At 35.4% G+C, this 72,089-nt stretch overlaps 6 protein-coding genes and 1 pseudogene across 6 annotated transcripts; 1 reads left to right on the top strand and 6 right to left on the bottom strand.

The window, feature by feature from the left end:
- LOC118993960 (olfactory receptor 1094-like) overlaps window positions 1-82 on the bottom strand; it is a 979-nt pseudogene extending 897 nt beyond the window's left edge.
- A 13,063-nt stretch (window positions 83-13,145) lies between these two features.
- LOC118993963 (olfactory receptor 5T2-like) lies at window positions 13,146-14,075 on the top strand. Its single transcript, XM_037056481.1, has one exon. It carries the CDS (start codon window positions 13,146-13,148, stop codon window positions 14,073-14,075), a length of 930 nt encoding a protein of 309 aa, XP_036912376.1.
- Window positions 14,076-22,110: 8,035 nt separating this feature from the next.
- On the bottom strand, window positions 22,111-23,058 carry LOC118993962 (olfactory receptor 8H1-like). Its single transcript, XM_037056480.1, has one exon. The coding sequence runs from the start codon at window positions 23,056-23,058 to the stop codon at window positions 22,111-22,113; it is 948 nt and encodes a 315-aa protein (XP_036912375.1).
- Window positions 23,059-33,796: 10,738 nt separating this feature from the next.
- On the bottom strand, window positions 33,797-34,741 carry LOC118993959 (olfactory receptor 1052-like). The gene has a single exon (XM_037056479.1). It carries the CDS (start codon window positions 34,739-34,741, stop codon window positions 33,797-33,799), a length of 945 nt encoding a protein of 314 aa, XP_036912374.1.
- Window positions 34,742-44,825: 10,084 nt separating this feature from the next.
- On the bottom strand, window positions 44,826-45,764 carry LOC118993958 (olfactory receptor 1052-like). The gene has a single exon (XM_037056478.1). It carries the CDS (start codon window positions 45,762-45,764, stop codon window positions 44,826-44,828), a length of 939 nt encoding a protein of 312 aa, XP_036912373.1.
- An 11,069-nt stretch (window positions 45,765-56,833) lies between these two features.
- On the bottom strand, window positions 56,834-57,820 carry LOC118993957 (olfactory receptor 1052-like). The gene has a single exon (XM_037056477.1). It carries the CDS (start codon window positions 57,818-57,820, stop codon window positions 56,834-56,836), a length of 987 nt encoding a protein of 328 aa, XP_036912372.1.
- A 6,478-nt stretch (window positions 57,821-64,298) lies between these two features.
- On the bottom strand, window positions 64,299-65,258 carry LOC118993956 (olfactory receptor 5AS1-like). Its single transcript, XM_037056476.1, has one exon. The coding sequence runs from the start codon at window positions 65,256-65,258 to the stop codon at window positions 64,299-64,301; it is 960 nt and encodes a 319-aa protein (XP_036912371.1).
- Between the last annotated feature and the right edge of the window lie 6,831 nt (window positions 65,259-72,089).

Raw genomic sequence — 72,089 nt, 5'->3', positions numbered from 1 at the left:
ATTTCAGTCCCATTTTCAATCTGTATTTTGTATAAATCAAAGTTTGAGGTCAACTGTGACATTTTAGTTTTATTGATAGATTATAAAGCAGTATTGTTAAAATAGCATCTACCGTATTTTATCCCCTTGATTTTTTTCTTAAAGGGCCTACCAAATCCTTGGTGCTGAGGGAATAAGAAGTGGTGAAGAAGTTGGGGCCAATGAATGCATTACCCTGTTAAATTAAAGAAATTTTGGTTAAATGACTGGCTAAATTTGTCATATTTTTAAAGATCTCAACTTATGTGCTTTACTTTCCTATTTATTTTTTGTCAAATGTACTCCCACCTACTTTCATATCGCATCCTTTTAACATTCGCAAAGATGATCAAATATAGAAGTTTTTATTCAAAATCATAATAGAAAGGACACATCTGAATAAGAACTCTAGATTTCCTACATTGTGCATGAGATGCCTTTGGTTAACACTTCCAATTGTTAAAATGAAAGCAACTGCACTTGCCTTACAAGATTGTTTATAAATTGGAATTGTATTGTATTTAACTGAGAAAAATGTGAAATTCCTTTGGATTATTCCCAGATGACTAGAAAATGAGCTATGTTACCATTACATTTCAACTTGACACATGGGGCAGCCTTTCCCCACCAAACCATGTATATCCTCTTTTGGGTTGGAGTCTTTTTCCACCACTACTTCCTGACACTGGGAGAGACACCTTGTACACAAGTCATAACAGAACATTGGTTTGGTTTGGTTGTTCAGTTTTCTTTCTTGATACACCTATCAGCACATTGTCCATTTAGGCCTGCACAGTTTATTATATTGTCGAGGGTTTTCCAATTTAAGTTAATGCCAGTGTAAGATATCTTTCTATTTATATACTCATGAACCTTATAAAATCCTTGGGTGTACTTTTCAGGCTTATGTATGTCAAAAATAAATCCTGATGGTTTCCATATATTAGTTTCTTAAGGAGTCACTAATATTATTATAAAAGAACAATTACCTAATAATACCTTACAACATTTATAAAAGCGATGGTTAAAAGAGTAAAATTACCATAAGAGACACAAGGTAGTGTTTTATGTCTAGTGTATTGCCCTTTTCCTCCAGACCAATTGTCCTTCAGCGAAATGTGAAAAAGAAGAAGGTGTGGAAAAGAAGGGAACTGTTGCCTGTCCTTGGGCTGAATTCTCCATGGTCTGAACACAATGAAAGGCAGCGTCTACCAAATCAAGGAGCAAGATTTCCAGAGTGGGGCTCTGTTTCCCCCTGAGCATGTTCAGACTGTAGGAGGGAAAGAAAAACCACAGGGTGTGGGACCAAGGACGTACCACAGACTTCTATTTGTGAGACGAAACACACGTTGTTGTCAAGGCTCATTAATCAAGAAACAATGACAAAATCGGCATATTTTGATTTTCCAGAAAGCTCTTCCCAGATCCTTGTGGAATACTTTAGATCAAAGGATAAATAGCATTTCAAAAGTGGAGACCCAGACCCACACACATAATGCTCATTTAATCCTTAGAGAGTCTAGAGCAAATAATACAACTAAACTAAATTTCAACTTCTGTGGAAATACAGACAAGTAACTATGCTCTTGAGAACACAAACTTCTTAGAGTAATTTTCAGTTTACTTTGAATAGATACATTAATAAAATAAGATAAAAATCAATTAAAAGTGTAAGTGTAATAATGTATTAGTGCATTACTTGGGCATTACAACAAATTTATTTCTGTTTAACAAAATGTCTCCTTCCCTCTCTCTCTCTCACCCATGTTTGCCCCAACAGACTCAGGAGCAAAACAGGAATTAGGCAGACCGGAAGAAGCATGGTGAAAACAACAAAAAGTATGCAAGCAACTTTAGAAAATGTATTAATGTGTAGTCTCCTAAAGGAATCTGTTAGAAACTACACATTGACTGTTCCACAGGAGAAATTTCAGCAACAGCCCAGCTTTAACCTTTACTTACTGATGTGTCTGAGATAATACAATTGTGTAAGATTAAGAACATTATACTTGTGTTCTAAAACCTTGTATGGAAAAATCTCAGATTAGCATCTAGTGACAGTATAACCTTGAAAAAGTAAGTTTATTTCCCCAGACCAGAGAAGAAGTAAGATTAATCAAATTTTCAGGCATAACTTGTTCAACAACATGGACATGGTATGACTCCAGAGGGCTTAGTTAGGAGATGCATTACAGTGAGCATTAAAGTATTTTTGCTTTATGTGAGGGATACATCCATATGAAACATGGCTTCGAAACTTCATTTAAGTACAACATGTGAACAGGGAGTTATGAAATTAGTTTTTCTTCAAAGCATTGAGCAATGGCTGAGCACCAAACCAGAAGCCAAGTATTCTTCTTTTAGTTATACATGTGATTTTTTAATACGGTATGTAAGGTATGTTTAAATACCTTTCTCATGAGACTATATCTAGTGAGTCCCAAGGTTCTATGGCATCAAGAACCTTAAAAAGAAAGAAGTTTAACATACATTTCTGTCATTGTATTTTGAGTCTAAGCAAGACAGTAAAATGACATGCTTGCTTACATTCTCCTGATAAATTTGAGCATAATAATATTCTGATAACTCTTGATTTCTCTGAGTTTATGTGTAGTGCAAGGTAGTGGTTGATGAATGAAGGTCTATGTTAATCCAAATTATGTTCCATTAGAGCAATGAGCTTCCTCACTGTAGGGAACTGGAGGTATGATGGCCAAGATGTATGGGGCTCATGGACTTCATTGAGGATACTCTTCAAACAGGCTTTTTTGTCAACTGATATTTAAGGACATTAGAACTGACTGTGTTTACATTTAATTAATTTCACTCGAAGAGAGAGACGTTGGAGAGACATATATTAGATTTCAAAATTTAACAAAAACATGATCATTCTGGAAACCTAAAATCAGATCAGCTCCTCACCCCTCACACAGTCAGAAAGCAAGCATCACCATCCAGCCCTGAGAACCACGGTCCAAACACTAAGCCTGAAACAAAGCAAAGCTATCATAGCAGCTACAACATGCTATGAAATGGCTGCTGGGTGTTAGAATTTTTGAGTATGGTATCTTATGTTTTGTACACAGCAACCTGCAAACTAATTCAAAACCCTTTTATAGATGAGAGCACTGGGAACCAGCTTGACCTATAACTTGATCATGCTCACAGTTAGTAGTACAAGAAGAATTCAGGTCCAGGGGTTTCTGTCTTCAAATGAAGCTCTTTTCAGTTGACCATGAATCGGTCTCATAGTGAAATGCTGCAAAATTGGAAATGGTATTACCTGGAAACAACACAATATAACGTCCTCTTGTATCTGATTTCACTTACAAAAGCAGAAGCTCAAGTAAACCATTGTGTATTTCCTTTAAAAAAGAAAAGCAAATTAATGTGGCTTCTACATCAATTAGCAATCTAGGAAATTAGTTTTAAATTCATTGATGTCCTTTCATGAGAGGAAATATGATTTCACAATGGTATCTACCCAATGGTTGGCTGATGGTTAATTTATTCTTCATTTAATAATATTCATAACTTTAAAATATAGTCCCTTATTTCTATTACTTTAATTCTCTTATCTTCCATCAAGAAAACTAAACCTGATTTCTAATTTACAAATTTATTGACATAGTATGCCGCACCTGTCTTAGTCTCCCTGATACTTCCCTGAATTTTCTCCTTCAATTTTAAATTCAGCTCTAGGTTAAGTAGAAATTTCCACCTCAGACTTACGTATTAAAACATATAACCTAGTTTGGGATTCAGGATTGTAACACCTGATATTTTGAGGTGATGGAACACCCCTCTTCTTACCTGTGGACATGGACTGCTCACTGAGTGAGGACATGCTAGGAGCATGACGCATTTGGACTCTTCTTATACCAGGTTCTCCAGCTCTTCTTGACGTCCACAGGGGCACTCCAGGGAGAAAAGACACTAATCCTCTTCTGGGACAGAAAATGTGTCCAGATGACTCTGTTGTTTTGCATAATAAACAAGAGAATAATTGTGGAGCAATAAAAATATGATCAAAATGATGACATAAATGCACTTTGGACTTTAGTATAAAGCGACATTTCACTGGCAAAAACATTTTGAGCAAGAGTGGAAATGAAATTGAATAACATGGAACATAGATCTAACTTTGATATTCAATAGCTATGTGCCATGGGTTGATAACTTAAATCCTCTGAAATTCAGTTTCCTGTGGGAATATAACCTGTTTACGAGTTTCAAAACTCTCTAACCTGGTACATAATGAAATAATCTGAAAGCATAAGCTATAAAAGAATCACAGTGATTTAATTAAAATTACTGTACTTATTTAAATTAATGGACTACACTTCCAAGTGGTATGAGAGACACAATTAAGATGATTGGTATTTAATAGGGGAGATAAGATATGATACCTGAACCAGAATTGTTGGCAGCAGAGGTGGGACAGTGTACAGACAATGGTAACATTCTGTTTAATAGAACATTAGAATATGAGAAATCAGGCAGAGCTAAAGATAAAAATTTGAGTTGCATGAGGACTTGTCTTAAGGGCCCAATATACCAATCTACAGACTAGCACTAGGCCATACACTTTTTGAGATTAAGTGTATAGGGTAGACATTGGTTAATGAAATTAGGTAAGTTGTGTGTATATAATTCTAAGAAACATCATGTGGATATTAAATTGTGTTCTCACCACCCAATGCCAAATCGTCTTCTGTGACCATAGATTTGACCCCTTTTTTCCTTTAATACTCCATCCCCCTTTAAGTTGATAACCACTGTACTGGTGCTGTATCTGTTTTTTTCCTTGTTTGTTTATTTATTGTTTTCAATGTTATAGTCCACATGAGTGAAATCATATGGTTATTGACTTTTTCTGTTTGACTTATTTTGCTTAGCATGATAACCTCAAGATCCTTCCATGTTGGCACAAATGGCTGCATCATGTCTTTTCTCCCATCTGAGTAGCATCCCATTGTACCTGTGCACCACATCTTCTTGTCCAATCACCTGTCAAAGGACATTTTGGTTCTTATGGTGATTTGGGTACTGTGCATAATGCTTCAATGAATGTAGGGGACGCATGTATCATTGCATGTAAGTGTTTTCAAATGTTCATGTAGGTATAGTCAGAAGAGGGATTGCTGGGTTATATGGTAACTCTTTTTTAAATTTTTGAGTAACCTTCATACTATATTCCATAATGGCTATACCACTTTACATTTCCACAGGAGGAAATACAAGCTTTTACTTTCCACCACAACCTCTCCAACTGTTGTTATCATTTGTCCTGTTGATAATGGCCATTCTAACAGGTGCAAGGTGGTGGCTCATTGTGGTTGTGGTAGCTTAGTGGAGTCGAGCACCTTTTCATACATCTGTTGGCTTGTAATATGGCTTTCCTTGACTTTGGGGTCATATTCATGAAATATTTTGTAAGACCAATGTCTATAAGTTTAGTAACTATGAATTCTTCTATGAAATTTATTATTTCAATCTTATATTTAGGTCTTTAATCTATTTTGCATTAATTTTCGTGTATGGAGGCCAATAGTAATCTATTTTCATTGTTTTGCATGTGTTTGTTAAAATTTTCCCAGCAACATTTATTGGGGAGGATTTATTTTCTCCATTGTATGTTTTTGGCTCCTTTGTCAAAAGTTATTAGCCCACACGCATTTGGGTTGAATTTTGAAATTTCCATTCTGTTCCATTAGACTGTGTATCAGTTTTTCTGCCTAGTCTATGCTTTTTTTAAAAAAGGTTCATTTGTATTTTATTGTTTATATTACAGTAGTTCCTGCTTTTTCTCTTTTTCCCTTCTCCACCCAAACCCACCCTTTCCTCTCCCTGAGTCAATGCCCATATTTTTGTCCAGGCCCATGGGTTGTGCATAAACATTCTTTGGTTAATAACTCACCACGTACTACCTTCGACTTTGTTTCTCTATCTAAGGGTTGCTCTGCCTGTCTGGGGTACTTTGTTGTTTGGTACAAGTGTTATGACTTCTTTTTTATTGTATGTCTGTAAAAAGTGTAATTGAGATTTTGATGGGAATTGCATGAAATCTGTATATTACTTTGGGTAACATGGATATTTTAACTATGTTAATTCAGTATCTTTCCATTTCTTTGTTTCTTTTTCCATCTCTCTTAATAGTGCTTTGTCATTTTTAGTGTATATGTACCTCATATTCTTTGTTAAGTTTATTCCAAAGTAATCTTTCATTTTTTACAATTGCATATGGATCTGCTCTTTCTATTCCTTTTTATGAAATTTCATTGTTACTATATAGGAATGCAATGGATTTTTTTACATTTTTGTATCCTCCAACTTTGTTCTTCATTTATTGTGTCTATCCTTTTTTTGGTGGAGTCTTTCAGGATTTCTTTATAAAGAATCTTGTGCTGTGCATAAAGTGACAATTTTACTTCTTCATTCCCAATTTGGATGCTTTTTCTTTCTCTCTCTCACCTGATTGTTGTGGTGAGGACACCCAGTCCCACATGGAATAAGGGTGCTGAGAGTGGATGTCCTTGTCTTGTTCCTGATCTTACAGGAAGAGCTCTCAGTTTTTCACCATTGAGTAGGATATGAACCGAGGGTTTGTCCTATAAGGCCTTTATGATGTTGAGGTACTTTCATTTCATAGCCATTTTATTAAGTGTTTAATTATAAATGGATGTTGTATCTTGTGAAATACTTTTTGACGCCTCTCTAAATATGATCATATGATTTACATGCTTTAGTTTGTTAACGTGCTGTTTTACATTGAAATGCATCAAAGACCTTAGTATAAAACTAGAGGCAATAAATTGCACAGAAGGAAACAGTGGCACTGAATTTATGGGCCTTGGGCTTATGGAGTATTTTATGAAGTTGACCCCAAAGGTAAGGGAAGAAAAGACATAAAATAAGTGAATGACACTACACTAAACTAAACGATTCTGCACAGCAACAAAAAATTGCCAAGAAAAAACAAAAGCGACCCTCTAAATGGGAGAAGATACTGGCAAACAACAGCAGCAATAAAGGGTTAAATCCAAAATACATAAAGGACTTATTTAACTCAAGCCCAAACAAGCAATCCAAGTTGAAAATGGGCAAATGGGCAGAAAGCCTGAACAGACCTATCTCCAAGAAGACATGTAACAACTTTCTCTGTTCTACATGTTCCAGAAGCTCCCTCCCTGATGAAACCTCACCTTCCTCCTGCTCCTGCCCTGCTAACTGACATTCTCCTCAGCACTTTTTTCCTCCAGGTGAAGCCAAGTCCTTCTTAACAGGAGGATGAGCCCCGTGCTTCAGAGATCCTCAGGGACCTCTCACACCAGGTCAGTCTGTCCTATCTTTCTGTGAAAAGCACTCTGATTGAGCCTGGGAGAAGGTGGGGTGTTCCTGGAAAACTAAAGAAAAATAAGAACTTTACTGGGCCTTCCTGTCAACCTATGTTAAAATGTTCTATTTTGGTCCTAGGTTTGCCCATGCATGTTTATGTTTGTGTGCATATTTATTAGTTGATCAAAAAACCAAATATCTTCATCCATTTTCTAAATATCAACATGTAGTACATTACTCCAGAGCTGCTTACTTTTTGTTATTGAATAAATTATCATGTTGTTATTTCAAGCCAGAAGGTAATTGGGGCGTATTCCCCCTGGGGCATCTCCTGTGGGTTTTATCAGAGTTGAATAGGTTGATATAAGCAATCTAAATAAACCATATTCCTAATGTACCTGAATGTGCATTTGCTGTTCTACAGGTAGGAGGCAGTTTCAGAGAGTATGCAGACTATTTTAATTGGTAAGATCTAAAATAATGGGTCAAATATATGCTATGAAATCTCCAGTACTAAGCCCTTTAGTTGTAGCCTATTGCATAGGTGAATTCATCCCAATCTGATTATTGCAGAGCCTAAGGTTGGAACAACAATACTTCCTAGAATGAAAAAGACATTGAATTTATGTCTTAAGGAAAATGAGAATGGTCTCAGTAGAGTGCATATTTTCATTTTTCTGGTGAAAGCATGCCAGACCACCATGAAGTACCAAAATAGTAAATTTCTCAACAGTAAGCAAGGAAACATTTGACATATTCACTAGCTGGGGGTTATTTTCATATAATGAGGAAAATAATAGTTTTTAGGTTTATTTTGGTAGGTCTGTAATGTTGAAGCCACCTCAGTTCGCTACTTATTTCTTAAGGTTTCACTAGTCTTAATAGCTTAAAAAATCCAAATACATGTAGGCCATGAGTTGAGTATTTCTGTTTGGGGTGGGATGGGGAGGTCAGTTGCAGAATGAAGCCATGGCATATGGGGGGCAGTGAAAAGTGCCTGCACCCTGAGGGTGAGGAGGATTGACTCTGCCTCTGGCACTTTCTCATGTGAGAGTTTCTGCCCAGGTGAGGTATAGGAGCGTGTGCAGAAGTCCTCTCCCACAGCTCAGCAAGTGACTGCTGTCATTCCTCTCCTCCTGTACAGGCTTGGTGTCTCAGTACTGAGTGCAGGATTTTGTGGTATTCTGCCCACTATTAATGTTCTATATTAAGAGGTTTTACCTTCATTAATAAAGGTGGATATTATATTACTGAACTCTTTAAGTTACATGGTAATTTTCTCATTATACCTCTGAGCCCTATCCTTATGTCCTAGTGAATACCATTCATACCCATATATTAGAAATGATGGTTGGAAGAAAAATTTAATGAAAGTATTTACAATGGTACTTTTCTTTTTTGGAATAAAATCTCCTTTTTATTTTAATTTTTATTTAATTCTTGTTAAAGTACAGGCTTCTGTCTTATATTCACAGCCCTGCCCCCCAATCAGTGCTCCCCACCTCCCTCCCATTTTCTTCCCCCCTCCTCAATTATTGTCCATGTGTCCTTTATACTTGTTCATGTGAGTCCATCCACTTTTCCCCTAAGATTCTCTCCCCTCTTCCCTCTGGACCCCGTCAGCCTGTTCTGTATTTGAGTGTCATTGGTCATATTTTGCTTGCTTGTTTGTTTTGTTGTTTAGATTCCAGTTAAAGGTGATATCATATGGTATTTGTCTTTCACCACCTGGCTTATTTCTCTCAGCATAATGCTTTCTAGTTCCATCCATGATGTTGCAAAGGGTAGGAATTCCTTCTTCCTTTCTGCGGCATAGAAATCCATTGTGTAAATGTACCATTGCTTTTTGATCTAGTCATTTATCAGTGGGCATCTAGGTTGCTTCCAACTCTTGACTATGGTAAATTGTGCTGCTATGAACATCAGGGTGCATAGGTTCTTTTGGATTGGTGTTTCAGGGTTTTTAGGATATACTCCTAATAGTGGAATTGCTAGGTCAAAGGGCAGATTCATTTTTAGTTTTCTTAGAAAATTCCATACTGCTTTCCATAGTGGTTGTACCAGTCTGCAATCCCACCAACAGTGAACTAGGGTCCCCTTTTCCCCACAACCTCTCCATCATTTGTTGTTTGTTTCTTTGTTTATGATAGTCATTCTTACTGGTGTTAAGTGGTACCTCATTGTGATTTTAATTTGCATGTCTCTGATAGCTAGCGATATCAAGCATCTTTTCATGTGTCTCTGGATCCTCTGTATGTCCTCCTTGGAGAAGTGTCTGTTCAAGTCGTTTGCCCATTTTTATATGGGTTGCTTGTCTTCTTTGAGTGTAGTCAAGTGAGTTCTTTGTATATTTTGGAGATTAAACCTTTGTCTGAGGTATCATTGGCAAATACGTTTTCCCAAGCTGTTGCTTCTCTTTTTACAATGGTACTTTTCATTATCTTATTTACTCAGTGCAAAATTAAGCCCACTGCAATGTAGGAAAATGAGTCATGGTGACCTGTGTGTATTTTTGTTGTTTTAATAAATTATACAGCTCACAATCCTCTTTGTGTTCTAATCCAAACACAGAAGATTACACAGTAAAAACTAGAAATAAAGTAAAATTCATTAGAGTTAATCTGATAGAGAAATGTTGCAGTGCAGAGTAGTTAAGGCAAAATGAAAATAATACATGTAGATAAAAACAAGATATCTAGTTTAAGGCTCTGGTCAACTATGTTTTTTGATGACATAATTATACCATTAGTGTCGTGGACAAATATTAGATAATTTTAAAGCGTGAATACATGTATATGTTAAATTTATAATAAAAATTGACATAGTTCTAAAAACTTGCTTTAAATACTTATTGTTTTACATATCTAATTCATCTTTGAGTGTGCATCATTGTTTCTGCTCTGCCATTTAAATTTACTGCTATTTAAAGAAGAGTAAATTTTGGAGGGAAGCCTAACATCAAACACAACTTTTAATGATGGAGGTGAGTACACACTTTCAGATTCTAGATATTATATCAGTTTCCTTGTACCAAGTGTTTCATTGAACTGATGAAAAGAGCTGTATAGGGGTGGAGGTTTTTCTTGTGATTTCTGCCTGCATTACTACACAGACGACTGCATCACATTTATCAAAATTTGTTATGTTACTTGTGTCCCTGTTGTTCTGACCTCACCTACATCAATTCTTTCATCAGAGCTTTCTTTGATCAATTGTCAAGTTTTCCTTCACCATGGCATTCATTAAATTCAAAAGAACTGTGTTTTTCAATCTATTTTTGAAGAATGAGAGGGGGGAATTGAAACAACTTACTTAAACAACAATAAAAATTTTTTAAAAAATTACAAAAGGAATAAAGAACAAGTTTATGTAGTAATACATTTATGGCATCCCCAAAGCTATTATCATTATTATAGTATATTGAGGAATCATACATGTAATTTCTATGGGGAGCAGTATTTTTTAAATGTTGATGCATTTCAGGTCACAGAAAATGTCAAATGCTTACCAACCTGTGACAGACAGATTCTTGTACAACAAAAACTTTCAGAGTTTCAATTTTTAAATAAAGCAGCAAACCTGAGATTTGAAAAAAAAGATTCTTTAAATGAAATGAAATATTGAAAAGGATTCTATTGTGTCAGAGCAGCTCAAAAATGTTCAGTTCATCAGAGCAAGTGCTTAATGTGCTCCAATTTATGCTGCAATTTTTTTTTTGTTTCCGTATATAGGATTCAAACTAAATTCTGCCTTGTCAAATATTTGGTATGAGTAGTTTCTGTTTTTTTTTCCTTCAATCTTCCCAATAATTATATGATAATGTTTTCTCCTGCTATTGACAATTCTTCTAGGTAGTCCTACTTCATCTTTCCCAGAAGATCGTTGGTATGTGCTTTGTTCTCTATTTCTGTTTTTTCAAAGGATTATTCTATTAATTCTTATGTGTATGTAGGCAAACACACATAAGTGTATATGAAAAGGCAGAGTGGACGGACCACCACCACAACAGTTATCTCTGGAGAATGCACTGAATTGGGTGGAAGGAGGAACTGGAAGGAGAGCACCACATTTTGCTCTCTGTATTTCTGCACTTGGGGAAGTGTTTTATAAGCAAAGATTTATATATTATGTATAATGTCTACTTTTGAAAATATAATAAGTAGACAAAAAAAGTAAATGAGCAATATGAACAGTGAAAAGAGTTTTACCCAAGTGAATGTGGTATTTTATCAATCAGGATCTTCTAGGAGAAAGGTACTAGGGCTTGTCAGTTTGTGATTCCAAATGGTTCCCTCTCTCATCAATGGGATGATGTTAACGTATTGAAACTGGAGCTTGAATTAAAATAATATACAAAATATAGTTAGCAGCAGATTATGTGCCCTTAAAACTCACTCAGATTTTCTAGGGGTGGGTGTAAAAAATTAAATAACTGAATGTGATAACACAGTTGAATAAAATGCCTCCTCCAACTGGTGTTATATTATGGGCTAATAATGACACCATCAATTCAGGTTCCGGTATCCCTTTGAAACGTATATAAAGAACTATGGGACCATGAAGAAAATTTTTTATCTGTAACTTCTAGCTGATTTCTTGGGTTTATTAACTTTTAAATGAAAGTTTTCTGTCTAGGTACAATGATTGTTTCTGCCTCTTGTTGTATTTCTGGTTACTGATCTCTCTGAACTTAGTTGCAAATTTACCTAGTTGTTATTTCACTGAATCCAAATCAACATTATCCAAGTGTAATACTCTAAAAGAAAAATTGTATTCCTTGTCATTTCTTATCATTTGTTCAGTGTCACCACAGAATTTTGAGAAATGAGATGAAAGTATATTAAGAATTTAGATTTCCAGAAAGAATACAAATGAACACATACTTGCCCCAAAGGAAAATATAATGCTGAGCATTTGAAAACCAAACTGAATGACAAACAAACCATCATACAATTTTGTGTTAAATCATACTCCATGTTCTCCAGGTAATACTGATCATTTTTAATTTAACGTTTATTATATTATTTCCATTACCATTTAGTCCCCTTATACCTCCCTTCTCCCAGCAATCATCTCACTGCTGTCCATGTCCATGAGTTCCTTTCCCCTTTCCCTCAATCCCTGCACCCCCTAATATCCCATATCCACTGCTTATCATCTACTCTCCATCAATGAGTCTCCCTCCATCTTCCTTGTTAGTTTAGTTTGTTCATTAGATTCCACATGAGTTATTTTTTATTCAATAACGTAAGGGAGTTGGAAGATTGTAGAGTGTAACTCATAAAATGCTAAAATTCATTAGGCTATTAGTGTTTCAAACAAAGCTAATTTGACACATTCTCTATTCAAACTTATTTTAAAGATTCAGTTTTAGTAATATAAGTTTACCTGCAATATTTATTTTTGGTTAGAGATAAAAATTAATGTCATAATTATATAATAAATGTTTTTTAGTTGTTTATTTGTGTTTTAATGTCACTTGGCAGGAAAACAACTAATGGAATTCATTGGTGAATTACCAGCTTGACTTCACAGTTTTTAAATAACGTGAGTTGAGCCTGGGAGTTAAAACCCAAATTTTTCATTTGATTCTGTAGTGAACGGCATCAACCTTTGACCCTTGGCCATGATCCTGGTTCTTGAATTGCAGCTAAGAAATTATTCACTGAAAAGAAATAAATATGAAAACATAGGCCACTTCACCTGAGTCACAAATGAGCTCCTTTGGTCAGAACACTCTGAATGAAAATGTTATAAATAATTTCCAGTTTTTTTCAAGAGGTTTCAACATGAAGAATGCCACTGAAATTACTATATTTGTACTGAAGGGCTTCACAGATGATCTAGAAGTGCACCCTGTCTTATTCTTCTTGTTTCTAGTGATTTACCTACTCACTCTGATGGGAAATTTAGGGCTGGTTGTCTTGGTCATTGGGGATCCCCGGCTCCACAACCCCATGTACTATTTTCTGTGCGTGCTGTCATCTGTGGATGCGGGCTTTTCCTCAGTAATTACACCAAATATGTTAGTAGATTTTCTGTCAAAGAATAAAGTCATTTCACTCCTTGGATGTGCAACACAGATGTTTTTTGCAGTTATTTTTGGGACCACAGAATGCTTCCTCTTGGCTGCAATGGCATATGATCGCTATGTGGCAATCTACAACCCTCTCCTGTACTCAGTGAGCATGTCACCCAGAGTCTATGTGCCACTCATCATTGCTTCCTATGCTGGTGGCATTTTGCATGCTTGTGTGCACACATCAGCCACATTTAGCCTATCTTTCTGTGCCTCCAATGAAATCAGGCATGTCTTTTGTGATATCCCTGCTCTCCTTGCTATTTCCTGTTCTGACACTCACATAAACCAGCTTCTACTCTTCTACTTTGCGGGCTCCATTGAGATCTTCACTCTCCTGATTGTCCTAATCTCCTATGGTTTTATTCTGTTGGCCATTCTGAGGACACATTCTGCTGAGGGGAGGGGAAAAGTCTTCTCTACATGTGGCTCTCATCTAACAGGAGTGTCAATTTTTCTTGGAACAAGTCTCTTCATGTATGTGAGACCACATTCAAGCTACTCTGTGGACCATGACATCATAGTGTCAACATTTTACACCATTGTGATTCCCATGCTGAATCCCATCATCTATAGTTTTAGGAACAAAGATGTGAAAGAGGCAATGAAAAGAATGTTTGGCAAAATGGTGTATGAATGAAGTATGTTTTCTCCCTAACCATTCAATATAAATGCCATTAGAATGATATTTGTTCTCCTGTTATGAAAAAGTTATAATAAAATTTTTTGTCTTAGCATATTAGTGTCTTTTTATGCATTTTACAGCTTTTTCTTTTAAGATCATAGTGAATATTCTGCCTTTTCAGTTTCTACACAAGCAGGAAAACTGTATCGTCCATCTGTTTCCTACATATTTCATTCTGAGAAACACACCACACACACACACACACACACACACACACACATATATATGTTGATAGTGACTGCATTAGTTTGTCAGGTCTGCTGTCACAAAGTACAATAGACTAGTTAGTGGTTTATACCACATAAATTTATTCCTCAGTGTCCTGTAATGTCAAGTCCGACATCAAGTTAAAGCAGTTTGATTTCTTCTGAGGTTTTTCTCCTTGGTTTGTCCATAGCCGTCTTCCCCCTGTGGCTTCACCTGTTGTTTTCTCTCTGAGTGTGTTTCCTAATATCTTCTTCTTATAAAGATGCTAGTCATATTAAACTAGGGACCACTCAAATACCACATTGGAACTTAATAATCTTTACAAGCCCTCATTTTCTAATAAAGTCACACCCTGCAGTACAGGTGTAAGAATTTCAACATAAATACTGGTACATATTTTGCATACTGACACATACATGGTCGGATACCAGATACACATGTATTCTTTTCTTTAAATGTATATTGTTCACTTTTACCTTCATAGGATTCCAGTTGCAATTACAAGTACCTTTATGATTATATCTGCCAAGCTTAAGCAAATGCTGCATAATTTATTCACCATTGACAAATATAGTATTTTTTATTGTTGTTCAAGTATCACTGTCTCTATTTCCCAGCAACCACTCTCCCCTGCCCCACCCTCAATCCTAACCCTCCTTTGGCTTTGTCCTTGGATCCTCTATACATGTTCCTTGATGACCTTACCCCTTCTTACTCCCACTACCTTCCTTCCTCTCTCCTCTGGTCACTGTCAGTTTCTTCTGTATTTCAATGTCTCTGGCTATCTTTTGCTTGCTTGGTTGCTTTGTTAATTGGGTTCCACTTATAGGTGAGATCATATGGTATTTGTCTTTCACTGCCTGGCTTATTTCACTTAGCATAATGCTTTCCAGTTCCATCTATTCTGTTGTGAAAGGTAGGAGCTCCTTCTTTCTTTCTGCTGTATAGTGTTCCATTCCATAAATATACCACTGTTCATTTTTTATATTTTATTTGTTTATCTTTAGATGGGAGGGTAAGGAGATAGGAAAAGAAATATCGATGTCTGTTTTTTTTCTTGTGTCCCCAGCTGGGAACAGACCTTCAACCCAGGCATGTGCCCTAAGTGGGAATCAAACCACAAGCCTCTGGTTTGGAAGCCCAGCTCAATCCACTGAGATACACCAGCCAGGGGTCTGCACCACAGTTTTCTGACCCACTGATTTACTGATTGGCACCTAGGTTTCTCCCAATACTTGACTATTGTGAATTGTGCTGCTATGAACATTGGGGTGCATACTTTGTTTTGGATTGGTGTTTCAGCATTCTTAGGGTGTAACACCAGCAGTGGAATTGCCAGGTCAAAAGGCAGTTCCATTTTTAGTATCTCGAGGAAATCCCATACTACTTTCTATACTGGCTGCACCAGTCTGCATTTCTATCAACATTGCACTAGGGTTTCCTTTTCTGCACAACCTTGCCAGCACTTGTTTGTTGATTTGTTTATGATGGCCATTCTGACTGGTGTGAAGTGCTATCATTGTGGTTTCAATCTGCGTCCCTCTAATGGATAGTGTTGATGAGAATCCTTGCATATGCCTCTGGGCTCTCTTTATGTCCTTGGAGTAGTGTCTGTTCAGGTCTTTTGTCCATTTTTTGATTAAATTTTTTGTTTTCCAGAAGATATGTCATTTGAGCTCTTTATATATTTTGGAGATCAAACCTTTGTGCAAGGTATCAATGGCAAATATATTTTTCCATATGGTTGGTTCTCTTTTCATTCTGCTGGTGTTTTATTGAGCCATGGAGATTTTAGTTTGCTGATGTCCCATTTGTTTATTCTTTCCTTTATGTCCCTTGCTCTAGTGGACATATCAGTGAAAATATTGCTGCATAGAATATCTGAGATTTTTCTGCCTATGTTCTCCTCTAAGACTTTTAAGTGTTGTGTTTTATATTTAAGTTTTTTATTCACCTTGAGTTTTTATTTGTGTGTATTGTATAAGTTGGTGACTGAGTTTCATGTTGTTGCATGTTCCTGTACAGATATGACAACACCATTTTTGAAGAGATTATTTTTACTCCATTTTATGCTTCTGCCCCTTAGTCAAATATTAGTTGACCATATTAACATGGGTTTATTTCTGGACCCTCTATTCTGTTCCATTGGTCTATGTGTCTGTTGTTACTCAAGTGCTAGAATGTTTTGATTACAGTGGCTTTATAATATAGGTTGGTATCACATATTGTGATCCCTCCTAGTTTGTTCTTCTTTCTCAAAATTGCTGAGGATATGCTGGGCCACTTGTGATTGCATATAAATTTTTGAAATGTTTGTTTTAGATTTGTGAAATATATCATTGATATTTTAATAAGGATTGTGTTGAACCTATAAATTGCTTGGTACCAAAACTATAGCTCACATATCACTTACTATAGAATCATTGATATCTGACTCCAGATCAAAGCACTCTGCTCCTTCCTTAGGTCTATGCATTAGCAGCGATTCTAAGTATAGCCTGTGGTTTGGAGGTCACAGGTAATGTTTGTGAATTCTTGGTGTCATTACCATGCTTTCTGTGATGGTGCATTTCACTGACTTGTGTTATTTCATCAAAAGCATAAACAAAATCCATTCTTGCATTTCTCACAATATGCAGAGAGTAGGCATGAACATTAATAAAGATCATACTTAAAGTCAAACATGACCAAAGACAAGCACAATTTGGAGGGTAAGGCACACCTGACTTGCAATTCGAACTCTTCCCACAACTGAGGCCCTGCTCATCTTGATGCTTTTTCCTAGAGGCCTGGTGCCCACCCAGCTATGGTTCTGTTTTACTTTGACCCCTCCCACTCTGTGATGCCTATGCAGATGCTTGCCCTCCTCAGTCTCTGTGCTCAGGAACCAAGATATAGAAAAGTGTGCCTGCTGTGTTGATGTTCAACACTGCTTCCCACAGACATCTTTGTCATTGAAACTGCATGTATCCTTCAAGAGCAATTTTAAGTGGTAGTTTCCCTTCCTTCTTCTTTTTTCCTTGCTTCTACTTTAATTATTACTATTATTATTAATTTGTTTTCATTGCTTGAAAACATTTTTATATCCAACCAAAAGACCCTCTTTAGGACATAGAGTACTCAGAGTATTTCTCCTTTTTTATTGTTGCTAAAGTACACTTGTCTCCATTTTCCTCTCACTACTCCTCCCCACCCAACACATTCTCACCTCCCACCCTTCATACTACCCTCCTGTTGCTTTTTCCATGTGTCATCATACACTTTCCTTGAAAACATTTCCCCTTCTTTCTCCTGTTATCTCCTTCTCTGCTCTCCTCTGGTTATTGTCAGTTTGTTCTTTATTTCAATGTTTCTGGTTCTATTTTTCTTGGTTATTTTGTTGATTAGGTTCTACTTTTTAGGTGAGATCATATGGTGTTTGTCTTTCACTGCCTAGCTTAGTTCACTTAGCATCATGCTCACAAGTTCCATCCATGCTGTCACAAAGGGTAGAAGCTCCTTCTTTCTCTCTGCTGCTTAGAATTCCATTGTGTAAATGTACCATAGTTTTTTAATCCACTCATTTGCTGATGGGTACCTAGGTTGCTTCCAGCACTTCGCTTTTGTAAATTGTGCTGCTATTGGGGTGCATTGGTAATCTTTAGGATTAGTGTTTCAGGTTGTTAGTTTATTTCTTTAAAGTGGGATTACTATGTTTCAATAACACCTTAGCAATATAAACACAGAGCATCTTTTTCACAATATATTACTTCAAACATTGTTTTTGCAATTTTCCTCAGGTTTAGAATGATCTAAACATTCTATTCATGCAATTCCCTCTTTTAAAAGTCTCTTCTTATTGCGGTCTGATATGCTAATTATGATTTGTTTCCAAAATTGTTTCCTTTTTTATTTTGTATTCTTTTATTGCAGTTTACACTCCATATTATCCTGCCATAGTTTCAGATGTACAGCAAAGTGTCTTGCTGCTTCACATACCCACCTAGCCCAAACACATTTCTCACAGCATTACTGACTGTACTCCCTGTGCTGTAATCTGCATCTGTGTTACTACTCTGTAACTACCCATCTGTACTTCTAAATCCCTTCACTGTTCCCATTTAGCCTCAACCCCTCCCCCTCTGACAGCTATTAGTTTATGTATTTCTTGTAGAAGGAAGTGATATGAACCAACTTACCATTTAAAAGTATCACTCTGGCTCTAGAATAAATTCAAATGAGATAAAGCCAAAGTATAGGGACAAGATAGGAGAATGCAGCAATAATCCTAAAACTGAGAAGATGTTTCATTGTCGGAGGTGGGGAGGTGCACAGCAGAGAAAGTGTTGAGAAGTACTCAGACTCCAAATATATCTTTAATTAGAATCAAGTAATATGCTGATGAATTGGATATAAGGTGCATGAGATAAATGAAATATTCTGGGAACATTTTTCTCGAATGTTTTTTATTTAATTTTTATTTACTCTTTATTTTTTATTGTTGTTTAAATTCTTAAGTCTCTGCCTGAGCAAACAGAAAGGTGGCTTTCCTTATATGAGATAAACATTCGAATAGTGCTAGAACCTAACAACTGAAAGTTATCTGTTGAACACAAAGTCTGTTACTTTTATATCTAAAGCCTCTTGAATATTTTCTAGAACATGGTAAATGCTCATTGAAATGTATTACCATTATGTCTATCAATTATTTTTGAAATAAACAGCTGTTCATATTTTTAGCATGCTTTACTCTCATTTCATTTTTATCATATTTATATTAAATAGCATTTGGGCATGGCACAGTAAAAAAAATTATGTCTTAACTTATTTAAGACTGCATTTTACATAAAATACAATGTGAACTAATATAACAAGAAAATTTCAAGGCAAATGTGAATAGTCTAAATTATGTTGCTTGTAGATTATAGTAAAAATGTGTAATAACATTATATACATTATTTCTAAACTATAATGTAAAGAGGCTAAAACACTTTAATTTAATTATAATTTGAATTTAACTAGCTTTTCCTCACCTTTCATGTTATCTACAACTCATTGAAGTAGTTCACCATGTTTGCCAACGCAATCCATGAAGACACATTTCCTAATCATAGAAATGGACATAGGTGAAAACATACTTTACAAAAAAATACATGGAAAATAAAAAAAGCCCATAAATATATGAAATGACATAATGCTTCCACAAGATGAGAAATGAGCTATAAAAATCATATTATTGAACAAAAGAAATGCTTCTCAAATACTTGCTTCTAATTGCAATCAAAAAGAAATTGCAATAGCTGTGAATATAGAGACTAGACCAAATGAATATTAAAACAAAAATAAGTCATATCTTTAAAAAAAGATTTTATTTTTAGAGAGGGGAAGAGAGGGGGAAAGGGAGAGAAACAGTAATACGTGGTTTCTACTTGAGTGCCTCCGACTGGAGACATGGCCTAGGCCCTGACTGGTAATTGAACTGTTGACCCTTTGGTTTGCAGTCTTGTGCTCAACCCATTGAGCCACACCAGCCAGGGCAAAAATAAGTCATATTTTTAAATGGCACTGCCATATAAGGGAATTGAAAAAAATTAAAGAGCAAAATAATGCATAATAAAAAGATTAAATGACTTAGCTGTTTTGTATTAGAAAATATAAACATTTAATTTCTAAAAAGGAAGCTGCACTTTAAACATTTAAAAAGTATTCAGAAAAAATAATCAAATATCATTTTACAAAGAAAAAATACAAACTTCAAAGAAGTAAAAATTCTATAATTGAATAAAATATGTAGCTAGTTACAAAAGCTTATCAGAAAGTCAAATTTAGTGATAAAAGAAGATTTAACTTGGGGGTGGCAAACACACAATACAGTGTAGATGATGTATCATAGAATTAATTATACAATTGAACCTGTTTAATTTTATTCACCAATGTCACCGCAATAAATTTAATTTTTTCTTTGTTATTTATTTTTATTTTTTATTTTAATTGTTCAAGTACAGTTTTACACTCTTTACCCCCATCCCAGCCCCCCCACCCCCCAATTTAATGTTTTTAAAATTCACCAGGGTGGAGACGAGAGCTGAATAGACAGTAAGTGGAAGACACACCACACAAAACAGAAGGGGTTTATCAGTTAACGCACGCTGTTCTACTGGGCCTGGCAATGTGCTGTGAGGCTCGAGTGACCCTGGATCTTCCTACTGGACACACCAGAAATGCAAAGCCCTGACTGCTGTGTACCCAGGCTACACATCAAGGTTGTTTTTGCAGTGAGCTGCCACTAGTGATGAGGATGTTCCTGTAAACAAAGAATAGACACGAATCTGCTTACCATTAAAGTGGTCCCCGAAACTCAGTGGTCCTCTCCTACAGTGCAGCCCACTGTGTGTGACTTTATCCTTCTAGACCCACCTGCATCACGCTCGTGGGACCTGGGATAGTATGGGGAAATAGCGTGAATATGAACCGTGGGTATTACTTTTGCTCTGAGTAATAATGTCCTTTGCTATTGATCTAAAAATCTTGGTGTTTTGTGTCCTAATCCTTCAAAGAGCAACAGGCTACCAGGCTACTTTTTTCCCCCCTGAAAGTATCTTTATTATTTTTAAAATTAAGTGAATTAGGGTGACAACACTAGTAAGATTATATATATTTCAAGTGTATAATTCAATGATACATTGTCAACATATTGCATTGTGTGCCGGCCAACCAAAGCCAAATTTTTCATTACCCTGTTTGACCCTACTTACCCCTCACTACCTCCCAACCCCCTTCACTTTGATAATCACCATATGACTATCTGTGTCTACGAGTTTCATTTTTTTTGCATATCATGTTTGTTCATGTGTTGCTTTCAGTTTTAAAAGCAATTCCTTCTGCAGCTGCAACAAAAAGAACAAAATACCTAGTTAAAACTTAATTAACGATATGAAGGACTCATCCATACTGAAAACAACAAAGCACCACTAAAAGAGATAGAAAAAGACACAATGAAATGGAAAGACCTTCTGTGATCATGGACTGGAAGAATGAACATAGTTAAAATGTACATGTAGCCTGGCTAGTTTTTAAATTGCCCAAAGTCTCACACACTTCTTGAAAATTCATACTCATCTTATTGGCAAAAATTTAAAAGGGATAACTCTGTATGCTTCTGGAGATGTAAGGATAGAGGTCCTCTTGAGCCATGCTGTAGCATCTTGGGGAAACAATTTGAAGATGTCCAATGTGTATTTGATGTGTATTGCAGGGAAATTAAAAACAACTGTATGTATCAGATAGGTACATATTTCACCTGTCAAGAAAATTTATTCAAGTGGCTTAAAAAATCCAAAACTTTGAAAATTAAAAATGTTTTTAAAATAACAATTAAATCACAAGAAAAATTAAAACAGAAATTCTAGAATATGTACAGGCAAAGGTTTAAAAATAAAGGAAATTCTAGCATTCTACCTAACAAAAGTTTCTTAGTTGTCACAAATTTATCAGTTCTTAGCTTTACAATGTGTCTCATAGGATATGAAACAAATGGGTTAAAAATTTAATTTAAAAATTTATTTTTAATGACCACAAGAAGCCTGTAAATATCAGGAGTTGGACAATGATTTTTTAACATTGAAATTCATAACAATATGAATTTTAAGAAGACATATTTCTGGAAATGTCCAAGATTATATTTGTTTAAGTGAAGAAGTTTCAATAAAAATACAAACAAGTGCAAGGACTTCATTGCTTTTTGGAGAGAACAAGAAAATACCCCACAGGAAAGGAGAGAAAAGTTAACTGTTTAGAAATGATGTTACTTTAATTGCCTGGAGTCCTCTCTCTTCTGCATGAGTCTAATGAGAGCATTTTTCACTTCTTTATTCCTAAGACTATAAATGAGTGGATTCAGCATGGGAATCACAATAGTATAAAACACAGAAGCCACTTGATCTTTGCCCAAGGTATAGGACTTCCGTGGTTTTAAATATGTAAAAATCGTAGTGCCATAAAAGATGGTGACTCCCAGGAGATGGGAGGAACATGTAGAGAAGGCTTTTCGCTTTCCCGAAGTGGAAGTAATTTTCAGTACAGTAGCCAGAATGGACAGGTAAGACCCAGATATTGTGATAAGAGAAACCATTAGAGCAAAGCCAGCACAGATGAATATCATGATTTCCACATCACGTGTGTCAGTGCAGGACAGCTCTAGGATTGGGGAAGTGTCACAGAAAAAGTGATGGATTACATTGGAGCCACAGAAATCCAGTCTGCTCATGAAAAGCACATTGATCATAGAGTTTGTAAAGCCGATGAAATAGGACCCAAAGACGAGGAAGCAGCAGAGTCTTTTGGACATAACAACAGGGTAGTGCAGAGGATTGCAGATAGCTACATAGCGATCATAGGCCATTGAGGAGAGAAGAAAACATTCAGCGACAGCCAAGAAGACAAAAAAGTACATTTGGGTGAAGCAGCTTGTGTATGAAATGTGCTTCACGGATGTCAGTAAGTTCTGTAAGGTTTTAGGTGTGATGACTGTTGAGTAACTAAGGTCAAGAAATGACAAGTGACTGAGAAAAAAATACATGGGGGTGTGAAGCTGGAGATCCAGGTGGATGATCAATATCATCCCTGTGTTTCCCAGCACACTAATCAGGTAAATCATGAGAAATATGGTGGAGAGGACCAGCTGGATCTCTTGAGATTCTGCCAGCCCCATAAGGATGAAGTCAGACACGTGTGTGTTATTCCTTCTATCCATTCTGTTCAACCGCTTCAAACTGTTGAGAAGTAAAGGTGATACCTGGCACGGATGAGTTCATAAAGGTTTATTTCAATTAGTTTAATATTTCTAAAAATTAATAACAATCAGTGGACCAAGGAGTATGATGGGGAAATTACATTTGCTTGCAAAGTATAGAAGTGGGCATTCATTGACCCACTTCTATATGTATGATGTAACAGAAACTATCATTTTTTGTAATGATGATAAGCCTGGCACTGTTCCAAGTGTTTTTTCTTTGTTAACATATTCCCTCCACATGAGAAGATTATACAATGCGAGCTATCTTATAGGCTCATTTTTAAAGATGAATTAAATGGCACAGACAATCTAAGTAAGTTATTCAGAATCAGAGCTATTAAATGTTGGTGCTGTCATTCTACCAAGATAGAGTTACTTCAGAGAACAGGCTTATTTAATGTGTTTCTGTTTATAATTTTAGAAAGTGTAAAGAAAATGGTTGGTGTAGAATAATAATAGCAAAAGAATTTTAATGCATCATGTACTGTTCTTTTGTTCAGAAAATTATTTAATGGTAATCACAAATAAATTTCAAATGTAGGAGATCAAAATTACAGACCACATATTAGTATTAATTTTCAGAAGATATGTTTTCTGAGGTAGAGCATTCAGAATCTAATTTCTTCAAAAATATTTTTAAAACATGTATCTTACTTATAGAACATAATTGCATCAGCATTATACTTCTGGTTTCACAGAATCTGGCATCACTTAGAGTAAGGTCTAAGTAATATGTAAATGTATGCTTGTCAGCTAATACCCCTATTTCATCTGACCCTAACTAAAACTCAAATTTTGAAAGTAATACTTACCAAGAGCCAAAGATGGCTGAGGAAAAACAAATTTTCCAATATTATCAGGCAAGAAATTTGTCAACCTCAGCCTTTTCTCACAAATAAAACATGAAAACTATTCAAGTCAAAAATTTCTGCCATGTATTTTTTCCTTTGAGTTAAATTCTGTGCAAATTTTTGTGCATTCATCTTGCTTTATTCTGAGTTTAAAAAGAGGAAAACTCAACTTAGAATTTTGTGAAGGCCTGCTCACACAAAAAATCTGCCAGGAAGTTGTGTCTGAAAGGGAATTCAGGCAGCAATTGTGAACACAAGTGGAGCAGAGTATGTCTCATTCATTTTCCAGGGCACCTCATAAAATACTGAGGATTGAGATAATGCAACATTGCTCTTCCCTGGGGACCAGTCTCCAAGGGAGCTTTTCTGGCACATTTCCAAGGACAAAAGCTCAGGGAATAAATGTCATGTTTTGAGGAAATTGTTGCCTTTTTCTTTAGATGGCACACAATGAAGAACCTGGTTTCATCCTCTTTTGTGATCCTTTAAAGTTTCTAAGTGGGTTGGCAGAGAAGCTATTTATTTATTTATTTATTTTTTAATTTATTTAATTGTTGTTCAAGTACAGTTTTCTGTCTTTTACTCCCATCCCAGCTCACCCTCCCACAGTGCTCCCCGCCTCCCTCCCATTTCCACCACCCTTAGTTTTTGTCCATGTGTCCTTTATACTAGTTCCTGTAAATCCTTCCCTTTTCCCCTCAAAATTCCCTCCCCTCTCCGCTCTGGTCACTGTCAGCCTGTTCTCTGTTTATAGAGACATCTGCAATTGCTCTGTAACTGAAACCATCAAGGATGGAATAATTCATTTTTCACAATGATACATCTTTATGTTTACATGTGTGAAGCTCTCATACTATCACTGTTCTTTAGAAAATAATTAGAATGCAACAAAATTCCAGAACAAAATGAGAACAGTTCTGAAATGTTGAAACATTTTGATGAAATTCCCCCAATTATTTTTTACCTTTATTAATACATATGTGTGTATCTACAGTTTTGCATAATTACTATTACACTGTATGTTTAGCCTCTAGCCCTCATTTTTGTGACCAAGATTCCATGACACACCATCAGCCTTTGATAACCCCACAATGTCTTATCTTATGCATGGACTTGTACTCCATCAATAACTTCTCTCTAAATGGGCCATCAGCTGACAAGTGTTTTAGAGCATCACAAGGAAAATATGGTGTTGGCTCCCCATTTTGGTTTGTCAATCACCTAGTTCATATTTGTAGCAATATTTCTCCCACTGGTTGTACTATTATTGCACACCGAAAGTATTGCAATTATTTTTCCTAATATGTATAAAAATTAAAATATGAAATAAAGCAGAAATATTTTATTGGGAATTATTTCTATAAGATGAAGAAGCAAAGGAATGATGTGAGAAGTTGTAGACTCAGAATGATTGAAATAATCTTGTGAATTTTTCTTTATTTCATGATAATGAAATCAATTTCTATTCAGATTTATAATTAACTCTTACAAGAAGTCTGTTCATACTGCAGAATTTCTGAAGATGACTTGGTGGTATGGACATGAATTGTGGATTGGCAACTCTATTCATGAAATATGGCTGCTAAGCCAGGCTTTTTTAGAAGTTAAAAAGGCAGCACTAACCTACTTGGTAGTAGGTAACCTTGGGAGCTAAGGCAAATTGAGACTAGGAGTGATTTCCAATGTCATGCCACCTCAGTAGGTATGATGACTGCAAAATTAATAAGAGCAAGTTTTTCTTGCTTAATGTTTTCACAGTGTTGAAACCCATTACAGTTATTCATGGCTGTAGGGATATTCTTGAATTTTTTATTGTTATGGCAGAAATCAAAGTCTGATCAGAGATTTTAAATCTCTTTTGAGTTAATGATAATATAATTTTATTTCTTAGCTAATCACATTAAAATTATTTTATAGATGTTTATTGATTTTAGAAAGCATTGAAGAAAGAGAGAAAGAGAAGCACTGATGTGAGAGAGAAAAATAGATTGGTTGCCTACCATATGCACCCAGATTAGAGACTGAACCTGCAACCTACGTATGTGCCCTGACTGGGAATTGAAACCCCAACCTTTTGTTGTACAGGACGATGCTCCATACCACTGAGCCACAGTGGCCAAGGCAGCTTGTTACATTTGTAACTATCCTTTTTGCATCTTATTTTTCTTTCTCTCCTGGATTATTCTATCGTTTTTACATTTTCTTTCTTCTTACTCATAAAACAACAGCTCTACTTGCTTTAAGTGTTCAATTATTTCTTTTCTTTCTAATTCATAATTGTTTTCTTAGTTTTATCATTTTATTTTCCTTGCTTTAAGTTCAATTTAGTGTTTTTTACTTGAGCAGCTAGTAACAAATGTTTGTTTTATTAAGTTTTTGTTACCTATTTACTAATACAGGAGTTTAATACTTGCATTATTCATCTGTGTGTTACTTTATTTTTAACTCACATGTAATAATATTAATTATTCCTATTGTGGTACATTATGTACATAGGAAAGTAAATTTTTTAAATGTTTATATAACTTAAAACTACTTAAGTTTATTTTTTCATTATATGTGTTTAATTTTCAAGTTAAAAGTTATTTTTCTTTAACATGTTAATTTCAAATTGTATTGCATTGCCATTAGAAATGGCAATGACTCCTTTGCCATTTCTTTGCCCATGACTCCTTTAAAGTAAATTTCATCAATTTATTGAAATCTGTAGATTAATTGTCATCAACTACTATAAAGGAGTAATAGATTCTAAGAAAGAAAGACTCAAATGTTGATATGAAAATTTGTTGTTATCAATTATAATATTTATAGATTATAAATTTGAAGCATGGAGAAACAAAAAGGATTAAAAAATTAGTGATACAACATGTTAGAAGGTGAAAGTAATATAAAAAATAAATAAAATGTAAATTATTATAGGGGTCTTGAAATAGGGGCATAAGGGAACAATCAGAAATTATGATCAAGGTAGGTTTCAGTAAAGAGTTGGCTTTTCCCCTGCCAGTGTGCTCGGTTGGTTGAAGCACCAAGGGTTTGATTTCTGGTCAGAGAATGTATCCAAGTTACGGTTTTGACCACCATCAGAATTGGTATAAGAAGGCAGTCAATGGAAGTTTCTCTTTTACATCAATATTCTCTCTCTCTTACCCTCATCCACCCTCTGTCTCTCCCTCCTTGATTGCAAAATGGAAAAAGGATCTGAATAGACACTTCTCCAAGGAAAACATACAGATGACCCATAGACATAAGAAAAGATCCTCAACATCACTAGTCATTAGGGAAAAGCAAATTAAAACCACAATGAGATAGCACATCACACTGGTCAAAATGGCCATGATTAAATCAACAAACAGCAAGTACTGGTGAGATGTGGAGAAAAAGGAATCCTAGTGCACTGTTGGTAGGAATGCAGACTGGTGCAACCATTGTGGAAAACACTATGGAGTTTCCTTAAAAAACTAAAAATGGAACTGCCTTTTGACCCAGCAATTATGCTCCTGGGAATATATCCTAAGAATCCCAAAACACTGATTCAAAAGAACTTAGCACCCCTATGTTCATAGCAGCACAATTTACAGTAGCCAAGCTCTGGAAACAGCTGAAGTGCCCATCAGTAAATGAGTAGATCAAAAACTGTAGTACATTTATATAAAAGGATACTACCTAGGAGAAAGAAAGAAGGAATTTCTACCTTCTGCAATGAACAGCATGAATGGGACTGGAGAGCATTATTCTAAGTTAAATAAGCCAGGCAGTGAGGGACAAACACCATATGATCTCGCCTATAAGAGGAATCTAATGGATAATAAAGTAATGAACAAAATAGAACCACAGGCATGGGAATATGGGACAGACTGAAAGTGATCTGAGGGGTGGGAGAGGGAGATAATGGTGGAAAGAAGAGGCAGGGACTAGACAAAGAACATGTATGAATGACCCACGGACATGGACAACAGCGTGGAGATTGACTATGGGAGCAGGAGTTGGAATAGGTGGAAGAGGGCAAAGGGGAAAAAGTTGGGACAACTGTAACAGAATAACAATAAAAGTGATTTTAAAAATGTCCTTGGGTGAGGATAAATAAAAGTTGGCATTTAGACAAATATTTCCAGGAGAGAAGAGTGAATCATTTAGGTACAGTACATGGGAGGAAGTGTCCAGACAGAGGGCACATCGGTGGAGGGGGCTGTGCTATTTGAGCATGAAAAGTGTCATTCTAACAAGGGGAAGGGTAACTGTAATGTCAACTGTGATAAGAGCTGCAGAGAAAAACAAAATGGAGAAGGTGCCTGAAGACAGCTGAACTTCATCTCTTAAAAACAGTTATTTTTCAGGAACAACTGCAGTGGTAGGGTCACATGGAAAAAAGTGAAGTAGAGAGCCATGAAAATATGTGGAGCAAGTGGATTCAGGCAAATGGAAAGTTGTTAAGGTAGTGTCTGCCAAACTTCTTTATGTAGAGTCAAACTTCTTTTTTTAAAAAAAATTTATTATGTTTTATTGATTATGCCATTAAAGTTGTCCTATTCCCCCCTTCATTCCGCTCCACCCTGCACACCCCTCCCCCATCATTCACCCCTTTAGTTTATGTCCATGTGTCACAAGTTCTTTAGATTCTGTATTTCCCATAGTATTCTTGCCCTCCCCCTGCCTATTTTCTTCCCACTGCCTATGCTACTTATTCTCTGTACCTTCTCACCCCTTCTCCTCCTCCCACTCCCCTTTTGCTAACCTTCCATGTGATCTCCATTTCTATGGTTCCGCTCCCAATCTAGCTGTCCTCTTAGTTTGCTTTTGTTTTAGGTTTGGTTGTTAATAACTGTGAGTTTGCTGTCCTTTCACTGTTCATATTTTTATCTTCTTTTTCTTAGATAAGCCTCTTTAACATTTCATATAATAAGGGCTTGGAGATGATGAGCTCCTTGAATTTGACCTTATCTGAGAAGTACTTTGTCTTCCCTTCCATTCTAAATGAAAGCTTTGCTGGATAGAGCAATCTTGTATGTAGGTCTTTGGATTTCATGACTTGGAATACTTCTTTCCAGCCCCTTCTTGCCTGTAAGGTCTCTTTTGAGAAATCCGCTGACAGTCTGATGGGAACTCCGTTGTAGGTGACTGTCCCCTTGTCTCTTGCTGCTTCTAGAATTCTCTCCTTCATTTTAATCTTGGCTAATGTAATTATGATGTGCCTTGTTCCTTCTTGCATTGTAATTAAGTTATATAAAGATATATAACTATATCTCTCTATGAATAAATGTCTCATCTTATATGAAAAAATTTGGAGTATGTACTATTTTATTTATATTTAATGGCATTCATCAATATGTTGTTTGCACCAATTATTACTGTGGCGTTTTGCTAGTAAATTTCCATTTCCCTTATTTTTTCAATGTGTTTTCCTATATTTATTTTTAATCTTTTAAAATTTATTGATTTTAGGGAGAGGAAGGGAGGGAGACACACACATAATCATTGGCTTGTGGTTCCACTTATTTATGCATTCATTTGTGGATTCCTGTATGTGCCCTGACCAGGCATCAAACCTGCAATTTTGGCCTATCAGGATGATACTCTAACCAACTGAGCTACCTATGCTGAGCTCCATGTATTTTCACTGAAATAATTCTGTAAAGAAGAGTTTTTCTTTCTTTTCTATTTGTGTTTATTGAATTAGCTGGTTTTACCAATGTGTACTAGCTGATGGTTATTTTGTTTTTTGACATTATTATCCAATAGTGCCATCATTTTTCTTGCTCAAATTGTTCTAGCTTTGCTAATTAAACCATAATCAAATAGTTCCTGTGTACTTTGCTTTTTGGACATGTTCTTGTCATTTGTGTTTGCTTGTTTCCACCTCTTAAATTCGGGTTGCACAATGTGTTCCAGGCATATCTTATATTTTTCCAGATTCAGCTGCAGAAACAACCACTTCCCCAGGGAGGATGGCATTTGAGAATCAGGTTCTGACAGCTTATCAGAACTTTATATCCTACTTTCATGTGCATCCTGACATTTCTCTATTAAGAAAACACTTGAAACTTATATAATCTTATTAGTCAATATCACCACAATTATTTTAATTTAAAAAGACTCACACATATTGTTAGTGCTTTTAAATTTCCAAGTATTTGTAATTATAACTTTTCAAATGAAGGCTCAACACTATAGTTAAAAATGTCTAGATTTGGGCCCTGGCTGGTATAGCTCAGTGGATTGAGCACGTGGTTCGATTCCCAGTCAAGGTCACATGCCTGGGTTGCAGGCCAGTTCCCCGTTCCCGGCAGGGGACGCAGGAGAGGCAACCATACATTGATATTTCTCTCCCTCTCTCCTTCCCTTCCCCTCTAAAGATAAAGAAATAAAATCTTAAAAAAAATGTCTAGATTTGGGAACCATAATTCTGAGTTTCTGTCCAAAAATATTAACTAGAATTATGGCCAAGTGAAAATGTCTTAATCTCTTTGATCCTGTGTCCATGTCTGCAAAGTTACAATAATAATATCTGCCTGTGTTTGTGAAGATAATATTAAATTACATATATTTAAAACACCCTGCACATTTTATTGACAATATAATAGGTAGTCAATCATTATTTGTTTTGTGTTCTTAGTATAAATAACTTTATAGTAATCTATTATAGCCATTAATCCATGTTTATTATTTTCTCCACTGTTGGGCAATTCCATTATTCATAAATTTTTTTAGTTTATTTTTAAATGTAATGCAGAATACACATTGATTTGTTTCCTTTAGATGAATAACCACCGGCAGTATTTTGGGGCCAAAATTATAACTTTCCTCTATGTATCTGTGTGAAGCATTCTAGAATGGTCAAGGCAAAATTTTATTTCTCTGAACATTTCCCCCGATGACTGGTTTCATCATAATTTTTCCTACATTGACCACTTACATCTCCCCAAGATCTATATTTAATAGAGTTTTAATAAATCACAAGTTACCTTATTACTATTTATTTCATTACTATACACAAGGTGTTCCTCCTTCTGCTTGTTTACTATGTGTATACTCACCACTTTAAATATTAAAAACCTGCTTCCAACAAGTGGCTGAGTTTAACTGTACTAGATGGAAAAACTTGGAGTTTTTAAAAGTTTTAATTTATTTATTTACATTTCAATATCAAATATGCTAATACATTATAGATAAGAAAATAATCCATTGAAGTAATTAATGACCTAATATGAGCACCTCTTATGTGATCAGTACCACATAACTTTTCCAGTAATCCTGAAGCTCTGAAGATAAATAAGATGCAGTCTTTTCCTCACAGGAATAAACAGCCCAGAAGAGGAGTTGGAAGTAAAAACAAAAATTTACAATCCACTTTTACACTACAATGTTCAGTGGTAGAGCAATGGAGGATGAGACCCAATACTCTCAAGGAAATTTTCAGGAGAACCTTTAGAGAGGTGGAAATTCTTCTTATTGGTCTTTGAGAACAATTATTGCATTGTAGGAGGAAGAATTCTAGATAAAGACATACTCAAGGGCAGAGAGTAAAAAACTCAGAAACACTTACTACACAGAATCTATAGTATGTGGTTGGAGAATGAAGAGGCAACAGGAGTGGATATAAATTCAAATGATTAGTATAAGCAACCCAAAGTATTTGGATTTCTTATTAAAAGGAGAGAAAATATTTGTCAGTAAGGAAAGAATCATGATAGTAAAAATGGAGATGTATTAAAGGGGAACTAGGCAATGGAAGAAATCAGAAGACTTATCAAGAGTTAGGGTTAGAGAAAATACGGACATGAACTGAGACAGCATCAATGATACAAAAAAAAGAGGAACCTTATTTTAAGGTTATTTGGCTCACTTGCCAGGTATTGTCTTGTTTGCCTGGGTGTATCAAAACACTTTTATGCAGAGAAAAATAAAATAAAATAGAAATTCAATATAGGAATAATAGTGAGATTATTTTAAAATGCTGGATTCGAGAAATTTGAATGCTACTTAAAAATACTATTTTTCTTGGGTGAAATATAAAATGGTCAGATATCTGAGAAAAGTATAAATGTGTCTCTCACTCAGACTTTCTTAGATATCTTACAGTGGAAAAAAATGTTTTTTAACACTATATGCAGGAAAAGAGAAGTGAGCTGAAATTCAGAATGCCACTAATTACCCAAAGATATATGGAAGATATACCCAAAGATATAAGTTCCATATATATATGGAACTTATTATACATATATATACTTATTATATATATACTTATTATATACACACACACATATATATATAGTAGTAAGTTCTATATATATATATATTGGAGTTTAATAAGTTTATATATATATATATGTATATATATATAAACCTTAATATATATATTTTGGAGTTTTAATAAGTTTATATATATATATATATAAACTTTTTGTTTTCTTTCTCCCCTTCAGTACTTGGTTTCCTGAACAGGTTATAAGGTTCCATTCAATTATGAATTTCTATGATTCTGAAAGAACATGGTGCCAAAAACAGGCTTTCTCATCTCTTTAAAATTAATAAGTTATAGTCTATTTAACAGCCATTAGCAGAATGCCTACTTTTAAGGAAATAAAACAAAACACTTACAGGCTAACCACATAACCATTCCTCTGATACTGAAACTGCTCCCTACAAAGTCTCACCAAATTCTCCTCCATCTTTGGGTTGAATCTTCCAAATAATTTTTTCCACATTTCACTTGATCTTGGTATGTTATGTATTATAAAATCTTCTTACATTGAGTCACAATGTGATTTCATATAGCTTCTAAGTAGTTAAGATACTGTTAAAAATATATTTCTTTGATTTTCAAGTGCATTTAGTGTAAAACTTTTAAAATTCTTACAACTGTATTCCTTCAAACTCTATAAAACAAATCTACTCTCTTTTCTCTTTATGACTTTACTTCAATAATAAGAGTTAAATATAACATGTGCCCTGACCTTTTCAATTCCATATTTCTCTACCTAGTATGTTTTATCACTGTGTTGATTAACCCTGCAAAAATTTTAATATTTAAATATGTAATATTCACACCTACATATATTATGTTGTTTGGCCACTATGAATTAAAGTTGAATCCAATGCCTTAATCTTATCATACAAACTGTGTGCAGGTGGATAGATATAGAGATATTGACATATAGATATAGCTGTATATTAACTCATCATTAATATATATATATTATTAACAGCCTTGCACTTCTAACAAAGGTTTTTAATAGCAACAAAATCAAATACGTATCTTTAGGTCGGCTATAGATCTAAACAAAGAGACCCTATTCACTCACATGACATTAAATTCCATTAAGTGACTGGTTTAATTCCAAAAAACCAAAAAGCCTTGTCAGAAACAACATCACCACAAAGTGCAGAAACAAATGAAACAGGTTCCAGGTAAATACTTGCTTTTTTATGTGGTCCTTTAGTGACTGTTGGAGAAAGTATCTTTGTATATAAATAAGGACTTACCAGACTTGAGAAGTTTCTTTTTGTTGTCCTGTTATATTACAGCCTAAAACTATTAAGAAAGTTCTCTGTAACAATTTACTGTGTGAGTAAGAAATCTCTGAAGACATCTGGATTCCTCCTGGTTTTACCGTGATATCTCTAAATAATGCCCTCATTTGTAATTTTATATTTTAGGATACTCACCTCCTTTTATTTTACCCTTATATTTAATCTAATATGCTTCTGTTTTCTTGATTTTGGCCTAATGACCATGTTCTAAAATCCTTGAAAATACCATCCTTCCTCTCTCCAAGCCCCACAGGTAGTTAACAATGTACCTGTCTGTAGCATCAGTAAATATTTCTTATATGTTTTTATTTGAAAATTTATGGATACCGAGCAAATATTTTTCTCATAATCATTCTGGTCATTTCTTCTTTGGCTTCTGTGTTTCTCACACTGTATATCAGAAGATTTAGTATGGGCAGCAAAAGGGTGTAAAACATGGACAGGATTTTGGCTCTATCCTGTTGGTAGCGGGAGCTGGTTCCCAGGTAAGTAAATACTACTGTTCCATAGAAGAGAGTCACTACCGTTAAGTGGGAAGCACATGTGGAGAAAGCTTTATATATATTCCTTGTTGAGTGTGCCTTCAGGACAGTCCGGAGGATTCCCAGATAGGAACTAACCACTATCAGAAAGGTAGTCACTGATGTCGCTCCAGAGAGGGCTGAAAACAAAACCTCACTGTACTGGGTGTCAGAACAGGAAAGTTGAAACAGCAATGGAATATCACAAAAATAATGGTTGATGACGTTGGGCCCACAGAAAGACAAACTGAGCAAGCTACTCAGGTGAGTCAGGGAGTTAGCACAACCTAGTAGGTAGGAAGCAGTCACCAGGTAGATGCACAATGTGGGGGTCATGAGACCTCTGTAGTGAAGTGGGTGGCAAATGGCAACATAGCGGTCATATGCCATTGCAGCCAGAAGGAAGCATTCAGTGGTCAGGAGCATGCTGACGAGAGAATATTGAAGGAGGCAGCCGAGATAGGAGATGACCATCTGCCCTGTTATGTAGTTCACTAACATTTTAGGAATAAAGACTGAGGAATAGCAGAAATCTAAGAAAGCCAACTGGCAAAGAAAAAAGTACTTTGGAGAATGGAGCTGGGCACTAGCCAGAATGAGTACCATAACCCAGACGTTGCCCACCACAGTAATGAGATAGATTATGACGAACAGCACAAAGAGGACAGTATTCAGTTGTGGGCTGTCGGTCAAGCCCAGGAGGATGAATTCGGTGACCACGCTGGAGTTCCTGTTAGCCATTTATGTTACTCCTCTGCAAAGGGTCTGCAAAAGATAAGAGAAAAAAGAAAAATAATCAAAGATACAGCTTAAATATGTGAATTCAATTCATTAGTTTCTTTAGAAAACAGCATAGTTTTAAGCCAACAATAATAATCCACAATAAATCCATTTATCACAAGTATGAAAACTTAGCCTGATTCAAAAGTGTACTTGGCTCAAAGTTGCACCAGGAGATACAAGTTGGCATTATGCACCATAAAAGAGCCCCTCAAGAAATTAAAATACCCTTGGAGAGCCCTAATAGGAATGTTTGTTTAACAGACAGAGTTCAAGAGCAGGAGCCTGGATAACAGTATAGTCCAGATCCCAGAACACAAGACAAGAGCTTCATATTTCAAGGAACAGCATTCATTAACAAGCACTCAATATTTAATAGGTAAAATTCTGAGACATCTAGGAAAATTTTCTCTGTGACAGCTTTTTAACTTTGACAAAACAAACACACATGACAAATGCATTAAACAATAAAAACAATACATACATACATACATAAATATATGTCCAGTGTGTGTACACACATATATATAATATTTAATAAAATGTAATATATTATGTATAAAAATGAAAGGTGAAATTCAAGGGTGTCCAGAGAAGAGGGCAACAAAAATTAAATATTCTCTCTCATAAAAATATGGCTTATTTGTTAAAACTTGCTTGCTCCAGGAAGTCATTCTTTGCCTCTCTAAAAGATATTTAACACTTCATCATTTGATTTCCTGTAGCATTTTTTATCAAATGGCTATATTAGTCCATATGAAATTTTTTTCATTAAGATTTAATTAGAAAACTTTTCAATATATATTAATCCTTTCCATCAAAAAATCTGAAACCTAATTTTCAGGACAATGCATACGCTTTTGGCAAATTATATCACACATTGACCTAGCTTTTTATCCAGAAAAAGACAGATAATTAGATTAATTTTAGTTTTAGTCAGTCTTTATACATTACCCAAAATACATGAAAAGTAAGGTTCTGATGTCTAATGCATTTGGGGAATACTTGGTTAAATGATGCTTAAGGAAAGGTGTTTTTTTTTTTTTTTTTTGACTGTGGGACTAACAGGAAAATATAATATGCTACTATTCTTTGAAAATTTCCAAGGGGAGAAAGAAATAATACAGAACAATGTCTCATATTAACTTGATGATTGAATCTGTTTTAACTGAACACCTATGAAAATGGCATTCTGCAACCCATGCCTAGGGAACAATAGTTCCATGATATGGAATGAACAGTGAGAAGGACATGGGTTTGGATTTCTACCCTTCATGCTGATGTTTGTATTTAATAACAATTCAATTCAAACACTGCAAGTCATACTACAAAATAGTTTGGTGTCATTCCTTTTAGTGAAAATCCAGAGGTTAAAAAGAATGACTGGTCACTTTTCACCACATTAAGCTGTGGTTTAGAGTCTAAGGCTTAGTTTCCTAGCCTAAATTAGTTTCATCGATCAACCTCCCTCAAGAGGTAATTGTGAAAAATAAATAGGAAAATATGTAAGAACTGTCTGCCACACCATAGATCATCTCTAAGTAACTGCTGTGTATTCAAAGTAAAGCAAACAAAGAAGATAGAGACTGGACCATCTGTTCACCTATTGGACATATGGTTTTTGACTAAAATAGTTTTTTAGTTCTTTACTTTTTTGTTTAGTTTATTTGGTTAGTTTTGCTTTGACCTACTTTATTATTATTTTTTATTATTGTTCAAGTACAGTTATCTCCATTTTCCTCTCACCACTCCATCCCTGCCCGACTATCCCCACCTCCCACCCTCAATCCAATCCATCTTCAGCTTTGTCCGTGTGTCTTTCATACATGTTCATTGATGACCCTTCCTCTATTTTACCCCATTTTCCCTTTCCCTCTTCTCCTTTGATTACTGTAAGTTTGTTCTTTATTTCAATGTCTCTGGTTCTATTTTGCTTACTTGTTTGCTTTGTTGATTAGGTTCCACTTATAGGTGAGATCACAAGGTATTTGTCTTTCACTGCCTGGCTTATTTCCCTTAGCATAATACTCTCCAGTTCTATCCATTCTACCATGAAGGGTAAGAGCTCCTTCTTTCTTTCTTCTGCATAGAATTCCATTGTATGAATGTACCACAGTTTTTTGATCCCCTCATTTACTGGTGGGCACAAAATCTTTTTTTTTTACTTTGATGATGACTTTTTATTTCACTGATTCCATATTTGTTTCTTTAGTAATAATTTAATAAATAATAATTTATATCTGGACTGTATTCTATATGGTGTATTTATTTTGCTATAAAGTCTGCTATATACAATAAATTTTTGAGTCTAATAACTAGCTCTGATAATAGGGCCAAATAAATCTTTCTTCAGGTTTAGGAAAATTCAATGATTTGTAGTAATCAACCTTAGATGTTAAAGAATTCCTTTAAATAAATTCAGCTCTTGCAATTGGTATAATTATATGTACATAGATGTATGAAGCTTTAAATATAGAGAACTGAGGAAATAGGAAATATTGAATAAACCCTGTAATCATCTCAATACTTGGAATGTATTTGAGGCAGATTATTTTACTTCACATTCCATTCACAGCAAGTATTGAGAACTGTTGTTTTTAAAAAGCTTTCAGTAAACACATTTGTAACTTATCTGTTAGAACACTAAATATGACACCTACCTGGAGTGAGAGGAAACCTGAATTTTTCTATTACTCCCCTGACTTATGTTTATATTTGACTTACGGCCTTTGGAGGATGGAATCCCCAGTGATTCTGTGAACACTCAACTTCACTAAAACAGCTTAAGGGAAGCCTAGGGAAAGTAAGGCCCTGTGCTAACTTTCCAAATTGTACCAATTCATGTATTTGGCCTTTTCTCTGTTTTAGAGAAAATTGTTGATGTTCTTGTCTTGTATAGGGCTCTGCAAGGAAAAGTTGACCTATTAAAAATGAACTCTTCCAGTATTTAGAATTATATATGCATATTATCCATAATACATAATTTTTAATTTTAAAGAGTGCTATTTAATTTTATTTATTGATGACCATGTGCTTCTAAATACATTATTATTGGTAGCAATTATGGGAAATATATAATATTTTAATGTGAGACAACCCCAAAGAAGTAGAAGCAATTGTTAAATACAATTTGTGTGTTATTTTTACAAATTAGATGGCTTTTAATATTAGAGGTAATTCAGCCAGTTGTGACACTGAGATAAATATCAGTTTCAACATCTTTGTCATTATGTTGGCTGAACATAAAAGTAATTTTTAGAAATTACTTTTGGTTATAGTAACCAAAATACTATATTGGTTACCTGGAGAAAAGAATAAAAGATATAAAAGGGAATAAGTACAGGATGAAATAATAGGCTACATTTTAAAAGGGCAGAGAGGAAAATCACAATACATAGGTCACTAAGCTAAGTCAAGTGCATCCAAATGAACACACACAGATATAAAAGGAGGTAAAAATTTACAATTATTTTAAAATGAAGCAACCAAGAAAACAGACTAACATTCAGGAAATATTATAATTAGTTTTGTAAAGAAGAGTAATCCTTTTTCTTTGGCAATCAAATGTTAAGAAGGATCCTAGCTGGAATGGTTTCTATTTCTTAAATGCTTAAACATCTAGTATTTTCCAGGCATTTCACAATTGTTATCTCCAATCATTATGTGCTTTTATTTAATTAGTAAAACGTATTTAAATTATTTAATTAATTATTTAAATTAATTAAAATTATTTAATTAAATGTTTCTTTAAAACAATATTCTATTGAGACTTCCTCCAAGATGGAGGCATAGGTGGAAACACTGTGCCTTCTCCCACAACCAAGTCTGAATACAGCAAAGGTTTAGTAAAGAAAGATGCAGCCAAAGAACAGAAAATTGAACTATACGGAAGTCCGAAAACAACGAACTGTTCAACCAGATCAGTAACAGGGGCGGAGCCAGCAGTGGAGCAGGGACAGGCAGGAAAGATCCCCTGACCCCAGGCACCCAGGCACCTGGGGTAGCAGCCGGTGGACCCAGTGAGGGCACGGGGCCGCAGGCTGATGACGGTCACACATTCGTGCGCAGATAAACCAGCAGAGGAGTGAGCAGTGAGAGGGACTGTGCCACCCCCACCAGTGGACCCAGTGAGGGCGTAAGGCAGCGGCCGATCACAGTCCCACATTTGCGCGCAATGGGATGGGCCCTGCGGGCCCTGGTGGCGGGAGGCGGCAGAGGGGACCGCCATTGCTTTCCTTTGACCCCGCCCCCACATACAGCGTCACAACCCAGCGACTGGGTTGCGATGCCCTGGTGAACACCTAGGGCTCCGGTCCTCATGTGTAACAGGCACGAACAGTCTAAAATATGGCTCAAGACGAACTCAAAGTCCCAGAGCTGATAACTCTAAGCGAAAAAGAAATAGCCAACTTATCAGATGAACAGTTCAAAATACTGGTGATCAGGATGCTCACAGAACTGGTTGATTTTAGTCACAAATTAGAGGAACATATGAGGGCTAAACTAATTGAAAGGAAGAGAAATGCATGGGAAACCAATAGTGAAGGAAAGGAATGGGAGTCAAATCAAGGGGGTGAACGAGAAGGAAGGAAGAAATGACCAAATAGAAAAAAGTGAAGTTACAAGAATTCAAAAAATGAGGGGAGGCTTAGGAACCTCCAGGACATCTTTAAACGTTCCAATATCCGAATTATAGGGGTAACAGAAGGGAAAAAAAACAAGTGGAAAACTTATTTGAACAAATAATAAAGGAGAACTTCCCCAGTCTGGCAAAGGAAATAGACTTCCAGGAAATCCAGGAAGCTCAGAGAGTCCCAAAGAAGTTGGACCCAAGAAGGAACACATCAAGGCACATCATCATTACATTAGCCAAGATTAAAATGAAGGAGAGAATCCTAGAAGCAGCAAGAGATAAGGGGACAGTCACCTACAAAGGAGCTCCCATCAGACTGTCAGCGGATTTCTCAAAAGAGACCTTATAGGCAAGAAGGGGCTGGAAAGTATTCCAAGTCATGAAATCCAAAGACCTACATCCAAGATAAATAACTTGTGACACATGGACATGAACAACAAGGGGGAATGGTGAGGGAGGGGCATGCAGGGTGGAGGGGAGTGAAGGGGGAATGGGACAACTGTAATGGCATAATCTATAACATATATTTTAACAATCAATAAAATTTATTTTAAATATATCGATAAAATATATTTTTAACAATCTATAACATATATTTTAACAATCAATAAAATTTATTTTAAATATATCGATAAAATATATTTTTAACAATCAGTAAAATATATTTTAATAATCAATAAAATTTATTTTAAATATATTTTATTGATTATGCCATTACAGTTGTCCCATTCCCCCTTCACTCCCCTCCACCCTGCATGCCCCTCCCTCACCATTCCCCCTTGTTGTTCATGTCCATGTGTCTCAAGTTATTTTAGATTCTGTAATTCTCATAGTATTCCTGCCCTCCCCCCCATCTATTTTCTACCTACCATCTATGCTACTTATTCTCTGTACCTTCTCCCTTCTTCTCCTCCTCCCACTCCCCTGTTGCTAACCCTCCATGTGATCTCCATTTCTGTTTCCACTCCCGATCTAGCTGTCCTCTTAGTTTGCTTTTGTTTTAGGTGTGGTTGTTAATAACTGAGTTTGTTGTCCTTTCACTGTTAATTAAATATTTCAATTCATATGATTAATATTATAGGTGGCTCAGATGAATTTAAAAAATTCTCTAAATTTTCACTTCAGGAAGTGGTAGAACAATAATTTTGATACAATGCTTCTGAGGCCAATTTGACCGAGGACAACTGAAAATTGTCATTGAAGGTTCAGTTTATATAATCATTGTGCACTCAGCACAACACTAAATCTCAAATCTTAGGAATGCCAATTTGCTGTATTGGTGCGTGGGTTTCTTCTTAGTAAGTGTCAAACACCACCACCATGCAGATGGAGCCATGACCAACCCAGATGGTACCAGCAACTCATTTTCCTGATGAGCTAGACCAATTTCCAAATCACAAGCCCCAAGGCTACACGCATGAAATAAAAAATTGACACATATTTGATACAGATTTTTCTGAGAGTTCAGAAGAAAATTTTTTTCAGAAGTGAAACAGACCTCTACTGAGTCCTGATTTCTCCAGTGTTGAGGTTGAACAGTAACCAATTATATGTGAAAACTGAAGGAATTGGAGCTACAAGTACCATTCTCAATTCTTACCTGTGCACATGACAATTGATGGCATAGCATCTGATATTTTGTAGAAAAAGTTTTCATTTATTTATTGTTGACTAACTATACTTATCATTTAAGGACATTTTGAATCTTCTTGACCGAGCTTCATTTGCTTTCACAATATGAATATAGGGTATATTACTTTTTTCAATTTCTAGCCCACAGCTTCCCCACAACCTCCCTTTTCCTCAAAATTCTAGAAGGGAGAATTTATTTCTCATCATAGCATCTAGTTCCTGTATAATACTATAATGTATAAGCTTAAGATCAGTGTTTGAAAAAATCTAAACACTTTTTCCATTAAATAATTTTGTCTCCCACACATGCATACTTAATAAACAATCATTTTATCTGCATCCTGGGGGTGAGTCCCCTCTTCTATAGAGTGTATATTGTAAGAGAATTTATTAAAATTATAGTTTGATTTATTTTTCTGAGTTTTAATTGTCTTGATTGTATATTATTCCTTGTGTTTTATACCCAACGATATAAGATATTGAATGCTTTTGAAAAGTGTGAAGAACTATATAAACCATGTTTACTAATTACCATTATTATTATATTTGTATTTTATTCTTAAAATAAAAACTTTCATATAAATGCATTTGCATGAATGTTTTATACATAAATGTCAGATATATATAGCTTTATGGACTCCCAATTTCAAATAACATATTAAATGATCTTAGAAAACCATGAAAGGCTATATGACTGTTTTATGAGGTTCTCAGCATTGGTGGTGGTGATGTTATTTTTTCTTTTTTTTCTCTAATTCTTGTTCAAGTACAGTTTTCTGTCTTATATTCCCAGCCCTGCCCCCCCCATCTCCCCACCTCCCTCCCACTTCTGCCCCCCCACCTTAGTTATTGTCCATGTGTCCTTTATACTTGTTCATGTGAGTCCATCCCCTTTGCCCCTGTGATTCTCTACCTTCTCCCCTCTGGTCCCTGTCAGCCTGTTCCGTATTTGAGTGTCTTTGGTCATATTTTGCTTGCTTGTTTGTTTTGTTGTTTAGATTCCTGTTAATGGTGAGATCATATGGTATTTGTCTTTCGCCACCTGGCTTATTTCGCTCAGCATAATGCTTTCCAGTTCCATCCATGATGTTGCAAATGGTAGGAGCTCTTTCTTCCTTTCTGCAGCATAGAATTCCATTGTGTAAATGTACCATAGCTTCTTGAACAAATAAATAAATTTGGCAAAACAGCAGGATACAAAGTCAATATCCAGAAATCAAAGGCATTTTTGTACACCAAAAATGAAATAGCAGAAGCAGAAACCAAGAAAAAATCCCATTCGATATAGCAAAAACAAAAATAAAATATCTGGGAATAAACCTAACCTAGGAGGTAAAAGACCTGTATGCAGAAAACTATACAACACTAAAGAAAGAAATCAAGGATGACACAAACAAATGGAAACATATACGGTGTTCATGGATTGGAAGAATTAACATCATCAAAATGGCCATACTACCCAAAGCAATTTACAGATTCAATGCAATTCCTATTAAAGTACCAATGGCATATTTCACAGACATAGAACAAACCCTTCAAAAATTTATGTGGAATCATAAAAGACCCTGAATAGCAGCTGTAATTTTGAGAAAGAAGAACAAAGTAGGAGGGGTCACAATACCTGATATCAAACTGTATTACAAGGCCACTGTAAACAAAACAGCCTGGTAGTGGCATAAAAACAGGCACATAGACCAATGGAACAGAACAGAGAGCTCAGAAATAAACCCAACTCTCTACAGTCAATTAATATTCAACAAAGGGGGCAGTAACATAAAATGGAGTAAAGACAGCCTTTTCAACAAATGGTGTTGGGAGAACTGGACAGCTACATGCAAAAAAATGAAACTTGAGCACCATCTTACACCATACACCCAAATAAATTCAAGGTGGATAAAAGACTTAAATATAAGCCTTGACACCATTAAAGCCCTAAAGGAGAGCATTGGCAGGAAAATCTCAGATATTCCACACAGCAATATTTTTACGAATAGGTCTCCTAGAGCAAGGGACATTCAGGAAAGAATAAACAAATGGGATCTCATCAAAATTAAAACTTCTGCATGGCTAAGGAAAACAGTATTTTTTCATTCTAAGAGGCAAAGTTTTATATGAATTTCTTTGCATAATTTTCTGTTATACAATACATGTTTTTGCTTGCTCCCTTCACAGATATTGGAGCCATTCGTTTATTTGATTTTGGCTGTCACTGAGAGAAAATAATTTTAATCTAGCTGCTATGTAAATACATGAGTTAATATTTATAGAGCATTCATTCAGCTGTCCCACTGTGCTGCTTAGCTTATTGGACTGTAGTTACTTTAGTATTTAAAGCAAATCCCCCAAATTAAACTTAATTTTATTTGTAAATGAAGATGTCCTCTAGTATACCAGATTTCTTTTACAGATAGGACATTTTACAGAAAGTTAAGGAAAGAAGATCACCATGAGTGATCAATAATTATGAACTGACTTTACCATTATGTACCTGCATGTACAGCTTGAATCAAAGGGAAAACAACTGGTTTCACATATTTCCTTTCTCTAGAATACCCTCAGGAAATTTTTGTTTAATGTCTAAAGAATATTCTTAAAGACATTTTTTAAGATATTGGAAAATCCTTAAAGCAAAGGAGGAAATTAGTCTGATTATTAATGATTCCCTCATTATCATGAAGGCATCCTTTCTAAAATTCTTCAGGGTAAGATTTACCTGAGAATTAGTGGCCTTTTCATGTGAAATGGTAACATGGTGGTGTTCCAGCCTGTTCAGTTTCATGTGTGGGTATATAAAATGGGTCCAGGAACAGGGAAATGGTTCAGACCAGCAATCTCCAACTTTTTTGGCACCAGGGACAAGTTTCATGGAAGACAATTTTTCCACAGGCCAAGGTTGGGGTGGGAGGGAGACAGGAGGCAAAACTCAGGTGGCGAAGCCAGAGGCATCCAGGGACCAGAAGTGGGGAGATTTGGGACCACTGATTTAGACTAACTACTGTGAGAGTGGAGGTAATCTAGAACTAAGTTATTATTCTGGAGTGTCATGCAGTGTTTAGATTTCTTTTGAACAGTATTTGACTGAAAGAGTACAGGCTAATTTCAAGGTCATGCATCTGTCAGTTTTGTTGAACAACTCAATGTGATATGTTTTGTTTGAAATGTATTTTATTTGTTTTCTGTGCAACAAAGAGACCAAGTTAAAATACATTTTATTATTTATAAATTGTGTTTGTATCTCTCTATTTTTGTGTTTTGTGTCTAGATATCTTTATTTTAAAAAATATTTTATTTATTTATTTATTTAGAGAGAGGGGAAGGGAAGGAGAAAGAGTGGGAGAGAAACATCAGTGTGTGGTTGCCTCTCATGTGTCCCCTGCTGGGGACCTGGCCTGCAACCCAGGCATGTGCCCTGACTGGGAATCGAACTGGTGACCCTTTGCATCACAGGCCCATGCTCATTCCACTGAGCTATACCAGCCAGGTAGATATCTTTAAAATATGTTTATTTCTACCCATATGCAAGAATTAAAACATCAACAATTGTCCAGACATAACTAACTTAGATCTTCACATGGTTTTTAGGTTAGTTTACACAATAACCAAGTATATGTAACATGTAATTCTTCTCAGCCTTTTTCTTCCACTGTAAAACAGAGACTTCCAATTGACTAAACCCAGAGGAAATCCAAGTTTTGGGATCCAAGTTTTAATACATTCATATAGATATCATTATCAAAAGCACTTGTTTGTATATTATTTTAGGGCACATACGGTATAAAGTTAAAAAGGAAAACATTTCATTTCTAGAGCCCTTTTCACAGCATCCTTCACCTCCTTGTTTCTCAGGCTATAAATCAATGGGTTTAACATAGGAATTACAAGGGTATAAAAAACAGATACCACCTTTTCTTGTTCTAAGGAATATTGGGAGCTTGGTTGAATGTAACTGAAGCTTATAGAGCCGTAGAATAAAGTCACAGCTGTGAGGTGTGACGCACACGTGGAGAAGGCTCTGTGTCTCCCTGCTGCCGAGCGGATCCTCAGGATAGCAGCGACGATGAAGATGTAGGAGACCATCACAATCAAGAAAGTGATCATGGCAATAACGCCAGAGAAGATTAACAGCAACAATTCATTCACAGATGTATCAGAACATGAGAGCTTCAACAGCGGGGGAAGGTCGCAGAAGAAGTGATGGATGACATTGGGCCCACAGAAAAACAATTTCACCAAGCCAATTGTGTGTGTCAGCGAGTTGATTAAACCTCCTACACATGAGCCAACGACCAGGGCAACACAAACTATTTTCGTCATAGCCACTGTGTAAAGTAAGGGGTTCACAATGGCCATGTAGCGGTCATACGCCATTGCTGCCAGCAAGAAGCCCTCAGTGGTAAGGAGTGACACGAAAAAAAAATATTGCACAATGCATGCAGAAAAAGAAATTGTATCCCACTCAACAAAGAAGTTCAGCAGCATTTGGGGTGCAAAGACTGAGGAATAGCAGGCATCAACAAATGACAGGCAGCTTAGGAAATGATACATGGGTGTTTGAAGTTTGGGAGTTATGTGGATTAGAATGAGCATTCCTAGATTTCCCACCAAAGAAACTGTATAGATGAGCAGAAACAGCACAAAGAGGAACACTTTTAGTTCAGCACGATCTGTCAGCCCCAAAAGGATAAACTCAGTAACCACTGTCAAATTAACATCAGCCATGTGCTGTTTTTCCTGGAACCTGTTAATGATAAGAAGATGGGAATACATAGAGAAATAATCATTCTGCACCATGGAGACTACTTATAATCCCTAACCAGCTTGTCTGGCTTGAGTTCTTGACTTCTCTGCTCTGGTTGTTTTATCTATAAAATTAGAAAATTTTAGCTAGAAAGTCTCTAGTCTTTTTAAGCAGTGTTTATTTGCCTGTTCTGTAAGAAAATTCCATGATGAAAAATGAAAACATAAATGTTTCAGCTTCAGGGTGCATTTAAAATGCTGGTTTTAATGTGAAGTGGGGAAAATGAGTAAATTTTATTTTAAAATATATAAAGAAATCCAGTTTAGAAAGCACACTATTCAAAGTTAAAATTTTAATCTGTGTTACCGTAAAACTCTTTTGAACTCCCTATTTTGGATTTAAAAGTACTTGATGTCAAATATATCAAGATGGAAGAATAAACTGTACTGTGGCATTTGAAGCAAGATAGTCCACCTATGCCTTTCTGTTTTGTTGATACTCCACATTTTTTAAACTTGATGTAATAAAAGGCAGAGTCCTGACTTCCACTATCTCTGAGTCACCCTTAGAAAATAGCCAGAGGCACTGGCTTTGGAGAAGACTGCCCACTGGGAAAAGGGAGAGGGCACTCTGAGCTGGGACATGAAGCATAGCAGATAACAAGAGTTCATAATTGTTCTTTAATATCCAATAGAAATATCACTCGGAAACTCAGGAAACAGAGTCTAAGCTTTTTCTGAGAAAAAGCAGAGAAAACCCATGAAATAAAGTAAATCTTTAAAACATATAGGTACTTCCTCATTATATTTTTATGTTGCAATCCATTTCCTAAAATATGCAATGTCTTTCCTACTGAGTCATTATAAATTTGTTGAATTTTATTTCATTTTATCTGAATAACTTAACTATATTTTCACATTTATATCAAAGTAGAAATAAATACTTTATGGTAGCTTTACCTCCATGAAATAAAAAATGATGATTTTGGTGGCTTCATTTTTTTACTTATGAGACATAGACACTACTTTTGAGGACAGTAAGCAAAACTCATAAAAGAACCGGTTGCCAGATTACCACAATAATAACAAATGAACAGGTGACTATGTTAGACTTAATTGCTGGCAGGTGAGTAATCCCCAAGGAAATATGTAGTTATGTTGGATTCCAATTAATCCCTTTAGTGTAGGGGGCCAGTTTGTTTTGGTCTAGCAAATGTGACTCAGCTCTGTATGGAAAACCTACAGAAGCGAAGTGGTAGGCAGGAGCCAGACCTTCAAACTGAGTTTTCCATGGGAATCGGGCCTAGAAAATACATACAGATTTTTATGGCTTGCTCTTGCTAAAACTCCATCACCCTGGTCTAAAGCAACAAATGTGTATTGTCTGACTTCAAGGTAATCTCCAAAGCCTGTATGAGTTTTCCCAAAGACAGAGCTAATCAGCTCATCGCCATTCCCTTCTGCGTGTTATTTTCATCTTGATTGTACCTAAAATGTAGGTAATAATATTCTATGTAATAGATAATAAATCTTTCTCTGTTGTAAGGCCTGAGGAAAACAATAGAAGCCTGTCTAGGCAAGGGTCGAGGCACTCTCCTGTTGAGGGAGTGGCCGAGGCACCCAAAGGCACTCTCCCCTTGAGAGAGTAGCCGTACCTGTTCCCCTTTTCTCCACACAGGATTGTTGTCGCCTGTGCATTGATTATCATTGTCAGCCATAACAGGTGGACTCTGCTGGCTGGAGTCCACCACACTTCAGGAAAGGTTACTTAAAATTGAATTAAAACATTGTTTTTCCATGATTCCATTAGAAGTTGCATAACAATTTTGATGTTAATGTATAAAGTGAAATAGTGTAGGATGAGGAGTAGGAATAAATGGCCAAATTACAAGTTGCTCCCACTCCTGGTCATTTGAAGTGTTTATCAGATTAAAAGCTGAGCATCATCTTTCTTTCCCATCTTTTTTTTTGGTATTTTAACTGATTTGCAAGATGTATGTGTGAATGGATATTCAAATAAGTTAAAAGAACTCACCAATGGAAGAAAAAGTATCCAGCACCTTAGCTCATGTAAAAACCTTGTGATCTCTCATCCCCATGGTTTGTTTCTAATACATTACCTCCAAAACAAAGACAAAAACAAAGCACGAAACAACAGTTCAATGTATCTGATGTTCACAGTCATTCAGAAATTAAGTGAGTAATAGAAGTTGTAGGTAGCAGAATTGAGATTCCAGCTTCTTCTTTTATATATATGAGAACCAAAGGCATAACCTCCAGGGTGAGAAAGCAAGCATAAGTTGGTCAAAATACAATCATCTCAGAAAGTAGATTTGGATAACACATTCAGTTCTGTATTTACCTTAGTCTAAGGGGAGTAGGGTCCCTGGAGTTAACCTTTTGATTAAACAGATATGTTGAATGTGTTCTTCTGTGCTTCTTGAGGGATTTAAGAAAATCTCAAGAATTTAATGACTCCCTTAAGACATTTAATTTCTTGAATGTAATGACCCATAGAAGAAAATATGGGGCAAGGGTAAGTAAAAAACAGACTATAAGGTCTCTGAAAAATGCAATAGAATTAGTAGTGGTGCCTGCTTTGTGTCTTAGAAAGGGAAGCTTTTCAGAACACATGATCTGGGCTGCATTGTCAGAAACACACACACCATGCAAGCAAAACCAAAGCCCAAACATGCATAGCATTTCCAGTAGTGGAGCAAAACCTGATCAAAGCAATGCTATTCCAGTATTCCCTTGCATTTTGAGAATGGCAGAAAAGAGAATGAAATGCATTGCTTCCATAAGACTGACTTGACTGAACCTGGATGTCTATCTCTTCAATTTTTACTTCTTCACTCTAGCACGTCCTTGCTGAGAGAGCATTTTGGGATTTTTGCCTTTACCCTAAAATTAATTATGAGGGGTTCAGGTAGCAATATTTCACACTGTTCTCTTACATTCTTTATTTTTTATTCTAAAAAATAAAATTTTCCCTTAAATCCAAATTTCCTAAATCCCCAAATTATAAGCAAATGAGGCAGGTGATAGAAGTATGAATTAGTTTATATTCTAAGCATACGTTAGGTCAAATTATGATATTATTTTAAAAGGCCTACAGTATTTCAAGTATCTGGTGCATTGTGTTTCTTTTAGAACATATAATTCATTCCCAGCCTATATATAAAGAATTATATAGGAAATATACATAATTAATATAAAGAGATTAAATGCTCAGACCAATATTTATTTTCTCCTAGAAAATTATAAATTAAGTACAAAAAATTACATAAAAACAAAGTATGTAAAAACTCAGTTGAAAAGAAAACAGCAAATAATTACATTCAAGAAAGTAAATATCAGGTCCTTTATCCATTATAGGTCTATAATTTCTTTGAAGTGCGTGCAATACCATGTTTAAAAGCATATTTTTAGAAAATGTCTTTCTGTCACTCATTAGATACCCAAATATGTCCCCAAACTAAGACCTAATGACTTTACTAGCAACAAAACTGATGTTAAATAAAACTGATATTGAATAAAAGTATCATATTTAGAATACTTATAGTTCTGTAATTGAATTTTACATATCAGAATTTTTATCAGCATTATTTAAAAATAATTGGCATATATTGGTTAATATGCATCCCTCACATTGCAGGGTCATTTACAATAGCCAAGACCCGGAAACATCCCGAGTGCCCATCAGGAGATGAGCAGCGGAAAAGCCATGGTACATTTACGCAATGGGCTACTACTACTCAGGTACAAGAAAAAAGGGAACCTTACTTTTTGCCACAGTCTGGATGGACCTGGAGAGCATTATGCTAAGCAAAGTAAGTCAGTCTGAGAAAGACAAATGCCATCCGATTGAAGCAGAAAAGACACGGGCATTTCTGCTGCCTCTTAAACCCAATGAGCAGACACAGGAATTGAACCTTTACCAGCACTTTATTCAGATGCCCGGGGATCTGAGAAGAAAGCAGGTTCACATCCTAAAACAAACTGTCTTACATTTTCTTTCCAGGGCAACGTTGTTTTACAACAGGGAATAAACAAAGTGCAGTGAGGGGTTTTGACATTCAGGGAGAATAGGTGGAAGAAACTGCAGCATTCTCTTCCTGGGCAGTTAGCTGTTCCCAGGGGCAGGTGGTTGTCTGTCCCTCCCTGGAATACGATGACCTGGTGCCTCCACTTGTTCCCAGATGATGGTCTTTAATGGTACCTCAGGAGCTTGGCGGTCCCTCCCAGGAACCAGAATGGGCCTTAACTGCAGTTTCTGAAACAAAAGCTTTAACATATGCATTACACTCATGAACTATTTACCTTAAACTAAAAGGTTCCAACTCTTGAGTCTTCTATCATGACCTCACTCAACATGTGGAATCTAATGAACAAAATAATTTACTCATACGTTTTTAAAGGTGGGTGAAATGGTGCAGGCACTTTGGAGAACTGCTTGCCATTCAGCTGAATTGATGCCCGGCTTATGTTTCAGGACGTCTACTTAGAGATGAGTGTGTCTGTCCACAAACATACAGAAACAAAAATGCTCTTTATTGAGGCCAATTTTTTTTAGACTGTATGTGCTGCCTAGGATCTTGTTATAATTTCAAATACAGGTGGTTACTGTGAATATTCCTGTCTTGCTCTCAAAATCAATCATGGGTGTGGTAATGCTGGATGTATTATTAACAATAACTGTAATTTTAGCTTATATTTATATTCTATAAATATTTTGCTAAGTTTTTATCACTATTAGGTATTAAAAATTATATATATTTTACATATTTTCTGCATCTCATGATAATTATATTCTTTTTCCTTTGTTAGGTCAGTTAAAACTATAATCTATTCCTAGAATAAGAATATTCTAGGAATAGAATTTCCCTCTTTATACTTACAAATATTTTCTCTAGAATTTTGGCTTTTCTGGTATAAGATACACTAACCTGTAATTATCTCTCTTTGTAATGTCCTTTTCAGGTTTTGAGATGAGTGTTTCAGCAGTTCCATAAAATCAGTTTTTCTTTTCCTTTCTTTCATCTCTGAAAGAATCTTAAATGATATTTCTTATTGCCTACGGAGCAGGAAAACATCACCAGAGAAACATATAAACCTGGTGTTTTCTTTTAGGATATGCTTTATCATTATAAATTCAGTATTTCAAACATGTTTAGGAATATTTAGATATTCTTGCTTGTACTTGTTTTGATAACTCTTGTTTCTCAAGTAGCTTTTTATGTCAGCTAAGATCTCATTTTATAAACTTTTTAAAATGGTTTTTAATTTTTTTTTTATTTTTAGAGAGGGGAAGGGAGGGAGAAAGAGAGGGAGAAAAATATCAATGTGTGATTGCCTCTCATATGGCCCCCACTGGGGACCTGGCCTGCAACCCAGGCATGTGCCCTGACTGGGAATGAAACCTGCAACCCTCTGGTTCACAGGCCTGTGCTCAATCCATTGAGTTATACCAGCCAGGCTAAACTTTTTAATGGTGATAGAAAGTCTAATGGTATTTTCCTTTTCATTATGGTATTAGTAATTTGTTTTTACTCATTTTTTTCTGATCCATTTTGCTATAGTTTCATCACTTATAATTCTTTTAAAAGAATTACTTTATTGATTTTTCTTGTTATTTAATTTCTAATTTATATGTTCTATTTTTATTTGTTTTCTTTCTTCTTTATTCAATTTGATTTATTTTAAAAATTTTCCATATTGGTTTTTTGAAGCACAGTTTATTTGTGAATATGTTTATGTATTTCCAAACTTACAAAGATTGATTGCTTAGCTTTTCTTATTTAAATTTACTGCGATCAAAATAATAACTAAACAAATATACTGTGATCAGAGAAAGAAATTTATAACACTACAATAGTCAAGTTTTAATGTTTCATATGCATTTAGAGAATGAGTATTCTGTAGTGTGGCGCGGCAGTCCATGTACTTCGACCAGGTCAGTTAAAGTGCTCATGCTGTGATTTTATTTTTATTGGCTTGAGCGTTCAATTATTCAGAGAACCTTTTTAAAATCTCCAGCTAGATCTATAAAATTTATTATCTCACTTTCATCAGCGTTCTAAAAGTATTTTAAAGCAAATTAATAGGTAGATATAAATTTAGAATCGCTTTTAACACTAAGAATTATCCTTTTTAAAAATGATAATAATTTTCCTTCATGTTTTTTTTCTTCTTTTTTAAATACTGCATAGAGGTTTTTTTATTTTTTAATTTTCACATAGTGTATCTCTTATTTTTTTACTGTTGTTCAAACACAGTTGTCTCCACTTTCCCCTACCCTCAATCCTACCCTCCTTTGGTTTTGTCCATGGGTCTTTTATACATGTCCTTGACGACCCTTTTCTTCTTTCCCTCATTGTCCCCTTCTCCCAACCCTTCTGGTTATTATCAGTTTGTTCTTTATTTTAATGTCTAATCAACAAAACAAGCAAGCAAAATATAATCCCCATCATGTTTGATTTTTCAAATGTGAACCAGTGACACCAGCTTTCCCTAAGTAACTGTTTCTTTCTTTTCACTTGCTATCTGCCTGTGTCCTTGTATCTCTTATAAACAGTACATACTGGCTGTCCGTTTAGGCCATTTGCCCCCACCCTGCTGCAGGGCATATTTGACAAAGTCTAGAGACGTTTTTGATTGTCCTCAATGGGGAGGAGAGATGTTGCTGACATCTTGTGTTAACCTACAAGGAACAGAATGCCCACATCACAAACATTCTCTAAATCTAAAACGGCATAGTGACAAGATTAATAAACCTTGACTGAGTTTGCTGATCTTTGTTTTTATATGTAATGATTGGCAGACCTGATTGTTCATGGAACATCTCTCTGTTAGGTTTATGTTTTTCCTTCTGACCTTTATTCCTTCCTTACAGTGTACTATTAAGTTTATCAAGATGTCACTATTAAATTTGGTCTCAGCCTTTTATCTAGGTATTTGGTTAAATCTTTCATTGCTTGGAAGATAAATTTAAATATATCTTTTTCTTGTTAGAGTTTTTATAAAGACGATCCAAGATAGCAGCAGAGTAGGTGTAAGTTATACTCACCTCTTTCCAGAACTAAACTAGAATTAAAACTAAAATACAGAAAGGTCAACCTGAAAAACCAACTGAAATCTAGCTGAATGGTATCTTTCTAAAAATAGTAATTTACCACACCTAACACTGGAAAAAATTTTCAATACTTTATTCTTTTCTATTATTTTTGTCATTTTCATCCTATATTTTGCTTCACTCAGTTAAAATTCCCTTAGAAAATCAATTTTGGTGTGGCTTTAATCAGTAAATACCTTTGAATTTATTTTTTACTATATTTGACATATAATATTAGTGTTACATCCATAACATAGTGATTAAATATTTATATACTGCAATAAGTCTAGTACCCATCTATCAACATTCATTGTTATTATATTACTGACTTTCTTCCTTATGCTGCACTTCATATCCCATGCCTTACTTTATAACTTGAAGTTTATACTTCTTAGTCAGTCAATATTTTAAATATGTTTGCATATTTACTTTTGTGAATATTTTTCTTCATTATATTCTATATTTACATTGGGATAGTTTATTTACACTTAAAACTCTTTTTGCTATTTCTTACTATATAGTCAGAAAGATTCTTCCAGCTTTTGCTTGTTGATAATATCTTTATTTTTCCTGCTATTTTAAAAGATTTCCCCCCTGAAAATAGAATTTTCAACATTTACTCTTTTTCCTTTCATACTTTAAAAATGTCAATTCATTTGCCCCACATTTTATAATGTCTTGGAAAAACTGACCCTACATCTTACTGTTGTTTTTTTTGACAATGAAGCATCTGTATGTGGATTTTTCTGCATTTGTTGACTTTGGGTATTTTGCCTTTCTTGAATATATTTGTTGAAGAATTATCAGTTTTGAAAAAAAAATTAGCCTTTTTGTCTTAAAATATTCATTGTATCTATTCTCTCTTCTTATTCTGTGACACAAACTACATGTATTTCATACCATTTGACTATATCACACATGTATGTATCACACTCTGCTTTATGTTCTAATGTTTCTCTTTGTGATTTAGTTTACATTACTTTATATTGGCTTCTGTTTGAAATTGTGAATCCTATCTTATGCTTTGTCTGATATCCTCTAAATTTTTTTTGAGTTCTTATTTTCAGCTTTGGTGGGATTTTTTCATAACACCATTTGTATCTGTTTTTTTTTTAACAGCTTTAATGGATGTAATTGATGTTCAAAAACTACACATATTTGATGCATAGAATTTGGTGCATTTGGACATATACACACACCTGGGAAACCATCACCAAAGTCAAGGTGATAAACACAGATGCTAAAAGTTTCCCCATGTCTCTTTGTTTTGTTTTCTTGGTGTAGGAACACTTCCTATGAGATCTAACCTTTTCTACAATGTGTAACATTTTAAGTACACATTATAGTATTTTTAATGATGGATAGTGCATTATACTTCAGATCTCTAGAAATTGCCCTCTTGCATAACTGAAACTTTATACTTGTAGAACAAGAGCTCCCTCCTCTACCACGCAGTTATTTACACTTCATTGGCCTCTGTAGCACTCTTAACAGTAGCCAAAATATGGAAACAGCCCAAATGCTCATCATCAGGTGAACAGTTAAAGAAAATGTGGTATATTCATACAATAAGGTATTAGTTAACCTTAAAAAGAAGAGAAATTCTGACATTTGTGAGAACATGGGTTAACCCAGAGGACATTGTGCTAAGAGAAATAAGCCAGTCACAGCATGCTTCCACTTAGCAGAGGTTCCTAAAAAAGCAAATTCAGAGAAGCAGATTATACAGTGACTCTGTTTAAATTTACTTAATTCTTTCTTGAAATATTTCATCTTAGAATGTTTTGTCTTTTTTCTTTATTTTTTTAATGTGTTAATCATAATATTTTTGAAGTCTTTTTCTAGCTAGCTCTCCATATAGCTCTTCTATGCTTTGTGGGGTTTTTGCCGTTTTTTATACTTTCTGACTCTTGCACATGAACACAAGTTTCATAGAACCTGGAGATAATATTAGTTTCCAAGGGGGAGTGTTTCATTTTCTCTAAAAAGGCACCGAGGAAGAGAGGATAGGTGAATAATCAATTACTAATCGGACTGAGACTGCACTCTGCAGTCAGAGTTCATTTTTCTTCTGCCTTGTCCCTGTTTAAGTTGTGTAGATTTCCCAAGGTGCGAAGAGGTGGGTCTCTCTCTCTCTCTGGCTCTCACTTTCCATTTTCACCTGCTTTTAAAAACTGCAGAAAGTTCTGTTTTAACTCTTTGGAGGTGTGAACTTAGCCTCTTGCTTTGTAGGTCTTCAAACCTCAGAATGCCTTGAAGGGCTGACCCTGTGCATCATCCAAGCCTTTCCTTGTGGTGGAACATCACCAACCAAGCCCATACAGTTGGAAGATTTCACTCTGTCTTTCCAGCCCAGTCTGAATATCTAGAGTCTGAATCTTATGCTTTCTAAAGAAAGTTCTAGTGCTTCTGTGCCTGACTGAGAGCAGGATCAAAGTCCTGCTCACTACTGGCAAAGTTGCTGACTCACTACTGGCAGGAAGGACTGTGTGTCTTCGAAGCACAGCAAGAGTGCAAGGAAATGCCAGCCTGCCTCTGTGGCCCAAACCAGTTTTGTGCACTCTCCACTCACCTGCTTCCCTTCAGTTTCTTGTAGGACAAAATAACTGTGTGTATGAGGTTCTATATGTAATCCAGTCCATCTTTAAGCCTACGTAACAGCTTACATACAGCTCTGCTGTTTTCTCTTTTCCCAAGAGCAGTCACAGAGCACAAGCTCAGAACCAGTAGGTCCTCCTTGTAGTAGATCAAAGGATTCAATATTTGTGTTATTTGGGACACCACCCAAAGTCCCTCCCTGATTTCAGAAGTTCTCCTTTTAAGTCTGTCCATCTATTATCTATTGTCTGTCTATCTATCTATCTGTCTATCTATCTATCTATCATCTATCTATCATCTATCTATCTAACTATCTAGCTATCTAGATATAATATCTATCTATCTATATCTAATATCTGTCTATCTATCCATCTATCTACCTACCATCTACCTATCACTTGTCTATAATCCATGGTCTGTCTGTCTCTATTTATACGTTTAATCCAGGTCTCTCTGGCCCAGAATATGGCTAATGTCCTAAAAGGAAATATCATCACATATGAAGAAACCTACAAAGTATCTGCTGAAAGCTCTACTGGTTTCTGAGAGCTTGCAGAAATTTCCATGCACCACAGGCCTGACTTTTAAGAGTGCCCCAACTCAGTGAGATAAAAGTCAGCTCACTTCTCCATGTCTAGACCTCCCTGAGTTCTAAACCACCCATTTCTGTAATGCTACTTCATTTTATCAACAGATAAAATCTGTATCATGTCTTGTTTTTCTCAGTAATTTTGCACAAATGTGATTTTGATCCCATGCTACTCCATCTAGCCAAAAGTAAAAATATTTTACTATTTTATAAGCCCTTTCCTCTATGTTTTCCTAGCTTTTTTGTCAGAAACACTTTTATTGCTTATTTTGTTACAGTTGCCTTAATTTTTTCCCTTTGCTCTGCTCCACTCAGCCTACCCCTTACTCCCTCAGTCAGTCTCTACTCTGTTGTCCATGCCCATGGATCATTCATACATGTTCTTTGACTAATCCCCTCCCCTGCCATCCCCCTCTTCTCTCTCATAGTGACTGCTATGAGATCTGTACCATGTTTCTGTGTCTCTGGTTCTGCTTTGCTCATTAGTATATTTTGTTCACTGGACTCAAGTTATAAATGAGATCATATGGTATTTGTCTTTCACTAACTGGCTATTTCACTCAGCATAATAGTTTCTAGTTCCACATATGCTCTTGCAAAAACATTTTAAACTTACAGAAGAGATTTCAGAACAATACAAATTTCAAAATAGGTAACTATCATTCCTGTCTCACATTTTTTTGTAGGTAGATACCTTGAGTGTAGCTCAGTTTTGATCCTATATCTCTAACACAAATTTAAAGAAAGTATCTATTTGCAGGTTAATGTTATGTCTGAAAAGGTCATAGACAAAAACAAGTGAAGTTGAAGCTCTTTTCCACATATTGACCTTTTAGCTGCATCTTTCACGTCCTTATTCCTTAGACTATAAATCAGTGGGTTTAAAAAGGGGATCACGAAAGTATAAAACACAGCAGAAACTTTCTCCTGTTCCAGGGAATACTGAGAGCTTGGCTGGATGTAACTAAATGTTCCAGACCCGTAGAATAAGGTCACAGCAGTCAGGTGGGAGGCGCAAGTGGAGAAGGCTTTGCGCCTCCCCTCAGCTGAGCGAATTCTCTGGATGGCAACTATGATGCGGGTATAAGAGACCATGATGATGATGAAAGTGAACACCGCAGTGACCCCAGAAAAGATCAAAAGCAGCATCTCATTGTTACGTGCATCAGAGCAAGAGAGCTTCAGAAGAGGGGGGATGTCACAGAAATAATGATTCACAATGTTCGGACCACAGAAGTCCAGTTGGAGCAGCTCTATCGTTTGTGTCAGTGCGTTAATCAACCCACCCAAGTAGGATGCCAGGACCATCTGAATACAAACGTTTTGGGTCATGATGACTGTATACAGCAAGGGATTAGCTATTGCTACATAGCGGTCATAAGCCATCATAGACAGGAGGATGGCTTCTGTGGTTACATAGACCGCAAAAAAGAAACTCTGTAGAACACAGCCAGAAAACGTGCTGGACTTGCGTTTTGATAAGAAATTGACCAGCATCTTAGGGGTAAAGACAGTAGTGTAGCAAATATCACAAAAAGAGAGGTTGCTAAGAAAGAAGTACATTGGAGTATGAAGCTGGGCATTTAGCCTGATCAAGGCAATCATCCCCCAATTACCCACCAGGGTCATGATATAAATAAGGGTGAAAAGCAAAAAGAGAGGAATCTGCAAATTAGGATTTTCAGTTAAACCCACCAGAAGGAATTCCTTCACACCTGTGTGATTCCAACCTGCCATGCTTGCAGGTTTATTCAGCTCTTTAGTTGCAGAACAAAATAATATCACTCAGATGAAAAATAAATGACGTTTTCCTCCATGACCCAGTATCCATAATAGCAAGGAGCATTTGGGTTTACCCTGTAGTTAGATGAAGAGAAGAAATTAACTTCAAGCAGTGGACTTTATGAGTACTACATAACCCATCTATAATGATTAACCCCACTGGAACTAAAGTTATTTTATTCCTCACTTCTCAGTTTGTACAACACAAAATGGGAGAGAGAAATTCTTAGATCATGAAATCATTAATTCTTGCAACTGATATTCATACTCAGATATACCTTTTGCCAGGCCTCTGGCTCATTCTATGGTATTTACAAGTCCTCTGATGAAATGAACTACAAACTGAATGACATTCTGTGATAGCAATTTTTTTTGTTTTTCTATGCCTGAATTCTTCCTATTTTTCACACCCAGTTTACTTATGAAACCAACTTGTACAGTATTTAACCCCCTCCTTTCTAAATCTCAAGCATTAAAACTTTCTTTGCTTCACCTTCTGCTTGGAAGATCAATGACTCTGCTCTCTAAAGAGTTGAGAAAGGAAGGGAAAAGGGGCAGAGCAATCTTTTTATTTGCTATTTACTATTAAGGCAAATCAAAACATAGCAGTGTGTTTTAACTTGAAAATTATTATTTTTTCTACTTGTATAACTTCACTCTCACATTTTTGGTTTTCATCAGTATCAAAGCAACAAACTCAGAAACTAAATGAAGAGAGGCAACGTGTTACTATAAGGTAACAAAACTATCTCTATCACAACATAACTAATCAGGTATGTTTTGCTTTCAAAAAGGTAGGCTTCAAGTTAGTTTCACTTGTTTTTATATGACATAATACTAATGCAACAATATTTGTGGTTAAATAGTAATAAATCTATTCATGTATACTGTCATATATTCAGTCAAAATATATCACTCAGTACTCTGTGCCCCAAAATGTTATATTTGTTATAGATGAAGTAGTGAATAAGAAGAATGTCATGCTTTCAAGGAGCTTATGTTTTATTAGGAAAATAGGCCCTTATTGATATACTGCTTACAATGATGATAGGTACTGTGAAGAAGAGTAAAGAATGGGGTGGTAAATAGTAAGAAATGGTAGGTACTCCACCATGTAGTGTATTACTTTCCTATTGCTACTATAATAAGTCATCAGAAATTAGTGGCTTAAAACAACAACCATGATTTTTATGTAAGACACTATGTTAGGCATTAGACACCTCAAGAAGGATATGTGAGTTGTGGTTTCATAGAAACAGAAGTCCACTGAGATCAGGATTTGAGTGAGTTTGAGATGTTGTTTTCAGGGTATTTATAAATCAAAACCAAAATTTTTATTCTGTAAGTATATAAGCTCACCTCTCACAAACTGAGATTTTAATATATATATATTATTTATATACAATCCTGTTTATTTTTTAGATCAGTGGATTTGAGAAGCACGACAACCCAAATTTAACTGTATCCTAGGAAAAGAGGGAATAACTTATTGAAAGTGGCAAAAGCTTTTTTTTGTTTTTTAAGGAAACATTTTTAATGCCATAAAGAAACCTGTTAATAAAACCAGAGTGTTTTAAAAATACACTCTGTAAAAATACAGATTCATAGTTTCATAGCTCAGAAATAAGCTCAATTTTAAAAAATGGAAGTGAAGGGAAATTTGTGTGTTTCTTAATGACACACTTTTTCTTCTGCAAGGCTCCTTAATGCAGTGGGAACATCCCATCACAGGAGGATAGTAGAACTAGGTAGGATTGAGTTTCAATATAATTCTGCCCTTGATCTGCTGTATATTTTGCTTATCTACAAGCCATTAAAAAAGTGAACACAACAGAGTTCATATAATTTTCTCATTGATCATTTAGGGAAAAAGGGAAAAAATTAAAGTTCAATTTAACCACCATAGATTTCACATAATATATGTGAACTAACATGGTATTGATGAACAAGACTCAACATCATTGATACCCCTCAATGTAATCTTCCTGATAAACTAAGAGGCTGCTTTAGAATACTAGTAAACATGAGAATTCTCTTAGGGAAACAAATACCTGAATCACATTTTAATAGTGCAAAATAGTGCAAAATTTGCTCAAATGCAAATTTTCCAACTTTCACATTAATATCTTGAAATGCCAGGATGGAAAAAGGGTATTTGTTTAACACATATAAAATTCATTTACAGTAATTTATTTTTGATTTATGACTCCAAAGGGACATTTGAAAATACAGAATAATGAGTGATCAAGGACATAGTTACTGATAAGGATGTTGGTGAGAGAAATCATAAAGTGTATAGCATTTATCATTGTAGTGAAAAGTGAACGCAACCTAATGCCTATCAACAGAGTTAATGGTTTTCAATATAATGATCTTGCCATACTGTAGGTGCACAGTTATTAACCCAAGTTGAATTTGCTATGTGCTCTCATACGGCTTGGCCCACAAAATGTTGTTATGTTAGCATAATATTTATAAATGAATGTATTTTAATATATATTATATATCCTTTACTGTTCATAGTATTGCTCATGCCACTTTAGAGTATTATACACAAATAAATATATAACTGATTGTTATATGACCTATGTTACATGTATATAAGTTTATAAGTACACAAACTTGTACTTTAAAATAATGTATACTGAACAGTTTATGATTAAAATTGTCTACAAGATGAAAAAACAAATGACAAACAGAACATTTAACAAACAGTAATCATAGATAAAATATTTAAAAACCCACTATCAACAACTTTGACATACTGAAAAATCCAAAACTACATAGCTTAGATAGTCTGCCTTAAAGACAAAGCATGCTGATTTGAAGACTGTTTTATTCAGGCGCACCGGAGTTGTAGTGGGAAGAAGTAACAGCTCGTTGTCGCAAAAACAGTCTTGTGCTCAGGGAATCGAGTGTCCGTGTGCACGCCCAGGTTTGTTACCAATAGGGCATAGCGACAGTTAGGGGGATTGAAAATAATTCCTAAAATATCACTAGTGGAATTATAAAATAAAACTACATGTAGAAGGTTTCCAAAAGCTATTATTATGTAAGATTAGAATAAAATAATTTTTCTCGTAATATGCTAAAATGCATTATAGCTCTCAGATATCCCATTTTCCATAGAATATCTGAAATTTGCCATAAATATACGAGTAGCTTTAGACTCTATATAAGCCAAGTATTAAATACATAAAATGCAGACACTCTCACATACAAACATTAAATAGAGATATTATGGAAAATTTTGCTCTTTTCACAAAATAAGAACATTTAAAAAATAAACCACAGGTTAAGAAATTTTCTGGCTTTTTGGGAACAGTAGTGAAATCATAATAGCTGGTAACAGATTCTTGCATTGTGGAGATAACAGGAAATATTAAAAGCTGAAATAGACCCACATTATCACTTTCTAAACATACTCACAACTCAGAAAAGGCAAGAGTAAGCAGAGTATCTAGAGAAGACCACCTTATCATGATTCTTTAAAAGGCTTATCACTGAGGGTAGACATTTTTATGTCTGCTTTCTTTTTTTTTTTTTGGTGACACAACCTGTGTCTCTTGGTGTACATGGAATCTCAGATGTCCACAGGTTGGATCATTAGCATCTTCTCTGCTGTCTTGAGACTGGGACTAATCAGAGTAGCAGGTCCTCTCAATAGTTATTAAGTAGATGCCTCTGCTTTCACTTTAATAAAATGTCCCTCTTTTATAAATCAAGCAATTTAAAAAATGAATATGTTCTCTAACAGTCAAACACCTTAGGTAAAGCACAATATAGAGACTAAATGCCACTGCAAAAACTAAACACGTGTGTTCAAATCCCATGCATGCTGCTCAGACAAGTGTTCAGATGTTCCAATGATGAAATAAGTGAAGCTGTGTTCTTTGCTGTAAAATGGGGACATTCATGCACACTCTAGCCACCTCACTGATCCATTACAAAATTCATGTAAATTATTCATGACATCACACTCCAAATATTTTAACAATCATTCACATTAAAGTGCTATGATTATGCACACACATGGAATTAATTGAATTGTATGCTCTCCTTTGGGAGAATTTATATAAAATGTATGTTATTCTCTTGTATAATAATTCCACAGGCATCATAGATCTGTGCACAGTGTGGAAATTTTGCATATATTTCACATAGGTGTATTACCTTTTTGTGTAATTTTATATTTACCTCTTTTGAATCATGCAAATAATATAAACATTGTGTGTTTGGAAAGGGTTGTAGATGGCTTTGTACAGTTCTGCTCCTAATTCATTAGCATGTCTTAGGTATTTTAGCATAATAGGAGAATAAGTTAAAATTAATATAGGCAGATAAATAAAGTGTGAAACCTTGGGTCAATCCAAATATTGTACAAAATTTAAAGAATTCTGATATTATCATATGGTTGTGAAGATACTGATAAAACATTAACATGTCTTTAGATACAAAATGAGAGATATTACCATATCATAAGAGAAAAAACTTAATTAGAACTAATAGCAAAGTGTCCGTTATAAGTTATGGAGTGACTTCTCCAGCATCCTTAACAGTGTTTGCAGCCAAAAGAAAGTTGGGTTCTCAATGAATGCTTCCTTCCTATCTTTCCCTTCATGCCATCAATGTGGCAAACATTATCTCGCCTGTGTCAAGAAAATGTTTTTATTTCTGAGAAAACAATTATCAATGTATTCCTTGGAAGATAAATATTCTTTAAATATGATCTGCAAATTATTTGTCTGATCTCACCAAAAAAATTGGCATTATTCAATTCATTCCATTCACTCTTTTACCCCACCCCCAATTCTCAATGTCAATGAAATAAATGTGCAGAGTTATCCTATAGACTTTATTCATGACCACAATGAAATGTACATAAATTTATAAAGAAAACACATTTTATTTTATTTTTTTAAAAAATATTTATTTATTTTCAAAGAGAGGGGAAGGGAAGGAGAAACAAAAGGAGAGAAACATCAGTGTGTGGTTGCCTCTCATGTGGCCCCCACTGGGCACCTGGCCCGCAACCCAGGTATGTGCCCTGACTGGGAATCGAACCAGCAACTCTTTGGTTCATAGCTCACACTCAACCACTGAGCTACACCAACCAGGGCAAGGAAACACGGTTTAGTGTTTTAACTTTGTGTATTATCTTTATGACTGAAACATAATACAGCTTCTCAGCAACCCGTCTCTTCATAGAAGCAGAAAAGTAAATCTAACTACATGTAATTGTTATAAATATCCTACCTTATTCTAACTTCTTCTCAAGTGTCACTTATTTTATAAAACATTTTTAAACTTTAATTTTATATTTATTTTATTAAAAGTATGTGTTAATTGTTTCTGTGTATGGATATTATCAGAGTAGATCTTGAAATAAATAGGAATTAGGGTAATAATGCAGAAAAAATGTAATTACATGTTTTGTAATTAATTAACATCTCAGATGTAATTACATTAATTACATTTATTATTCTGGCTTACCAAATTATTATTCTGGCTTATGTTCAGGCAGTGACTTCACTGTAATGGCTGCATTTGCCTAATGGTCAAAGCAACAGTGTTGAGCAAGATTAGTGATTCCATCAGAGGAAAAATTTTGCCTCTGAAGAGGCTTTTGGCAACATTTGGATACATTTTGGTTGTCATAAATAGGTGGGCTGCTACTAGCAGCTACTGAATAGAGACAAGAGATAATGCTAAACACCCTAAAATGTACAGGGTGGGCTTCTTTTCACTAACCCTGCACCCTCAAAGAAAGAAGTATTGGCTCAAAATGTCAATTTTGCTGCTTTTACACACTTGAAGCTAGATAAACTCATAACCACTTCTAGTTTACAAATACATTGTGGTTTACTTATTTTAAACTAACTTATCTTGGAAAATGAAAAATAACTCTTAGATTAAATAGGTCCCTGTTAAAAAAGCTAATGTGCTTCTTCATGCAAACTCATGTCCCCTAACTCAATGGAAGAATAATTAGAATCCAGCTCATTTGACAATATTCTCTTCAATTTTTTAAACATAGAGTACAATAAAATAAAAGAACAATTCAAAATAATTCATATGCCAGGTGTTATATAGGTATTGAAAAATAAACCAATATATATTCCTTGCTGTCAAGGAACTTTTAATATGAGTGCACTGACAGACAAGTCACCATATACATTCAGTACAACATAATAAAGAATAGTACAATAAATCAATGTGCAATGCTAACTGGAGAGTAAAGATTATTATTTACTTTAGCTCAGGAATGTTTCAGAATAGAATAACTCCAAAGGGAACATAAGAGGATAAAATCATTCTAAAAGAGTGAGGTTGGAAAGGTATCTTTATCGTTGGAAATAAATTCAAAATAATTGACACACCAGCATAGTACTGATAATGAAACTAGGAGAGCCGGCCATGGCTTAAAGTTTGTTCAGTGACTTAAGCTCTCATTCATCTGAAAATCCAGTTTCGTTCTAATCACCTTTTTGAGGGCATTTTTTACATCCTTGTTTCTGAAGCTGTAGATTATTGGGTTGAGCATGGGAAAAACTACCGTATAAAACACTGCCACTATCTTATCGCTGTTTAGAGAGTAGCTAGTGGCAGGACGTAAGTAGGTAAACAGGAGCGATCCATAGAATAAGGTGACTGCCATGAGATGGGAAGCACAGGTGGAGAATGTTCTGCTTCTACCACCTGAGGACCTGATGCTCAATACAGTGATGAGGATACAAACATAAGAGATGAATATGACCACAAAAGTGCTAGTCTGGATGAAGCCACACAAGACAAAGAGCAGAAGCTCATTGATATGGGTGTCTGCACACGATAGAGCCAGGAGCGGTGGAATATCACAGAAAAAATGGTTGACGACATTGGAGCCACAAAATGGCAGGGTGAAGGTGAGGCAGACGTGCACCACTGAAGTCACACTTCCACTGAAGTACGCCAGCACAATGAAGCAGGTACAGACTCTCCTGGACATAAGTGTGGAATAGCTCAGTGGCTTACAGATGGCTGCATAGCGGTCGTACGCCATGGCTGCCAGGATAAGGCACTCAGCATCAGCAAAACAAGCAAAGAAAAACATCTGTAGTGCACAGCCAGACGGAGAGATGGTTCTCCTGGATGTTAAGAAATTCACCAGCATTTTAGGAGTGATTGCTGTAGAATAGCTGATGTCTAAGAAAGACAAGTTGCTGAGGAAGTAATACATGGGGGTTTGAAGGCTTGAAGTGATGTTAACTAGGATTATTAAGCCCACATTTCCCACCACAGTTAGTGTGTATATTATGAGAAATATCAAGAATAAAGTGACTCTGAGAGGTGGATAATCTGTGAATCCAACAAGTAGGAACTCGGTTGGCATGGTATAATTACTTTCCAACATCTTTCTTTTCTTGTTTTTCTCATCCAAAATAGATGGTGTGAGAATATATGAGTTCACTTGAGTGACCAATGAACCAAGAATATCTTTCTCCCTTCTAAAGAAACAAATAGAAGGATAATAAAATCATAGTCATGACATTTTTTCATGACCTATGTGGTTTGTTTTCATTTTTTGTCATTTTCTTTACTGAGGTTATTGTTGATACCTGAGGATATTTATTTTTCAGAGGTGGTGTTTGAGATGTGGTAACTCTTCAGAAGCTCTGCACATCAAGAGGTGGATTTTTTCCTTACAACTTGAGAGGAACCGAATGTGGCTCTGTTGAAAAGGCCTGCTGGAATTAAGAGATCTGGCAAAATCCTTAGAGGCAAACCTCAAGTTAGTCACATTCATCTTTGTAAAATAATGTAGAGTTGAGAAAAATCCTAGGAAAAAAAGAGCTCACCTGTAAACTAGATAATTCTACAGAAGAATACTGTGGTCTTGGAAGATAGTTTAGCACACCAGTTAAGAGCTCAGTAGTTATGGAAGAGTTCACTGGATTCAAATCTTAGCTTTGATACGGACTGATCATGTGACCATAAAGTTATTTAACAACTCTGTAATGGTTAGAGGAAAAAATTAGTAAACAGTTATAGAGCATTTATGTAACTGGTACATAATAAATGCTAATGTGATCATTTGTTATATAAAACTTATTTAAACAAATACATTGACCTTTGTATTTCTTTTTAATTACTTATCCAGTAGCTTAACATAGTAAGATTGTTTTCTCAAACTTTATCTGATCTTTGGCATCGAGGATACACAATCTGACTCCCCTATAAAGAAAAGCCTTTGAGGTTTTGTTTGTGTGTTGTGTATGAATGCGTTGCTTAGCACTGATATGTTTTAAAATGTGCTTATATTTCTTCCTCTCTGTAGTTAACGTCTCTTTCCTATCTCCAAGGCATGACGATGTCTGGTGTGAGGTCCCAGAAACATGAAGTATTTTGAAGAACAACTATATCTGTAGTTATTAATAGACTTCTAAACTGGGGCAATGTGAGAAAAAATATATTATATAGCCAGGAGAAATAATCAAGAAAGAAACAGAATAGGTGCAAATAAGAAATAAATTATAGGAGGATGGAATATTCAGCAAATATTCCAAGAGTTTTAGTGTTGGAAGTGATTTCAGTTAGCAAAACTGTAGTGAATAATAAGGCAATAAATAACGAATCTCTATTTTATCTGCCAGGCCTGTAGATGTCAGAATTCCTCCTACTCCCCCAAAATAACCTGCAGTCTTCTAGGTGCACTGAGGTCCATATTTGGAAACCCGATCTTAAAAAGAACAAACTTGACTGGGAAAAGATGAAAAGTGGACGTTTGAAACTATAGTGGAGGAATCCACACTTAAAATAAAAGAGGAAAAAAAGTTCATGTGTCTCTCCCATGCAAATGTCATTTAAGATTTATTTCTAAAATAGTGTTTAAAAATTAATTCAATGGTTAAAAAAACCTGTAATTAATTTGCTGTAATACATTCCATATTAAACTTATATAAGGAATTCTCACATGTTTAATGGTTAAAAATTCCATAATCATTAAAAATGTTTTCTCTAAGAATCAATAAATAATAAAAGCATACCAAATTTAGGAGATTCTATGTCATTGGTCCCCAAATATTTTATCTAGGAAGGTATCGCTATCATCCTTGGCTTTTATTACAAGAGTAACAACATCTGAGACCTCCAGGTCACCTGGTTTGCCTGTCTATGAGGCTTGATTTGGAATCACAGGCACAGAAGAGAATGTAGCAAGGAAGAATATGAACAGAGCAAGTAAAAGTCTGGGGACCTGGGCTCCAGAATGCTTCTACTACTAAAAATCGCGTCATCTTCATGTCATCACATCCTGATTTCTACAATCAGACCTACTCTATTTATCATTTGGAACCATCATTTATTGTGGGAAAATGAGACTATGCATGTTCTAGAGCTTCATAATTGTTTAGTAAATTCTTATATTTGCTTAGATATTATTAAGAGAAATGTTTAAAGTCAGGCAAGTTCATTAAAACATGTTTTATTTCCCCACTGGAAATGATAAACTAGTGAATAGACCTAAAAATTAAAAACTAGACAAATTCTCACCAAAGAGAAATGAATTATAACCATCAGCACTACCACAACAAGGACAAACCATAATTTTTATTCTTTGAGTAGTTTTCGCTTGAAGTTTCTATGAACTAAAGCCCTTTTCCATTCGGCTGTAATACCCAGTTATCTGCATTGGTGTTGATGCTGATGGTGATGAAAGCAATCAGTAACAGCTAACATTTGTGTGAGTAGGTCACACTATTTTCTAAGCATTCAAAGTGCATTATTTTGTTTAATCCTCATAGTGTACCATGAGATGAATATGATTATTTCTGCCCTCACAGATGATGAAACTGAAGTACAGAGATGTAATTAAATTGCCAGGCTATAAATAGAGAAAATCCAGGTCTCACTTCATAACCAAAATACTATGGTATTGAAATATGGCCATATTGGAATGTTGAAATGTTTTCTACTGTAAGAATGTTATCAGATATTACCTACATGTAAGATGTTCATGCTAGAAAGAACATCAGCAATCTAATCCACACCTTATTTTTTAGATTGGGCGACTAAGTCACATTCACAGGATCATCCAACAAAAGACATGTCTATCCACTAGTGATGTTAATCAGTATCTCATATCTATAAGAAGGTTATGGCATCAGAGTCTGCCTTTCCTTCCTTGAGTCCCCAAGAAGCCTGAAATCTGTTTAGAGGGTTTGTTGAGTGAGAGAATAAAATCCCAGAACAATTTCACTTCTCTCGAAGGATTCCTGTCACAGTACTTAGAGCTAAGATCAGAATAATCTCCTAAAATAAGTTGAGCCCACTGATTTCCAAGGAAACCTTATCTAACAAAGTGGTTATTGGTGCTCATGAGTGGGTTTTTATTTGCTACTCTTTTTGGAGTATGAATGTAGAATATGCTCTCTTTCTCCTTTACCAATGGCATTGTGCTATAGCAATTAAACACATTGGATTTAGAACAGGCAAAATTGAGTTTAATCCCAGACACCACATCCAATGTTCTGCAAATCATTGAACTATATGCCTAAATTTCTCTGTTTTGTTTAATTGGCCTAATGATATACCATAAGGTTGAAACCAGGATGATACCAGATAACATAGCACTATCTACAGAGCTCATTACATTATAGATGCATAAAAATGTATCCATTATTATCTATTATTACTATTAATACCATTATGATTATTGATATGTTAACATCTGCTTTCAAACTCATAAGTTCTCTGAGTTGACAATTGTAGAAATGTTGTATATTGGTTTGTTATGACTTTAAATATACTTGTTTATAACTTAAGTAAAGTAATTTTGACCTACTTGTTTATGGCTTAAGAAACACTGTTTTGATCTCTAGTGAGTCCTCACTTAACATCTAAGATAAGTTCTTGAAACTTTGAAAATGAGGTATAACAAAACCAGTTTCACCCTAGACTAATTGATACAAACAAGGGTGAGTTCCTCCAGCATCACATCAAAATTAGGGTGAAATGGCACCGAATAAAACGGTGTTTTTAGAGGACCTGCTGATTTGTTTATGGCTTAAGTGAAGTGGTTCTGATCGTAAGGTCAATTTGTTTACTTTGGGGAGGCCATGTCAGGATGATACCGTCAACCCTCTTAAACTCTAAAGCTTCAAATACCACGGATTTATACAGACGGAATGGGAGGGTTTAGTGTGGGGAAGCCTACTTTTTGCTGATGTAAATAGCTCTCCACACACTTTGGGACATTAACTCCTATTGTTTGAAGCCTAGTTTGCTGCCAGTGGTGAAAACTGTGTATCAGCCCCTGCAAGGAGGTCATCCTGACTGCCAACATCAGCCTCTCTTCTCATCACCCTCCAGCACTAAGGGCCTTTCAATTAACCCTGGCAACTGCATATCAGCTCTTGTTTGGCTAAGCTGACCCTTCTGAGGACCAACTCATAGAAAAGTACACCTCAGCTAAAATTGGACTTTATATCCTTTATTTCCTCTGTGCCTGGAACAATAGTGTAATGAATCTATCACTAGTTTGGGGTACATTATTTCTTTGTAGACCCATTAAGAGATGTTATCCTGCATGTTATTGACTTGTGAAATTTCTTTATTATAAATTACAATTTCTTAAATGAACCTGTGTTAATTATTGGTAAAGACAGTCTGTCTCTGAAAGTAGTTTTGCCTCAGACAAAGCATGGAACATATGCAAAATAGACATCCTGTATGTAACTATGTGTACCCATCCATAGAAACTGAGGTCTGTCTTAGCGATGAAGCTTAGCTTACTTAAATGAGCTTGCTCATTTTAAATAGACCATTGGGCTTTCCCAAATTCCCAAATAGGCACAGTCAGCTCCCCCCTCATAGAAATAAAGAACATGGTGAATCAGACAGTGAATTTTGGAAACTGGCATGGTTAAAGTGAGGTTAGAATGATGACCTTACCATCTCCTACCCACTCTTCCAGCCCACAGAGAGTCAGTGCAGATGCAAGACATATAAAGCAACATTATCATTGTGATATTCACACAAGACATGTTGTTGCTGTTTAAGAGATTCAGTCACTTACCTCAGCACCATCTAGAATTTTGAATTATGGAATTTATTTTATAGAAGACACTGACAACATTTTCTCCGCAGTTTTTACAAATAGATCTTAGAAGGAATGGGTATTTATCATGTAGTCTGTGACAAGTGGGGCATTACCTCAAGGTAATTACCAACCCCAGGAGGACTTTGGATAAACAATTACTTTTGTTCCAGAGATGTGGCTTGAATGCTTTATTTTAAATGAGAAAGATGAAGAAGTAACATAATTGACTATAATGTGGCCATTACAAAATAACACGTCTCCTTCACTGGGAGAGTTTTGATTAAAAGAATAACAACAACAAAAACAACACATCCTTAAACTATACCAGTCAAAAATTATTTATTTTGATGTCTCTCAGATACTTGAAGACAATTTAAAGCATTTAGTTGTATAAGAAAATTCTTAAGTAGAATCTCAACACTATTAAGAAAAATCCTTAGCACTCTATTTTTTCTTTTTTAAATTTTAATTCATATTATTGAACATCTTTCTTAAATACATGGTTCCTCTCTTTTATTTTATTTTATTTTTATTTTTATTGTTGTTCAAGTACAGTTGTCTCCATTTGTCTTTGTTGCTCGATTATCTGAGTGACTGAAATAAACCATGTCTTGAATGATGAGACACAAAAGTAGGAGCTCATGACTCAGGCAACCTGGGTTTGAATGTCACTTTTGCCATTTCATAACTGTGAGACGTTGAGCTACTTATTTCTTTCAACTTTTACTAATTAGGAAGTTGTGAATAATTGTCCACCTCACCAAATTCTAGTGACAGTTGAGATAACACATGTAAATACTTAGGCCTTGTCGAGCAGATTTTACTCATTTGATGACTTTTAGCTTTCTTGTTAAATTACAGCAATGCGATATACACATGCATCATTTCTTTCAACTGTAAAACACTGAATGGCCATCAACTGCTGATACATTTAGAGAGTGGCCTACTACTTAAAAATAAAGAAAAAAACTGGTAAAGGTAACCATGTGATTGGATTGCAAAACATTGCAACAAGGATCAGAAGCCAGAATCAAAGGCTACACACTGTTTGATTCCACACAAGATGATCACATTCTGGGAAGGGTAAAAGTGTGACACAAATCACACTGATGTCATCTGTCATCTCAGTGGTTGTCAGAGGCTGGCAGATGGAAGGGAGCTATCTGTTAGGGCATCATGAAATTTGTTAGGCTGGATGAAATATTCTGTCTTGAAGGGGGAGGTGGTTATAAGACAGTCAGGGTTTGTCAAAACTCACCAAAACACATATGTAAAGAGTGAAAATTTACTGTAAAACACCAATGGCACAATAAACCTGACTAAAACACAATGAATGTCCAACTCATTGTGTAATCATTTTTTAAATTGAAATATTTTTATTTATTATTCTTTCTGCTTCATCCTGATAAAAAAGTTTTTCAAAAATTTTAATTATAATATCCTGTTCAGTAAATTCAGTCTTTTTTTAGTGTTTGATTTATAGTTTAATAATATTAATCTCTTCCTTTTTAAAAAACATTCTCCCTTTCCCTCTTATAATAACTCACTATGCTGATTCTCTTTCCATCTCTCCTAACTCACATTTCTGGTAGCTCAGTTATAAATTATTTTAAAGTATTTTCATATTTTAAATTGTTACGTTGCATACATCTGTAAATAAACATGCACTTGTAGATGTCGACTGGGGAAGTTTTTAAGGCTTGATGTTGGGAACATTACAAATCAAGTTTTGGGTTCTTTTAAATAAGTTTTGTTGTTGTTGTTCAGTAACAGTTATCTCACTTTTTTCCATGTTGCTCTACCTTGCCCTGTCCCCAAACCACTCCCACAGTCAATCCCCTGCCCATTGTCCATCCCCATGAGCCCTCCATTCATCTTTCTTGATTTCCCCCTTCCTCTTCTTCCCCTGAGTATCCCCCTCTTCCCTCCCCTCTGGTTGCTGGCAGTTTGTTCTTTATTTTCATGTCTTTGGTTCTATTTTGTTCATTTGTTAGTTTTGTTGATTAGATTCCACCTATAGGTGAGATTTTATAGTATTTGTCTTTCACTGCCTGGCTTATTTCATTTAGCATAATGCTCTCCAGACTCACGCATACTATCAAGCAGAGTAGGAGTTCCTTCTTTCTTTCTGCTGTGCAGTATTCC

Source organism: Sturnira hondurensis, unplaced genomic scaffold (genome assembly GCF_014824575.4).
Source record: "Sturnira hondurensis isolate 20B ecotype Veracruz unplaced genomic scaffold, ASM1482457v3 Scaffold0008964, whole genome shotgun sequence".
Classification (NCBI taxonomy): domain Eukaryota; kingdom Metazoa; phylum Chordata; class Mammalia; order Chiroptera; family Phyllostomidae; genus Sturnira; species Sturnira hondurensis.
The sequence above is the reverse complement of the archived record's forward strand: the minus strand, read 5'-3'. Positions and strand labels throughout refer to the sequence as shown.

What these genes read in the sequence shown, in the direction of transcription:
- LOC118993956 (XM_037056476.1), bottom strand. Translation starts at nt 65,258, where the DNA reads ATGTTGGAAAGTAATTATACCATGCCAACCGAGTTCCTACTTGTTGGA.
- LOC118993962 (XM_037056480.1), bottom strand. Translation starts at nt 23,058, where the DNA reads ATGGATAGAAGGAATAACACACACGTGTCTGACTTCATCCTTATGGGG.
- LOC118993963 (XM_037056481.1), top strand. Translation starts at nt 13,146, where the DNA reads ATGAAGAATGCCACTGAAATTACTATATTTGTACTGAAGGGCTTCACA.
- LOC118993958 (XM_037056478.1), bottom strand. Translation starts at nt 45,764, where the DNA reads ATGGCTGATGTTAATTTGACAGTGGTTACTGAGTTTATCCTTTTGGGG.
- LOC118993957 (XM_037056477.1), bottom strand. Translation starts at nt 57,820, where the DNA reads ATGGCAGGTTGGAATCACACAGGTGTGAAGGAATTCCTTCTGGTGGGT.
- LOC118993959 (XM_037056479.1), bottom strand. Translation starts at nt 34,741, where the DNA reads ATGGCTAACAGGAACTCCAGCGTGGTCACCGAATTCATCCTCCTGGGC.